At 36.4% G+C, this 72,089-nt stretch overlaps 3 protein-coding genes and 1 long non-coding RNA gene across 6 annotated transcripts; all 4 read left to right on the plus strand.

Moving 5' to 3' along the window:
- The first annotated feature begins 15,580 nt into the window (after window positions 1–15,580).
- LOC130738800 (mitogen-activated protein kinase 9-like) lies at window positions 15,581–23,704 on the plus strand. Its single transcript, XM_057590955.1, has 11 exons — window positions 15,581–15,950; window positions 17,761–18,169; window positions 18,240–18,367; window positions 18,530–18,589; window positions 19,098–19,247; window positions 19,519–19,674; window positions 19,805–19,942; window positions 20,031–20,104; window positions 20,948–21,049; window positions 21,516–21,741; window positions 23,359–23,704. Exons 1-11 carry the CDS (start codon window positions 15,726–15,728, stop codon window positions 23,437–23,439), a joined length of 1,749 nt encoding a protein of 582 aa, XP_057446938.1. The 5' UTR covers window positions 15,581–15,725; the 3' UTR covers window positions 23,440–23,704.
- Window positions 23,705–27,155: 3,451 nt separating this feature from the next.
- LOC130735541 (uncharacterized) lies at window positions 27,156–28,863 on the plus strand. The gene is made up of 3 exons (XR_009018493.1): window positions 27,156–27,877; window positions 27,993–28,158; window positions 28,418–28,863. It is a non-coding gene; the product is annotated as an uncharacterized LOC130735541 (long non-coding RNA).
- A 5,355-nt stretch (window positions 28,864–34,218) lies between these two features.
- Window positions 34,219–36,500, plus strand: LOC130736819 (double-stranded RNA-binding protein 4-like). Its single transcript, XM_057588601.1, has 7 exons — window positions 34,219–34,246; window positions 34,337–34,629; window positions 34,740–34,950; window positions 35,060–35,116; window positions 35,199–35,266; window positions 35,415–35,511; window positions 36,307–36,500. Exons 1-7 carry the CDS (start codon window positions 34,219–34,221, stop codon window positions 36,498–36,500), a joined length of 948 nt encoding a protein of 315 aa, XP_057444584.1.
- Window positions 36,501–46,171: 9,671 nt separating this feature from the next.
- LOC130735542 (double-stranded RNA-binding protein 4-like) lies at window positions 46,172–48,509 on the plus strand. Of its 3 annotated transcripts, XM_057587491.1 has the most exons (8): window positions 46,172–46,271; window positions 46,525–46,793; window positions 46,904–47,114; window positions 47,224–47,280; window positions 47,399–47,430; window positions 47,579–47,675; window positions 48,077–48,137; window positions 48,366–48,509. In XM_057587491.1, the coding sequence occupies exons 1-7, from the start codon at window positions 46,238–46,240 to the stop codon at window positions 48,115–48,117; spliced, it is 741 nt and encodes a 246-aa protein (XP_057443474.1). In that variant the 5' UTR covers window positions 46,172–46,237; the 3' UTR covers window positions 48,118–48,137; window positions 48,366–48,509. The 3 variants fall into 3 exon arrangements, with proteins under 3 accessions (XP_057443474.1, XP_057443473.1, XP_057443475.1); XM_057587490.1 differs by lacking the exon at window positions 48,366–48,509 and having other exon boundaries at window positions 48,077–48,354; XM_057587492.1 differs by lacking the exons at window positions 46,172–46,271; window positions 48,366–48,509 and adding an exon at window positions 46,340–46,409 and having other exon boundaries at window positions 48,077–48,353.
- Window positions 48,510–72,089: the final 23,580 nt, after the last annotated feature.

Raw genomic sequence — 72,089 nt, forward strand, 5'->3', positions numbered from 1 at the left:
TGCCCTTTTGAAATTCTAAATACTATAAATAAATAAAAACATTTCAGTACCTGGACTTGAAGTTCAAAAACCTATATATACAACATTTTGATAATAAAACAAGGTATTTTTTTGCTTCTATAATAAAACAAGGTTGAAATGTGCAAAAAGAATCCCAAAGCTAACGATACATTAGAAAACGTTAACAATAATAAAGTTCACTCAACTTTGACGAGCATGTTTTTAACTGACTAGTAACCAATCCTAACTTTTCACTTCAAGTCTAATTAATAGTTTCATCACCTAATTGCATCTCAGCTTCTATTTTCTCATAATCAATTCTGAAATTCAGAAGCAACTCATAAGGCTCTTCTCAGAATTAATTCTGGCTTTAGAATCAATTGTAAACAAAACTCCCAAACATGCACTAAGTATAAATCATCCAGAAATAAGAACCACAGAATTACATGTGAGTTAAATAGATAGATGAAAAACTTGAATAACAGAATCATCAGTACTCTAAAATCTAAGAATTAATTCAGGGGTGGTCAAACTAAATCAGGTTCACAACAACCAACTAAAATGGACAGACACATTTCACTCTCAAAAGAAAAACCAGTTCTGCTACCTCCTACTCCCTTTACAAATCTGTCACCTCATGTGCCTTGTTAACTTAAAACACTTGTACAAATTGTTCATAATTAAATTGAAGACCATGTAGTTCTTTCCTAGCTTCATAATCAAATTGAGGACCACTTAATTCCTCCTACCTTGGACCTGATTCCTAAGGATGTTGAAATGGTTGCTGCTGCTGCAGGTGGTGGTACTGCTGCATATGAAATGGCGGATATTGCTGTTGATATGCCGGTTGCTGCGGAGGTACTTGCTGCAGTGGCGGAACCTGCTGTTGCGGCACCTGCTGTTGTGGCTGTGCCTCTTGCGGCAGCACCTGCGGCTGTTGCTGCTGTGGAAGTGTTTCATCCCTCAAGGGTGCGTTAAGGTCCATGTTTCCCAGCTCTTCCAGCTCTTGAATTGCCGCAATTGCAGTGACCGGACTTTCATGGTTAAAATGAGGCTTCAGCACTGCAACAGACTCCTTGACTTTTGATTGCTGCAAATTCATGGGTAGAAAATGAAAAATTACAATTTTTTAAAATATAACAAATACTAGACAATTCAAACCAAAGAAAGAATATTTCAACTTACAAAGTGTTCCAGCTTCCTCCTGAGATCTTCATTAGCAACATTTTGAGAAGTACTAGCAGCAGCAGCAGTTGCATCCTATCCAATCAAAATGATGGAATAAAATATGCAAATCAGAACAGTTAATATAAATACAGAATAAACTAGGTTGAATGTATCTAAAAATTGTAATAAAATAAGATGCAGCATTCACATGTATGAATATTACTCACAATTACCACCCCTCATTAAGACAGTGAACATTACTCATAAATAGACCTACCATCTAACTAAGTGTGTTTGGTAAAGAATAAAAATACTATCCTAATAAATTTCTCATTTACTCTTCCTAAAATTATATCCATGTATTTCACCTCCTTCATACAAATTTCAACATTATGGAGTTATAACACAATCATGTGAAACGATCAAATTAAAAATGAACGAGTACTATACAGACATTTCATATTCGTCCTCATAATTCATAGTAGCACCACTATCAGTGTTAAAATAGTAACAGCAAACAGGGTTGAATTTGAAAACAATTGTCCACATAAATTCTAAATAAAAAACAAAATTCGCACAGGGACTAAAGTGACTAATAGAGTAATTCAGATAAGGAAATCTAAGAACAAAAAAGGGACATCTAAAACTAATACAGTACATACTTCTCTGAATTAGAGCATAGTGCTCATTGGGCAGAACCAATCAATGTGGACATGCTTCTCCATCAACAATTCTTATAAGAGCATTGTGCTCATTGGGCAGAACCAATCAAAATGCAAGACAATATCAAAAAAGCTTCAGCACAATTGTTATGCTCGCATTATTATCTTAAAACATCTTAAGTTTTTAATTGGTTTGCCTAATTGCAAATGTGTAATTTAAGAATTACTCCACTTCAATAATCCATTAAGTTCCTTTCATATAGAAAAGGAAGCAGAAAACGATGTAGGAAATAGAAAAACCAAGCAGGAATCAAGTAGAAATAGAAAACCAATTTAAATAGAAAAAGATTAAAATATATTTTTGGTTCTTACACTGAACCACTACTTCCAATCCATATACAAACATAAATAAATAGAAGTTTTCAATTGAATCACTTCATATAAAATAATCCTTTTATAGTCATTTCCATTTTGGTCTCCATAAATCACAGTAACTCTACACAATGTAACAGTGTAACAATGGCAAAAACAGCAGGGGTGAAGTTCAAAACAGTTGTACATATTATGTCTAAATTAAAAACTTCTTTCATAAAGTGAAAATGAGAGTTACATTCAAGAACTAAAAATATAAAACCATAAAAAAAACATTCAGACATCACAACTCTAAACACAAAAACAAATATGCAAATAAGTAACATTTAGAAAAGAAAAAAATGATCAAAACATACTTTTGGTTTTTATACACACCACTAATTCCAATCCTTATACAAATATAACTAAATAAATGTTTTTCAATATTTTCCGATGTAACAAAAAAAAAAAAATGTTTTCAATTTAATCACTACATATAAAATAATTCAGTTTGGTCCGTGTAGTCTATTGCAATTATAACAGCATCGTTGGAGTTATAACTTATAACACAATAGTGATGTCAGTCAAGGTACTAAATTAAAAATGAATGACATGTACAGGGACCAAAAGTACTATACAATTTGTCTCTATACAGTTATTTCCATTTTGGTACCAACAAATCAAAGTAACTCTATACCAAAAGTGTTGCAATGGCAACAAACTACAGAGGTGAATTTGAAAACAATTTGCAATGCTTCTTTTTCTAAACAATTTGTTATCACAAACGCTGTAACCCATTCCACCAAAAATCAAGCAAAAAATATGTAAATAAGAACAATTCCTCTAAATTTAGAGAGCAAACAGAGGGGAAAAAAGAGCAGGTCATCTAACAATGATAGAGTGATTATGAAACATTTAGAGAGCAAACAGAGGGAAGAAAAAAAAACAGGACATCTAACAATGATAGAGTGATTATGAAACATTTCCTACAAAAACACAACAGCAACTACTGAATTTAGAATGTAAAACAAATTTAAATCATACAAAAAAAATTGAGACAAAATTTGCACAAACTCTTCTTAATCCATAAAGTTTCTAAGGGTAAGAGCAGAAATTTTTCGTCTCCCCAAAAATATGTAAATTGAAAGCAGAAGAGAAAAAAGGATGATATCTAACAATAATAGAGTAATCCAAACATTTCAATTCTAAACACAAAAAGAGTAACTTCATTAAGTATACTGGGAACAGAAGCAATAACACAAACTTAGATTTGGAATTAGAAATTGAATATGATTTTCTATAATAAAAAAAGATCCTTTCAATCTGCATGATTCACTCATGTAAAATTCTAAAGGTCATACTGGTCCTACAAAGTCAACTTGCAGTTTAAACATAAAACTCACAGCTTTACAACAGATATTTCAACAAAATACTTTCACTTATTAATGTTAATCAACTCCAAACCAGATTTCAACCTAGAAATAAAATAAACAGTAAACAATCACTTATTATAAAAGCTATTGGTGCATACAGCTACACTGTTTTTATATTAATTGAAATGGTCCATGGGAAATGCAGTGAGCAACATTAAAACAGTCCAAAAAACTGCAAATAACAACTATTTCTATAAATTTAAAAGTCCAAAAATAGTAGGAAATGTAATAAACCAAGGAAAATAAAGTACTTTAAACAATAAAAAAAGTAAAAGACAGAAACAGATATAATAACTTTATTTTCTTGTATAAGTAAAAAAAAATTAAATGATTTAAAACAATTTTAAATCATACAAGGATTTTGATGTAGAGCTTGCTTGTAAAATCTTAATTCATTCATGTTCCTCATGTCACAATAGTCCAACAAAATAAGCTTGCAGTATAACACAGCTTTTCAAAAGATAATGACACTATCACAAAAGTTTCTTTTTCATAACTCACTCATGTTAAATCCTGCATGTCACAATTACTAGTTCTAAGAAATAAATTTGCAGTTTAAACTTAAAATTACTAGTTTTCAAACAGATGTTAGTATAAAAGGCATTCAGTCATTAACATCATTTCCGAAAAAACAAATAAAACCAATGTTTAAGGGGCCAAAAAGATTTGATACATAAAGCTACAAAGTTTTCTTCAAATAAATATGGTCCCTGGTGATGCAGTATTTAAACAATCCAAAAATAACCCAAAAAAACCATCTGTGTTTAAACAGAAAAAAATTGGAACTTACATCTTATATGAAATATATAAATTTATAGATATTACTGGTTTTATTCTCTGATTAAACACATTACAAAAACTAAACATCAAGTTTATCCCCCAAAAACAACATACAAAAATAAATATCTGTAAAAGTCAAAAGGGATAAGCTAATAAATATTAGTAATACGCAATCAATCTAGTACAGCTGCAAAAAATCTTCTAGTACAGATTTTAAAGTATCCAAAATTAAAACAAGAACCCAAAACACAAATCAAACTTCAACTACAAATAAGTTGATAGATCTTGCACATAACAAGCATAAAAGAAGAAAAACGCATCTTAATGTAAACAACATTGTAACATAAAAACAAAATGTATCACCTTTCTGGGGCGCCCCACCGGCCTTTTCCCTGCGCGTCTTATGTGCTGCATAGTCAAACCACCACCAGGTTTCCTTCCACTTCCACGTGGCCGGCCACGACCACGGCCACGCCCAGCAACACTAGTCACAGGAACAGCACTGGCCACCACCACAGCATAAGCATTCTTCCTCGGCCTTCCTCTTCTTCTAGCCCCTGAACCCTCCGGAGCCGCCACAGCTTCCACCGCCGGCGCCTCAGGAGGAAGCGCAGCAAAGGGAATTGGGTTCGCCCCCGGCTGATTCTTCGGCGGACGGCCTGGACGTCTCTTCGGCAAGCTGGGATCCGCTGCGACAGCAGCAGCAGCAGCAGGCTCCGCCTTAGGACGGCCAAGCTTCTTAGCAGACTTAGACCCAGGTGGACGCCCCCTCCGGCGAGGCGTCGCGCTTGACGGGCCAGGTTGGCCAGGCTGGACCCCTGCCGCCACCACCGCCGGACTCTTCCTCGGACGGCCCGGACGCCTCTTTGTCCCCTCCGATGTCTCTCCCTGCACCTGCACCGTCACCGGCACCGCCACGGGATCATCAGCAAGCCCAAGCGCAGCCCAAACAGGCTCGGCATTCTGAGCAGGAGCAGCATTCTGCTGCACGTTGTTGAACTGAGGCGGCAGGTTTTGCGGTTGCGGTTGCGCCTCCGGCTGAACCTGCTGCTGCGGCGGCAGCTGTGGTTGAAGTTGAACCCCAGGCAGGGGTAGGGGCTGGGGCAGGTGCTGGGGGGGTTGAACCTTCCTTGGACGACCTCTCGGCCTGGATGCCGGAGAAGGAGAAGCACCGGCACCGGCGGCGATATTCTCCGGCGGCGGAGGAAGTATCGGTGGCGCAGATCCAGGTAGCTTGTAAGATTTCTTGTCCATGACGAGCATTCCGTTGGTCTTCAAACGCTTGAGGTGGTGAGTCAACAACGATTCGTGCGACTGAGTGAGCTGGTCCTTGTAGACTTGCTCTATGTACTTGTTTATCGCTCTCTTGCTCGAACCGTCTTTCTCCTTCAAAGCCCCAATTGCTGTGTATATCATCTGCAACACAAAACAAGAAGATAAAGAAAACAAGAACATGAAGAAGAAACCACAAGAAGAAAAGGGAGAGAATCTAGGGATTTTAGTTCAATTTATGAGATGTGTGTGGGTTTGGGTTTGGGTTTGGGGTTTACCTCAGCATAGGGTGGATGGGCTGGATTATCGGCGGGAGCGGGCGGAGGAGGAGGGTGGTTGTTGGGGTCGGCGGCGAAGGGGACGGTGGCTGTGGGCGGAGCAGAAGCTGAAGGTGAGGAGATCGAGGATGGGTCCATGGAGAGAGAGAGAGAGAGATTCGAAAATCGAAAATGGAATTGGAATTACAGCATCTCAAGAGAGAGAGAGAGATATTATTATTACAGAGAGAGAAAACAAGGGTAGGTAGTTTCGTAATATTGCCCTCACTCCATGGTTAAAATTGGAATTTAATTAATTGATTAATGGCCAATGGGTGAACCTATATATCTTGAAATTAAATTTATTTATTTTATGAAAACAATTAAAAGGTCATCTGATGAGACTGAATTCTGATGACGGTGATGATGATACACAGATTGGGTTAGGTTTCATCTACACCGTTGATTTTCATGTGCTTTGGATTACTGACGTGGCATTTCCCATTTTTTTCTCTATTTTCTAACCGGTTACTAGATTTCTTTCCATATTTTTATTGGGTCCTTGATTTTATTTGCCATTTCGGGTTTGTACTTTGGTCCTTTGCTTTTTTTCCGTTTCTCACTTGTCTCCCCACATTTCCTTTGTGTTTTCAAAGTCCACACGCCTCGTCTTTTCCTTCTACTTTTTTTTACTTTTATCAAATAAATGGAAAGAAATCTAGTAAATGGTTAGAAAATTGAGGAAAAAAAGGAAAAGTCATCTCAGTAATCTTTCTGCATTTTTTTTACATTGAAAAGATAAATTACACCCGTCAGAAATCGATTCTTAGACATCTCTTACCCAACTCATATGTTCCCCAACTCTTATCACTTGAGATATCCTATTAATTAATATTTCTACATTTAATTGGAAGTCACTTGTTTAGTCTCTCCGATCCTAAATAACTGACACTATTTCTAGCTGAATTTTGTTCCTAATTATCTATCACTTTACAAAGTTCAAGAGAGCATTAATTATACTTTACCAATTGTATCATTCATTTATTGGTGGTAGGAAATTTAAAAAGTTAGAATTAATAAGAGAGATAAAGGGTATAATAGAAAGCTAGATTGTAATTTTAATAAAACAAGAACATTAATTGTTATTTCTTAATACTTGTGCAACAACTTTAAAGTGTCAGTTATATAGGAACGGAGGGAGTAGATTTCAAGGATTTATTTCACTCATGATCTTTGTCTTTGAGTCGTAATTAGCGTTAATTGAGCTACAATATCTACTAGTTTTAAGGGAAAAAAAGAAATTAGTATATTTGTATAAGCATTGTTCATTGAGATTAATTTATATGCACTAACACTCTAACACTCTGACAATGTACATACGTTTTACACAATTATTTAATCACATCATTTCACATAATTAATTTTTTAATTTAATCTCTTGTTCAATTTTTTTTAAATGGCTGTTCAATTATATTTGTTAATAGTATTTTTGGTATTAACAAAGTTGTTATTGCGTTGAAAAACTAGAATGAAAAGAAGTGAAGTGATAGGTCCAAGGAATTAATGAAAACTGAAAAGGTAACAAACTAACGTGACATGAGAACCAGTGAACCACAAAAATCTCTCGATCTATCTATTGGGGGGATTCAAAATTTTGGTACACCAAATAATATTTTCAAATTTTGAAGAAAATCAAAATCTCCCGCCCTTTTGAAAAACAAGAGCTAAAAACATTCATGGAAGTGGTCAAGTGGAAGTTGTTACTCCCTTGATTTTGACTTTTATTAAGCAAAGTCCTAGTCATCTGATTTCTGCTATTATAAGCTACCGGTTGGACCACATAGGCAAGAATATTAGTACTATTTTTGAATTTCATGATGAAATGCTTGCATCTCCCATGTAAATATATCATGTGTATTTTCAACAACAACAAAATCATTTGTAAATTATAATAATAATTCGTACACTTACATGTTAGATACATCATACATATACTTGGATGAGGATCCAACTGTATTTAGGAATCCCTATATTTACCCATGTGATGTGATGTGGTTTTTTAATAAATTAGAAAAATGTGAATATTCTTTAACTTCTGATATTTATATTGAAAAAAATAGTGTAAATTAAAAGTACGATTATAAGTCAATTTAAAAATATTGAAGATGATACATTTCTCAATTATGAAATATTACAAGCATGATTATTTATTTTTGGTTTAAGAGAAAAGAGAAAAGATAACACAACTAAGAAAGCACGTCAAGGTCCAAGGCTTGAATAGCTGAAGAGGGTGGAAGCCTCCAAACACGGTGAAAATCATCCTTGCAGGTTTGTCGGGCTAGCACATCGACTTCATTATTCCCCTCATTGGGAACATAGGCAATTTGAGTTTTCCAATCACGGCCCAATAAGGCCCGAACTCTAGCAATCGCATCCCTCGCCTAGAATTGCATCGAATCAGTATTCCATTGAAAAGTCTCCACAACATTCATGCGACCTGAATGACAAATTATCTCTTTACTTGAGCCCAAGCTCAATTGCTAGAACTTCAGCCATAAAAGGATTGTCAAAACCAAAACTCACAGTAACTCCAAGGATCCAATTGCCATTGCTATCTCAGACAACAACACAACAACTCATTCACTTGGAAGACGAATTGAAGCTGCCATCAACAAACACATGCATTGTTGTGAGAGGCGTCCCCCAAGATTGAGATGAAGGACAACGTTTAGATCACCATATTGCGGCCGAGGCAACTTCGTGTTTGGCCATTTTCGCTAGCCAGAGACGTCATTAAGGATCTGTCGCAGAACAAAGTTAATCCACCAAGAGCATGCTCGTTCCTCCAACTTCAGGACCACCAAAGCACAACGACAACCAAGATGTTGTAACTGCAGGACAATCAATATTCGTAACTGCCAAACCTGCAATCTCGCCTTGATTCTCGCATGCATTCATGGTTCGGTTTCCTTTGTTACCCTAGTTTAGGCTTGCTCAAAAAAACCAGCCCGAACCGGAATCGGCTTACCTGAGCCCAACCCAATGCACACGTGCGGTCCAACACGGGTTCGCGGGTCTGCGGGTCATTGGTTCGGTCCCATATGGTTTTCCACGGGCGAGATAGGTCCATGAAAATGAAATCCGTTGGTGACCGGGCCCGACCAAACTAGATATAACATATTTATGTTGAGGCCCATCCAGCCAACCCAGTAAGAGAAATTTGACCCAAAAAAAAATTGTTGTCACTTATTTACCTTTCTCCTTAACCCTAACCGGCCCAAATCCAATTACCCAACACAACAACTCATTCACTTGGAAGACGAATTGAAGCTGCCATCAATAAACACATGCATTGTTGTGAGAGACGTCCCTCAAGATTGAGATGAAAGACAACGTTTAGATCACCATGTTGCAGCCGAGGCAACTTCGTGTTTGGCCATTTTCGCTAGCCAGAGACGTCATTAAGGATCTGTCGCAAAACAAAGTTAATCCACCAAGAGCATGCTCGTTCCTCCAACTTCAGGACCACCAAAGCACAGCGACAACCAAGATGTTGTAACGATGTTGCAACAACTTATCAAACCAGATATGAAACGACAATTGCAAGTGTAAAGGAGGCAAGCTGGTAGCAAAGTGGAGCCATATTTGGCAAGATAGCGAGCATATATGAAAGATATGGTTAACATACTCAATTTCCTAAAGATAGAGAGAACATCAAGGACTAGAGGACATATGATTATAATGCCTTTTTGCACCCGATCATAAGCTTTTTTTAGGTCGATTTTCAGAGCCACTGAGCCCCCCTTATTATGGGTATGCAACATATGCATTACTTACTGGACTGGGATAACATTCTCCTTGGTCCCCCTGCCCGGAATGAAACTTCACTACAATGGTCCCACAAGAGTTGTTAAGAGCGGTCAGAACCTGTTCACTAAAACTTTGGTAATTATTTTATAGGCCACATTACAAAGACTTATCGGTCTGAAATCCATGAACTGAAGAGGCTCCTCAACCTTTGGGATTAGAACAATAAGAGTCTCTAACACTGCAGGATCCTTCTTTCCATTCTGATAAGCCTCATCCACCATTCTATGAAGGTAATGCCTCACAATATGCCAATATTTCTTATAAATGAATGCTTAGAAACCTTCAACACCTGATGCCTTAAATGATTGCATGGATGACAACATTCCTGGCCTCCTGTAAAGCAATAGAATGAACAAGATTAGCTTTATCATCCAAAGATATATTTGGAGGCTTAGTTTCCAAGATATAATCTCCACCAACTTGCAAATCAATAGAAGAGATTAGTAAAAAACCTTTACGCTTCCGCCTAAAGCACTGTAGGATTCGTGCATCGTTGATTATCCCCCACAAACAAGCCATTAGCCGTGGATTTTATTCCTCTTCTGATGAATCATTGTTTGTGTGTGAAAGAATTGTGTGTTACGGTCACCAAAACAGACCCACTTCTCTTGGGATTTCTAGAACCATAAAAAATCTTCCTGTAAAAGGATCTCCTCATACTCTCCCTTAGTGCTTTCTCTAGCTACAATATAGATTATGTCTTGCGCCACTCTAACTCCAAGTCAACTCCTTGAAGCTGTCTCTCTACTTTTTTCTTTATCCTAAAAATACACCCAAATATATCTTTGTTAAACATGGTTATTGTCTCCTGAATGTTTCCTAGCTTCGCCACGAAAGAGTCTAGGGGGGTTTTGCCAAGTGTCGCATACCACCGCATCAAAGGACGGATGAGTTTCCCAGGTAACTTGAATATGAAAGGGACGGTTGCAACAGTCCCCTAGATCTGCTTCAGACGTCAAAAGAGAGAACAATGATATGAATATAATCTTGGCAGATGCTCAATATAAGCCTCCGAAGAGAAGTAACACCAAGAAATATCTCATATGGCCTTGTCTAAGTGTTTTGCTATCACTCGTTTGCCATTTTGTCTTCTTTCCCATGTAAATTTACTCCCCGCCGCACCCAAGTCAATTAAATCACAATCTCCCATGACTTGCAGCATTCGTTGAGCTCAGTTGCTAAAAAAATCTCCACCATCCACCTCAGAAGGTGACCAAGTTTCATTGAAATCCCCCAGCACTAACCAAGGTTCCACAATACTCTACCTTAGGTTCAATAAATAAGACCATAACTCTTCTATGCGTGTTGGATTGGACTACAATAGACAAAGGAACAAACCCAATTTCTAACTCCACAGCAAGTCGTCACTGAAACAATTTGGGGGTGAACATCCATCAACTATATTCAGAACCTCCTGGAGACAAGAGCTAAGACCCAGATACCCCCTCTATGGCCCAACGCCTCATATTTACTACACAACTCATAACCCATTCCTCTCCAAAATGATTATACTCCATCAAATCTGAAATGTGTTTCTACTACTACAATAGACAATAGAAATTAACAAATAAGGTCCCTCACCCGTCTCTGACCTCGAGCTCCTACTCCTCCACGAATATTCCAAACAATGATATTTAATCGTGTATTATCCATAAAATAGGATATGAAGCAAGGACCCGAACAAGTTCATTAACTAGACTTGCGAGGGTGGTGGCATCACTACTCCCGACGCCAGGATCGAATGGTGCCCCTAAAATCATGCCATGTCAGCATCTGTTAGGTGATTCAGTAGATAATGAACGGAAGGTAACAGTAGGGGTTGAAACCTTAAGAACCCTAAATTTAGAGGGACTAAAAATATATTTAGGGGTGTTTTCCAAAAAAGTAGTTTATATGGACCTAAACCAAAGAACCCTAAATTTAGAGGGACTAAAAATATATTTAAGCCTTTCCATTAATATAAACATATGAGCTTTTGGAAACGTATTTTCTTGCTTCTTTCCTTTCCTAGTTTCTAATGTATTAAGTGCAGCCCCTTTAGTCACTCCGTGATTTACTCCTTTGAAGTTATTGCGAGATAAATGCTCATTTAATTACCGTTTATTATTTCTCAAATTTCTCCCCTTCTTATCCACAACTAACCATTCACCATGAGCCTTTGCAGGACAATCAATATTTGTAACTGCGAAACCTGCAATCTCGCCTTGATTCTCGCATGCATTCATGGTTCGGTTTCCCTGGGTATTCTTGTTCATGTTATGCATTGCAACCTGCAACTCCTTTGATACCCTAGTAATTGTCTCCTCTTTCGTCACCTCTATTGAAGCTATAATCTTTGACTTCTTGATTTACTCCTTTGAATTTATTGCGAGATATAAAGGCTCATTTAATTATCATTTATTATTTCTCAAATTTCGCCCCCTCTTATCCACAACCAACCATTCAACATGAGCCTTTGCAGGACAATCAATATTCGTAACTGCCAAACCTGCAATATCGCCTTGATTCTCGCATGCATTCATGGTTCAGTTTCCTTGGGTATTATTGTCCATGCTATGCATTCCAGCTCCTTTGATACCCTAGTTTAGGCTTGCTAAAAAAAACCAGCCCGAACCGGAATCGGCTTACCTGAGCCCAACCCAATGCACACGTGCGATCCAACACAGGTTCGCGGGTCTACAGGTCATTGGTTCGGTCCCATATGGTTTTCCACGGGCGAGATAGGTCCATGAAAATGAAATCCGTTGGTGACCGGGCCCGACCAAACTAGATATAACAAATTTATGTTGAGGCCCATCCAGCCAGCCCAGTAAGAGAAATTTGACCAAAAAAAATAATTGTTGTCACTTATTTACCTTTCTCCTTAACCCTAACCGGCCCAGACCCAATTACCCAACCCTAACTTATCAATTGATCATATATATAGTTATGTGGTGCCTCTTAACTCCAGTTTCAGATCTTAACGCCGCTGCCACTCATTTCTCAAACCCTCTCACAACCTTCAACTCTCTCAAGCCCTCCCACCGTGACGTCGTCGACTACTCCATGTTGAACCGTCGTCGCCTTGTCTCACCTGCACGGCTGCACCATCGAAACTTTGCTCCGTATCCGTTGAAGCCTTTTTGGTCCTTCACTGTTAAGGTCAGTTTTGATTCCATGAGATATGAGTGTTGAACCGTTATTTTACTATTTTTGTTTCATTATCTAAGCCTTGACTTATTCTTTGTTTTCTTGCTCTTATATTTTTTTCTTCTTAGTCCTTCTATTTTCATTGTTGAAGTCCCTGAGAAGCAAAAAGCTTGCATGTATATGCACATACTTGGTCTTGTTACTTGTTTTTATTTCGATCTCATTTGTTACTTTGTTCGATCTACTGGGTTTTTCTTCTCATTAGTTTTGTTTGTGTTTTTGACATTATTGTTTCACTTTAAATTCGTGGAAATGATAGATCTGTCTGTGTTTGTATGTTATTGTGTGATATGAGCTTGACTAGCTTGATCTATAAGCTGAATTTGTTTGAGTTTGTTCTTAGATAAAAGTTCCCTTTTGTTCTCTGTTCATTTGTGTACTCATTATTCACAATGGGATTGATCTTATTTTACTTTATCTCACTAGTATTCCTTTTTGTTCTTTTTCTGTGTAGAAACAAAGAAGAGAAAAATATCTTGCCATGCAAGTTTGAAAAGAGCTTGAAGCCAAAAATTGAACAATGTGTTATGCTTGTTGCAACTTGTAAAATAGTTCAAACATTTTTTATTCGAAATTTATTTATGTGATTTAAGATCAAAATTGTTGCATACATTTAGATTTTGTGTTTAAGAAGCTAATTAGGCATTTTTTTTGCTTAATATGCAATTGATTTTTTAGTATACTGAATAAGATTTCAAAAATAAAGCCAACATAGTCCCAAAATAAATTGATAACTCTAACTGGATTTCAAAGGATGTCAAAAGTTATAGGCCCATTAAACTTCTGATGTTTAAAAAATCTCTTTTATGGAAAAACTGTGTTTTTTTTTGTTGCAAAAAACACGTTTTTTAAAAAAGGCCAGCTCTTGGCCCAACCTGTTTCAAACCACCTGAAAAAACCGGCTACCCGAGTTACCCGGACCCGACAGACCCGTAGTTGTAAACGGTCGGGAATGAGCCAATATAAATACAGGTCGGTTTTGGTTGGTTGGGCCAAAATGGGCCTGAATCCGACCGTACTCGCCCGATGCTCAGCCTTGTTGGAGAAGAAAGAAGCATCGGAGAAGAGAATGAAGAAGCACCTTCTTTCTATGTCAAATTTTAGAACTTGTTTATGTTTTGCTAAGCTTTTCTTGCTCTTTGCTCGGAATCTCACGCGGAAAGGACAGAAGAAGCCGACGACAAAGGGTTAAGAGCGCTGAATGGGCAACAAGATGCAACATGAAGAGCAACGAAGTTGGTGGAGTAAGAGTGGGGGAGGGCTATGCAACCATGAAAGGAAGATGGAGATATTTGGATGAATGAAAAAATTAAAGGATTATTTTTTGTCATTATAGTTATTTTTTCCTGTATTTTTTTGATACATTAGAAAATAACTATAAGGAAAGCAAAATTAAGGAGCTGGCAAAGAATCTCACAATAGGAGAGTTTTAAGCTCATAGTCCGAAATAACAAGCTCCAACCTACAAGCATTGTTAAGGCCAGCACCAAACTTAGCCAACTAGTCAACAATGTTTTTTTTTCACTATCTCGGAATTCACTGAATGGAGACCAACCAATCCCCCTAAGAAGGTGCTTGATGTACCCTAAAATTTCTAAGATATGCTCATAATTCGCCTCATCAAAAGCATCAACCATATTTCTACAGTTAGTTTCACACACCATTTTCCTGTAGTGCCTCTTCCAAGCTAGGTAGAGACCATGGAACAACGCTCGAGCCTCCAGCGTGAAAGACTAACCCCCTAACTCTTGCCTAATCATCCCCAACATCCAAGAGCTAGCTTCATCACCCAACACACACCTAAAACCCATGCAAGGACTATTATCATCACGGTTCCTCCGATTCACATTAAGCTTGACGTGATCCTTGGGAGGGGCCCTCCACCTGTAGCTCAAAACCGCACCACCAACATCTTGAAGACTGGGGTCTAGATACCTCAGCATGTCATCAAGGTCATGGCAAATGCGTCTCCAAGCTTCTGTAGCGCTCCATCGATCCCCATCCAAGACGAAATTATTCCTCCACTTTTAAGCACCCCGGCCCAAAGACCTGTCACAAATTAGTCGCTATGAGTATAAACCACGTGTACATAAACCCAATTGTCAAAGTTATGGTTCAAGAAATTCAACTAGGCTCTAGCTCGCACACACTTCCAAAGCTTTAAGGAATGATGCCAATCCCGCAAGCTATTCAAAGCACCCTCCATGGAGCCTGAGCACCTCGCACACGCTGTAGATATAACTAGGTGACCCTTAGATCTATTAGAATTACCATGCAATGCATCGTGAAGTCTATGCCATAAGGAAAAACGAAATTTTCTTGTTTTGAACCTGAATTATTATGCATTTTAGCTTTATATTCAACGATTCTGAACGATTTTGGTTCAAGTGAACCACTATGGTTCATTTTTTCCAGTGAATCACATTAGATTAGACAATACCAAATACATTAATAGTTAGATTTGTAAATACAAAATTTCCAAATGAAAATCGAATTATTGGTAAAGGCAAATTAGGTAACAAAATAGAATAAAGGCAAATTAGGTTTAGCCTAAAGTGAAAACGATAGTATAAATATAATTGGAATGTTTTTTTTCTTCTCTTCAACCTTGTCTCACAAAAAGTAGAAAAATATCAAGTACTATTTGAGAGAGATAAAAGAGAACTAGAAAAAGAAAGGGAAAAGGGAGGGAAGAGAAGCAATGGTGGATTGGATAGGCGAAGATTGAGGAGGAAGCAGTATATATGGGTGGTGTAGGAACATTCACGGATGGCATTCGTCGATTCTTCAATCGTCGTACTACTTCTATTAACTCTAACGTAGTTGTTGATCATAACGATGATGATGTCGGAACCAATGCCAACAGCGTTCACATTGCCAACAACAACATCGACCCTTCTTCCTTGAATCCTCTCAAAGTGCCTGCTCAATCCAATTTCGTACCTTCTTCCATGGATCGTCCCAAAAAGGTTCAAAACTTTGGGATCCGTTTTGTGATTTGTTGATGATGATATAGCCTTTTGGGTTTTATATCAAAATTTTATTCTCGGATTTGACCTTTGTGATGTAACGTTGCTTGTTTTCTAGTTCAGATAATTTGGGTGTTGATCAAGTTTCAATATTTTTATCCAACCAGTTTTTGGTGTTTGTTTGTTTGATTCTTGTTTTGTTTAATGATTTATCAATAGGGTTATGTCTGTTTGGGTAGTTTGATTTTGACTTGTGTGGTTTTTTTTATATTTTTGAATCATGGCATCAAGCTATTTTTGGCATCCCATAAAATCTGGTGTATGTTTTGTCTGGATTATTCAAAAGAATAGGAAATAGTGAAATACCAGAAAGTTTTGAGTGTAGAGATTGCAATTTGATTTTATTTGGTGCTTCTTCCTAGTGATGGCGAGAAAGGAACTACGAAGTAGCATACAGCCATAAGTATTTATAGTGGTGGAGGGAAGATTCTAGCTTTAGGGGGGCCATCGGCGGAATGCATATAAGAACTTTTTTTTAGTGCAATAGCCAAAATTGACTCTGATATGAGACATTTGGAATTAGAGACCTTTACTATCTGTTAAAGTTCCTTACTTTGAATCCTGATAAAGTTCATTCCTTGCTTTGAATTCGTTTCGGAATGAAGAGAAGATGGAGGGGTGGGGAAAGAAGTGGAAGATTTGAAAGAAAGAGTTGAGAGAGAAGAGAGGAATGGGTTGGTGTTAAAGGATCTGGAATGTCTCACCACAATGAAGGATTTCTTATCCAGAGTAATATAGGGATTAGTCAGAGCAAAGGATGAAACTTTTGTCAAAGAAAGTTAGGGGGAGAGGGTTTGTGCCAATCAAAGGAATAAAGGGTGCTGTTGGTAGACTTGCAGAAAAACTTTGCATGTTAGTAACTTGCTTAAGATTGCCTTGTTGGAGAAGAAAGAAGCATCGGAGAAGAGAATGAAGGAAAATGACCATAAAATAAATGCCCCTTTTGCAGTTTCTGAGTTTGGATTGCAGAAAGCTGGGTTTGGGTTCATGATGGGGTGGTAATAATGAACAGCCAAAAGTAGTGAGTGTGAAGAGTATGTTGTTGGTCTGGTAAGCTCTTAACAGAGAGTTCAGCTTGTTGGTGAGGAGAAAAGAAAGGTTATGGGCTGGGTTGCGGAGGCATGGTTAACTGGTGGGCTAGACAGTGAGAGAAGGGGCTAGTTTAGTTTTTGTTGATTTATTATTTATCTAATATTAAATACACTAATATTTGTTCACTTACAAAAACTTTTTCACATATGGTATAGAATGACGGTACTAGTACATTCAATATTTCACTTTATAAAATCTCGGGGGGTCGCAACACCACTGCCCCCCCACGGTGGCTCCGCCCCTGAGTATTTAGCCTTATCATGCTTAGCTTTTCTTCCTCTTTTTTCTTAGAAATAGAAAATAAAGTTAGGAACGAAAATGAGTTTGATTTATTCCCATGCCACCCTTGGCTTCTCTTAAAGCAGTAGTATGTGTTCTGAAGTTTCTATAGTTTGATTTTGATGTTCTATCACAAATGGAGTACAATATGAAGAAGTCCTTCATGGCATTGTTAGTATATGTGAATTGGCAATATTTTCTCCTGTTGACTGTCTCATATATATTACCATTTTGTTTTGTGATGCTTCATACATCTGATACTGTAGGATTTGAAGTGGGTCAAAACTCAATTGAGAAGATAAAATTAAGTTGTGGTCCTCAAATCATCTTTACATGTCATTTGTCTATCTCTACATAACCATTTCTGTTTATCCAACAGGGTGCTCCAGAGGCAGAGTTTTTTACTGAGTATGGAGAAGCAAGTCGGTACCAGGTTCATGAAGTGGTTGGAAAAGGAAGTTATGGTGTTGTGGTTTCTGCCGTCGACACTCGTACTGGGGAAAAGGTTGCGATTAAGAAAATCCATGATGTTTTTGAGCATGTATCAGATGCCACTCGGATCCTTAGAGAAGTTAAGCTTCTTCGTTTGCTCAAACATCCTGATATAGTAGAAATTAAGCATATAATGCTTCCGCCTTCACGAAGAGAGTTCAAGGATGTTTATGTCGTGTTTGAGTTGATGGAGTCTGACCTTCATCAAGTTATTAAGGCAAATGATGATCTTACTCCTGAGCACTACCAATTTTTCTTGTACCAACTTCTTCGGGGCTTGAAATATATACATACAGGTATCCTTGTGACGAAGTCCTTGGCTTTTGCCAATAGTGATATTAAGCTAAAATAATATTTTTATTGCAGCAAATGTGTTTCATCGGGACTTGAAGCCAAAAAATATTCTAGCTAATGCTGATTGCAAGCTAAAAATATGTGATTTTGGGCTTGCTCGAGTCTCATTTAATGATGCTCCATCAGCAATATTCTGGACTGTAAGTATTCTATTGTGCATGCTATGGCATTCAGTTGCAATTATCTATCCTGTTCTTCCTTTTAAGATATTCAGCAGGAAATTGCAATCAAATTCATTCTTTATGTTCCACAAATTATCCTACTAAACATCTGGCTGACACATTTTACCTACTCTTACGAAGGACTATGTTGCAACTAGGTGGTACCGTGCACCTGAACTATGTGGTTCTTTTTTCTCAAAAGTAAGCTTCTTTTCATCTCGCGTCTCCCTTTTTCTATACTTCGTATCATGTATTGCTCCAATTCCAACTATGCCTAGTTTATGTGATACAGACTTTAAGTCCTCTTCTCTCGTTATACACTTCAATTCGGAAAATTAACTTGATATGCATGCATACTACTTTCTACGTGGAAATAAATTATGAATTTAATATGCTAACTGTCTTGTTCTTGCCATACCACTAGTGAATGAAAGAACACAAGAATTGGTAGTTGTGACCTATGTCTAAATAAATTGTGATTTATGTTAATCTTCTTTCTTAAACCTCCTTTTGTTTCCTGTGTATATTTTGTGAAATATGATTATATGAATTGCTACATATGGTATATGTCTTATTCTGTTTTAGTTGCTTCTTGATTATCCTTTTGGGGAAGCCTTTTATGCACTAGTTACCTCTTCAATCATGCCAAGAAGTTTAGTATAAAAGAATTTAAGTTTGTATGTTTAGTTTAAATTCTTGTCTTTTGCAGTATACTCCCGCAATTGATACTTGGAGCATTGGATGCATATTTGCAGAAATGCTTAGTGGCAAGCCATTGTTTCCTGGGAAAAATGTGGTGCACCAATTGGATCTCATTACTGATTTGCTTGGTACTCCCCCTCCTGAATCCATTTTGAGGGTTAGTTTATCCAAATCTAGTTTATCATTGTTAATATCAATAAACAAGCTTGTGAGATGTTGGAATGAGTCTGATGACTAATGATAGCAAATTATTAATTATAATATATTTTTCCTGTTTTAAAGTACTTCATATCTTATGTTTTCAAGATCTACCTTATGATTTGCTGTATTAAATGTCTCAGGTAGAGCAATACATTTTTAGACTGTCTACAATCCATGAATTAAGACCTTCCTTACTCTCCCATGTCATGTTGCCTATAATTTTACAGATTCGAAATGAGAAGGCTAGAAGGTACCTTAGCAGCATGCGAAAAAAGCAACCACTTCCATTCACCAAAAAATTTCCACATGCAGATCCGTTGGCCCTTCATTTGCTGGAGAGATTAATTGCATTTGATCCTAAAGATCGTCCAACAGCTGAAGAGGTCTATCTTTACCTAGATCAATACCAAAAGTGAAATTTTGTTGAATATATCAATAAAATGTATGTAAGATAGTTATGCAGTTAGTGTTGTTTACCAGGTTCCTAATTCTTTGTTATGCTTGTGATTACAGGCACTATCCGATCCTTACTTCCATGGTTTAGCAAATGTGGACCGTGAACCGTCTACTCAACCCATTTCGAAACTTGAGTTTGATTTTGAGAGAAGAAAATGTACGAAAGATGATATTAGAGAGTTGATTTATCGAGAGGTATGGCCATTCATTTCAATGACTTGTTTTCATTTATTGTTTTCTCCTCTCTGCGAATAATAATTAGTTAAAAGTTTGTGCCATATAGATTTTAGAGTATCATCCCCAAATGCTCCAAGAGTATCTTCAGGGTGGAGATCAAACAAGCTTCATGTATCCGAGGTAGACCTGTTAATACTGAGAACTCCAGTCTATCCATTTCTCTAACACAATTGCTTTTAAGATACTTGAAAGCTAGTATAATCTAAGTTCTTATTTTGACTTTGGTTCTGTTATTCTTAATTGAAATACTTTTTTTCCCACTTTACAGCGTGCTCAAACTTCATTTCTAGCATATGTTGCGAGGCTATTTATAATTATGCCTTCTATCTTAAGATTATTTGATCTGATAAATGGGTTTATGGATTTTTTAAATTACTCTTCTCTTAGAGACCTCATGTCTTAGCAGGATCTTATACCTCATCCCAATGATTTTCGGTCTGGGTTTCATAATTCACGATTATATTATGATGATCTCAAAATGGCATATATGTGTGGCCAGATTAGGATTATTTGAACCTCTGTACCTGAACACCATATACACTTGATAACTGATGTCTTGCTGCATATAAGTAAAAGCAGATGTGCTTGGACGACATGCTCTAGGCATGTCCTTTCGTAATGTTTCGACCATCGTCAGGATCCCTTATAGGCATTTATTGTTGTTGCACCAAGTTTTTACAGCACATTTCCTTTTTCTTTGCAAATTCATGTACATAACTAGAGCCTCAATTAGCAAAACATGTGCACGCATCTCTAATTTTCTATATCATTAAAAATTCAAATCCTTCTTAGTATCAGTTTGTGTTTACGTTTCTTGTAAAGTTGTAAGGTTAATGTTTTGACTCTTAACAAGCGTTTTTTGGTTTGTTGTCTGTGTTTTGATTGCAATCTAAGAACTCTGCAATGTGCTTTAAAACTGTTGCACAGTTGGGGTTGTAGTAACTTTGTTATCTTGTTCCGCAGTGGGGTTGATCGGTTCAAGCGACAGTTTGCACATCTTGAGGAGCATTATGGCAAAGGTGAGCGAGGCTCTCCAATGCTGAGACAGCATGCCTCGTTACCTAGGTAGGTTTTGATTATAAACAGCAATTTCTGGATTCAAGCTTGGTGAACCTGTGCAAAAAAAAAGCCTTTCTGTTGTGTTCTTTTGGGGGTTTATTTCATCTATATATATTTTTAGGATAAAACCTAGGGGCAGTTTTTTAGGTGCTGTTTGTGTTAAGTTTTTTATTGGTTGACAGTGTTGACCAATAAAAGGTTCAGCTACCCACTAACTTAATTGTGATAATTTCTTGAACTTCCCTTTTCAGTCTGCTGTCGTGTTCTAAGTGGACAACATTAAAATCTGCACACATGGAACTTGTACCTAAGTTTTGTCCATACTTTTATTGCCATCATGGGTTTTAAAATTTGACCAAGATTGTTAGTCTCTACAATCTTAATAGAGCCTGGCATGTATGCCTTTAAATCTTTGTCTCCAACCTATGTTTTGAGAGTCGTGCATTTACTATTTCTGTTTTACTTTTTTCAGAGAGCGTGTTCCTGCTCCCAAGGATGACAATAATCAAAATGATGATTTGGAAAAGCCAACTGGGTCAAATCTTCCGAGTCCTCCAGTGTCTGATGTGACGGATTCTAGTAACACAGATGCGCAAAAAGGACCCTCCACGCAAGGCTTCAGCATACGTAGCTTGTTGAAGAGTGCCAGCATTAGCGGTTCAAAATGTATAAATGTGAAACAAAATAAAGATCCAGAGGTATTTTACTCTCCTGTCAAGTGTGTCTGTGTTGGGTAAAATAGAATAGTACTAGGTGGAGAGCAAATCATTATTATATCCAATAGTTGATTATGGTTTCCTTCTTCTACCAACTAAGGTTACAGTGTCTAGTTTCATCACCCATCTCAGTGCATGTTTAGATTTTTTATTTTTTTATTTTTTAAATTTTTTTACAATTGCTTCTGAGAAGCTTCTCTTAGGAACTTCTGGTGTCAGAATTGATTATGAGAAAAAATATGCTGATCCAAACATGCTAACATGGTAGAAACTGGACCAGATGAACAAGAAGAATTGAAAGAACAACTGAGAAAGAACTCTCTTATTGAAGTATGAATGAGAGGTTACAAGTCTCTAGCATTCGAGAGGCTAGAACTCTCCCAAGACTGATCCAATTTCTGAATGAATCATAACTACTAACTAACTTCCCTATTTTTCAGGGAAGGTAACTTCCAGCTGTTACAACTTCCTAACTAACAGCTGCCCCTTCTAACTACTATCAGAATAGCAGAAACCTCCCCCTAACTACTGGGTCCAGCAACCGACCCAACACCCAGAGATTAGCTGGCCTGGCCCAAATCACCCTCTCCTGTCCTGTTTTTCCTACGGTACACCTTAGTGATAGGAGGCCTAATATTGATTCTATCAATGCCCGCCCCTGAAAGGCTCACCTTGTCCTCTAGGTGGAACCAAGGAAAAACCTCTTGTAGTTTCCTAGCATCTTCCCAGGTGCTTTCCCACTCCGGGAGATCCTGCCACTTGATAAGGGGTTCAACAACTCCCTTTGAACTGAGCCTGACTTCCACAACATCTTCAGGCTGCACCCATTTAAGCAAGCAGGCAAAGGGTGAACCTTGACATTAGGACCTACCACTTTCTTCAAGAGGGACACATTTGAAAACTGGATGCGATTTACCATGTTCCGGTAATTGAAGCTTGTAGGCCACTGCACCAATCTTCTCTAAGACGAGGCTTTTTCTATAGCAGTAAAAGGACGACTCAGAAAATAAGTGAACATATTTAGTTTAATGATCCACTACCACAAACATAGCACCTCCCAGGTTAAATTGATAGAAACCAGCCAAGAAGAAGAAAGAAAACACTGATATTTTTGAAGTATCTCCCAGGTTATTCGAGAGAACCTGGACTCTACTAATTCCCAATTTACAAATGATCCAAAAGATGCTAACTCTTATTTATAGTACTCCCACCCTGTCAAACAACCGATTATCCCAAAAGCTTAGCTGTTGGGTAACAGCCTCTGAATGATTTTAAATCTAACGCACCCTTACCTGAACTAACTCTCTCAACTGACTAAACCACTAACACCCTAACTAACTCCCTTAACTAACTAAGATTTGCTAACAGACTATTGGAGTATGTATTATATCTTGTATTGAAAATTGTGTGAAACCTGACTAATTAGCCTTTTCAAATTTCTGCCTTTTTTTGCCTTTCAAAATTTGGGTCTGTCTGGCATATTTCATGTGTTTGTTAGAGTACAACATAAACATCTATTTCCACCATATTTCTTTATTCTCAATTTTGTTTGAGTAGTTTTCTCTCCTGATTATGTTGATGGTATTACTTTTTCCACAGGAGGAGCCAATTCCAGAGGTCAATGATGAGACAGTGGATGAGTTGACACAGAAGGTTGCTAATGCTGCTCTCCATTCTTAGTTAGTTCAAGCTTTGATTCATAATTTTGATTAGGATTTAGAAGACTTAATTCAATCCTATGCCCCTTTCAATTCCTCAAAGACAAAATGGGTTGCTACTTAGAAACCCTACCACTTTTGTGGAGAAGCTAACTGTAGGATTCCGATGTTATGGACTACCCCATTTTGTGTTACCACAGCACGTCATGTAAGTATATATAATTTGTGTAATATTGCTCATTATTGCATCAAGATGTATATTAGTTACTACCTCCGTTCCTTATTAACTGTCTACATTCAAGAAAAAAAATGTGTTCCTATATATCTATCCACTTAGCGTCTAAAGAGAACATTAAATGATGTTTTTTCTAACAATACCCTTGTATGAGCAATAAATGAAGAAAGATAAAACAAATTCTATAGGGTAAAATAGGAAAATAACTAATACTTTTAAGAAAATCAACAAAATTAATTGCACTCTTTAATATGTGTTTTTTTTTTTCCTCTCTAGACAGTTAAATATAGACGGAGGTAGTATTAAATATAGACGGAGGTAGTAGTACTTAATATTCATCCTTAAACAGCAGGTGCGGACGGACCCAGATGCATTGCTTTCTTACCATGAGAATTATGAGCAGAAAATTTCTTGCTTTGCATACATATTGTTATACATCTTTTGGTAGATGCAAGACTTGCTGAAACTGTTGGCATGCATATTTTGGATGCCTTTCAAGGCAGGATCGGTAAATGGTATGCTATTTGTGTTTGTCCTTGGTCCCTTTACAGTAGAAACTCTTTAAGTTAATACTCGGTAAATTAATAAACTCAAATAATAAATTTGTCCGGTCCTGACTTGGGCCAATGTAAAAAATTGAAAAATTCGATAAAATAATAAGATAATAATTTTTCGGGAGATCCCTTTATAATTTTCGGTCCCAAAAAAATCATAAATTAATAATTCATAGAAATTGAAAAAATATATTACACTCTATTGAAATATGATTCAATAGTTGGATGTTTTCCTTTAAAGTTTAAGTCTATTTGGAGCTCATCTCTAACTTTTTTTATTACATCAAATAGCTCAGGTGTTATATTTTTTGTATTGTATCATAAAGTTGCATTTTTGTTTTGTATGTACAGTATAATTACTTAAAAGCTCTTTAAATTTATAATTATTAAAGCATCAATAAATTAATAACTCTCTAAATTAATAAATTTCTCCGGTCCTAACATTATTAATTTAAAGAGTTTCTAGTGGATTTTTATTTTAATAACTACAGAAAGTAATCATTATTCCACTTTGGAAAAAAAAAGTAAGAAAACGGAAGCTGGCACATGCCGTGCATGCTCAATAGTGTCAGCACCAAATTTCATTCGTCTCCATTTCAATTAAATTTTGATCTAATTTAAAATTTTTATTTTTATTTTACTTAATTTTTGTTCATGCGATTACAGTTTTTTTTATTAATTTTTTTATCATTAGGAAAAAAAGGGAAAACAAAGAATACAAAATGGAAGGAAAGAAAAAATATATAAAAAAAATGAAAATACTTTTCTTGTCTAAGTTTTTGTTTAGGGATGTAACAAGCATGGAAAGGAACAGTTTTCCATTTAAAATGAGGTTGCTTGACGTAGAGCCATGTGTTTTCTTGCAATGTACCCAAAAAAAAGTAGAGCAATGTGTGGTACAATATTGAAGCACTTTGAGCACTTGCTTTCGACCAAAAAAAAGAGCACTTGCTAAAGCCAAAGATTGCACGAAACAGGACCTATTACTAGACTATTCTACTCATGCCTTGGTAGTTGGTAGGGAAGAAAAATGATAGTATCATTTTTTTACAACACTCATCTTTTTATTGGTTAGAATTCATGTAACATGCATTAAAAATATAGGCTCCACTTTTAATTTAATGAGATATACATGAATTTTAATCGAAATAATAAAGAGTGTTAAAAAGAGAGAGTTAATATCACTCCACTGATAGGGAAACACAAAAAAATGGGCTAACTGCCACAACCCAAAAGTGGGAAGATTCTTCTCATTTGTGTACACTGCACCTCAAAAGGATCTTATCAGTAAAATGGCAAATTGCAGAAGCCCATGATGAGGGCCTAGAAAAGGGACAAAGCAAATGAAGAAGAATGAAACCCTCGGGAAGCATGAGCTGTTCATATACAAAAGGATGGGACATTATGGAGGGTTGGCGTAAAAAGGATAAGGTCATAAGGATGAACGTGAAAGTCATTTTATATTTTTATTTGAAGTATAGAGAATGCTAATAGAGTACAAAACTTATGGAATATTAAGATGGTAGTAAAGGTGCTCAGTGAATCAAGATACATGATTTGGTAGCAAGACAAATGGACGGTGTTAATTGTTTGCTTCCTTTTGTAGTTTAATTGTATATATCTTTCTTTTTAAATATAGGAGGATCATAAAAATAGGGAGCCTAAGATATATATAAAAGCATTTTCTTTACTATTTGGTTCAAACTTACAAAGTTAACAATGATATAAAATTTAAAATAGAATTTTGGAAGCATTTGTGTTTGGTGTGTAAATATTTGTCTTGTAATTTTAGTTTTATAACTTGTATGCCATGTTTGATATTTCTAATGTTGTTACTGATTTGGGTTTTGAAATAAATTTATATTATTAGATACAGAATGGTAACTGGTCAAACCAAACCTCATCCACATGAGTGGGAGAGTGTTTAATTTGGACAAATAATATTGTGAGCAACTTATTCCCATCTCTTAGGTTGTGTTTGGTTGTAAAAGGAAAAAGTAAGAGGAAAGAAAGTGAAAGGAAAAAGAGAAAGGAAGAAAAGAGTGGAAAGAGAGGTGATGATTTTTTAAGTTGTTCGATGTAAGAGATATTGTGAGGAAATTTTCCATTCTCCAACTATCCTCAATTGATCAGTACTTTGGTTGCAAGAGTATCTCAGTGACTCAGTGATTATGCTTCTAATTGGAAAATGGTGCTTACACACCTCTCTACTTCTAGAGAGATATAGAAATAGATGACAGAGAAATGTGTGATATGATAAGTGATGTTATAGAATAGATGAGAGAGATATGAAAAAAAATATGCGAAAATTAAATGATATGTAAAAAAAACAGAGGTGTGAGAATATTAAAGTTCTTTTTTAAATATTGTTCAGATTGAGATATATAATTGGAGACAGGATTATTACTTTTACGGTTTTACTCAGGGTAAATGGTCACATTGATCCCTAAATGTTCCCACCGACTTCAAAATCGTCCCTGGAAGAATTTTATTAGGCTCGCGGTCCCCAAATGTGGCAAAAATCAGTCATATTAGTCCCTGACGTTAAAAACCTCTAACGGACGTTAATCCAATTAATAAAAGTCAACATTATCTTTCTAAGTTTCTTTCACTTTAGTCCCTTTCTTCTTTCTTTCATCATCTTCATCCCCCTTCTTCCATCATCTTCACCAAAAACTCCTCCCCTTCTTCATCAACCCATTATGAAACAAAAATAATAAAAAATCAAATAGAATTAAAAACCCAGAACCTTCTATCATCCTCTCTTCTTCTTCATTATCCATCTTCTTCTTCATCATAACAACTCTCAAACTCTCACACAAAATTATTTAAATCCATAAATCAATAAAGATCTGGGTTTGAAGATTTTTATTGATTTATGGATTTAAATAATTTTGTGTGAGAGTTTGAGAGTTGTTATGATGAAGAAGAAGATGGATAATGAAGAAGAAGAGAGGATGATAGAAGGTTCTGGGTTTTTAATTCTATTTGATTTTTTATTATTTTTGTTTCATAATGGGTTGATGAAGAAGGGGAGGAGTTTTTGGTGAAGATGATGGAAGAAGGGGGATGAAGATGATGAAAGAAAGAAGAAAGGGACTAAAGTGAAAGAAACTTAGAAAGATAATGTTGACTTTTATTAATTGGATTAACGTCCGTTAGAGGTTTTTAACGTCAGGGACTAATATGACTGATTTTTGCCACATTTGGGGACCGCGAGCCTAATAAAATTCTTCCAGGGACGATTTTGAAGTCGGTGGGAACATTTAGGGATCAATGTGACCATTTACCCGTTTTACTGAATGAGAGTTTGTTCTCAAATTTCTTTATTAATAAATAATTTTATGAAAGTGAATATAACCATACCACTATCCATCATTTTCGAGTTAAAGATTGACTAATTCTAAATCTAAATAACAATATATATGGTCATTAATGAATCATGGACCCGATCAACACCATGACTGTAACTGTCTCCACACTATTCAATATTCAATCCACCATTTCCTCACATGGTACTCTCTCTCTTTCTCTCTTTCTCTTTAAATTCTTGGTGTGCACTCACAAACACATCACAACACTAAATAGATTCATTCAACTCTCAATTCCATCCCTGAGATCGTAGAGACATCACTAATAAACAACATTTTGCAATGCCTTCCTTGATTTAAGTACTTATCTTCTCTGACATTTAAATTAGCCAATTTTATCTGTTCATCATATATTTTTGTTGTTCCACTCATTGTTTTTATCATTTATTCATTTCAACTACTTTTCTTTGATTAGGTTCTTTTGATCTCTTGCTCAAGATTATTGTGCTGTCTCATTTCCTGAGTTTGATAAAGCCATAGAAGGATGACTTGTGTATGGTTCTGTATCTATACACGTTGTCCTACAACGAATGTGATTTCTTTAATTAATTTCACGGATATCAGCCAATATTGTGATTGTGGTAAGACCTTCATCGAATTGCAATTAATCAAGTTTATTTCTCACAACCTTATTTTAGTTAGTTTCCTAATAATCTCTTTTTCAGGATGCATATCCTTACATGTTCAATTAACCAACTAACATTGTCACAGATTTAACACTTTACGTTCGATACAAAATTGCTCATCCATAATAACTGACCAAATTGATTTGATGTGTACATTTATATCCCCAAGGTTGCTTCTCATTATTTATTTTTCTTCCTTTGATTTTTGTTTCAGAGGCAACTTTCAGTATGGATATAGGGTTGTCTCTACCGCCACACCCACTACCTAAATATGTCTATTGTGCTCATTAATTGGCTGAATTTGATGTCAAACCCACAGAAGTAAATATGGAGGAGCTCCATTAACAAGTGGAAAACCTCGGCAAAAATTATAAATTCACGCGAATACTAGATACTGAAGAACGATCAAGAAGTGATGCTTCTATGTCTAAGTTGATATGAAGGGAGCAATGACTTACAAACACACTTGAAGCGTATAAGAGATTTCACGGACAACCTCAACAAAATTTCCTCTATCAATTCCTCAGGGAGACGAGGGTTCAGCATTTTCTCCCTATTCGTAGCCACAATCTATAGCACAATGTTCTTTTGCTCATGTTGCTACAGTAGTTTTGTTGGTTTCGGTTTAAAAAATTCCAGTTATATATGCAGTATTGAAACTAACGTGTTATTTTGTAATTAAATATATATTTAGGATATGAGAAAAAATATATTTAATTAATAAAATTCATAAATATATTTAATTTTTTATTTATGAATAGTTGCAAAGTTAATAATAATTAAAAAAATTATAATTACGCAATTGAATTTCGAATAGTAATTTTCTTCTTTTTGACTTTTGATATAAAATAGTAATAATTATTTTGATTCAATATGGTTTTTACTTTTTTATACCAAAATCTATAATAGCTTTCGACACTCCTGAAAATTCTGTTAGCCTCTATTTTTTCGGGTTAGTGGCTGTTTTTCACCGCATCTAAGTCCTCGACGGATGCCTCTTCTAGTTGGTCGTTTGGTGCTTGATTCGGGTATAGGTCCTTGTGGATGTTGTTTGAGGTTTATCGTGCAATTTGTGCAGGGGAGATGCTTATTAGGTGTTGGGTTTCTGAAGTTTTACTTTTGGGTGCACCTAAGCAATTTAATTCTAATGTCTTTTGTCCAATGAATTATTGGGTAGTAATTTAACTCATCCTAATTTTTTTGTAGGTTTTTCTATGTATTATTGGGGGGTTTTGCTCACTTTGTTGGGTGCTATTTGTACTATCAACCATTCTATCTAAAAAAAAGTTTTTGCTTTTTTAAAAAAATTATCCTTAAACTTTTGTATTACACCTTCGTTGGCACATTCCAGCCATCACCACCCTATACAACATTGTCACCGTCACCACTACTACCACAACAAACTCCGCCACCCCCTCACAATCGCCTAAACCACCCTCCACGACCACCACTACCACCTCCACCACTGCCGTCACCACCACCACTCTCTACCACAACTACCATCCACCAAACACATTATTGTATCAATTTAAATAATATGATAAGTTAGATAGTGTATCACCAAACGATGCATAATATCAAATTTTTATTAGGTCTTATCATATTAGATCTAATACAATTTGACCTAACACTATTAAACCTTATACAATACAACGTACCAAACGAGCCCTTAAAATTACCATTTGTTCATTTATTTTTTACTACTGATGTAAATTTTGAGTAATTGACATTTAGGCCAACTTTCTAGAGTATGCTACACGCAAACAGAAGTATATATTCACTTTCTTAATGCATTTTATGATTATGGATAATCAAGAGCAATAATTAACGAATTTCAATCATCTATAAGTCTATAACCAATATCTTTATCCATCGCTTTCGAGTTAAAAATTGACTAATTCCAAATTTAAACAAACCAAGACTATATTATATGGTCATTAATGAATCGTATATAGACACAATACAAATAATGCCATTGTGCTTTAGGAGGTGGTCCAGTCTATAATGAGATCGAACAGGCGAGACAGAAACTTGATTTATAACTTTGATTCAGAGAAAACTTATGTCCGATTGGATTGGTGTTTCTTGGAGACGACGTTGTTGGAATTTGGTTTCCCTGAATGTGTATTAGTCTAATAATGTATTGTGAGACTTTAGTTTGAAACAATGGAGATAGACTCCCAGCCTTCAGCCCCAAAAGAGGCTTGAGAAAGGGATACCCCCTATCCCCTCATTGCTTTGTTCTTTGTATGGAGAGATTGAGCTCGCTTAAAGTGGTTGGCTTGGAGGTTCAACTCTCATCTTTTGTTTGCTGATGCGCGACTCCTATTTACTCAAGCCTCAGAGAATAATTATATCTTCACACCTAAAAAATGAGGTGTGGAAAGGTAGAGAAAGAGAGAGATAGGAAGAAAGGAGAGAGAAAGTAAAGATGTGATAGGTGATTTAATTGATAAAGAAAAGATAAATAGATAGAAATATAATGAAGGTGGAAAAGAAGTGGAGAGATGTGTATATATCATAACTCGTGCCAGCCTCAGAGGATCATGATACCATGGTAAAATAGATTTTGACTATCTTTTTCAAAGCTTCAAGTCTTAAGGTTAATGCGGCTAAATCTAGAGCTATGGTTAGAAAAATCTCAGCATTGTCATGAAGGAGTGAGTTATCAACGTTACGGGCGTGCAATTCTCTTATGATATAGGTAAGTACCTTGATTTTCCTATTTTAAATAAGAGAGCGATTAAGAGGGATTTCCAATTTATAGTTGACAATATTAATTTTAGGGTTTTCTCTTGAAAAAACAAATTTCTCAACAAGGCGAGTAGGCTTACTCTTGTCCAATATGTGCTTGGCCAAAGTTGGAGCTCAACAGGTGAGAAACTTCCTTCTAGTTTTAGAACCCCCGAATGATCTTGATCCTCTCCTCTTAGCGGATGCTTAGGAACTAGTTTCGCTTGGGCTTACCTAGCCTTGGGTGCAGGGACAGACCCAAATGTCATAGAAATGGGGCAGTCGCCCCTTGAGAGAATTTTTTTCCTTAATCTTCTATATATATATATGTAAAGGAGACTTGAGTTTTTTGCATTAAATACATCAAGTAATTCCTACCTCTACATTAAAATACAGTAAAAATAAAGAATTTCATTTGCAATAAATATATCAAATAATAAAATTAAAACTGAATAAATTGTAATGTCAAAAACTATTCAACTACCAACATTAAATAATATATTTATAAACTTATTTATCTTCATTTTTATAATTATATATATATTAATTATAAAATTTCCTATACATTTAAGTAAAAGTTAAATATAATGTGATAAAAATTTAAACATATGTAGTTAAAATATTAATTATTGACCTCAAGTTGAGAAAAAAAATTAATTTATATAGAGTAATATATTTTATATAAAATAAATATATGAAATATCATAAATAGTCAATGATTAAATGCTTTTCGTAAAGATATACTTTGAATTTTTTTTAATAGTTACATGTGTTGTTTAATATAGATTATAATGTTGTTTTGTGTTATTTTATAAAATAATTTTACATACATAAAAAATTGATATACTATAATTATTTAAGTCTTTTAGAATAATCTTTTTATATACATTAAAAAGTGTATAGAGTAACACAAGATGATATTTAGAATAAAATTTTATTAAATAATATTTTTATATGGAAACATTATTTATAATTAAAATTAATTAATTTTACTAATAAAAAATTAGAAAATAGTTTTTAAATTATAAAATGCCGCAATAATTTATTAATAAATAATTTATAAAAATATTTTTAAAATTAACATTATTAAGTATGACGTGAATGTCAAAAAAGTATGACGTGTATGTATTTTTTTCAGAAATTTATTCCAATATAAATTTTGATATATTATATATTAGTAAAAAGGATCAACTTAAAGAAGTATAATAGAGAAAAATAATTAAGGCTAAATTATAATAAAAATATATTATAATTTATTGTATGATTAAATAAATACATTTTTAAATTGTTAAAATTATTTCAATGCTAATTATTAAATTTGAATAGTATTAATTATTTACACAAAGAAAACTCTAATACTCATAATGTTTTGACACAATAATTATTATTTTATTATAATTTATAAGTAAAAAATATTTAATATATACTTCATATTTTTATTTAAACTATAATAAATTTTATATAATGTTGATAAAATTGTGAAAACACCCGTGCAACGCATGAGTTTTATATCTAAGGGCCCGTTTGGTGGTCAGGATAGGATATGATAGGATATGATATGTGAACATGATATCTACAGGATAGGATAAGAGCAGGATAGACTCTTATCATATCCTGTGTTTGAGGTGCACATGATAATGATAGGATATGATAAGGAAAAATGTATCAGATTTATATTAGAATAAAAAATACATTTAAAATTGATCATTCTATTAAATTTAATTTCTTTACATTTTCATGAATTAGTCTATATTTTAAAATAAATAAAATTAATTTAAATTTTATTAATTAGCCTATTTTATTGTTTTGAAGATACCCTATATTTTAAATAAAATTATGCAGTTAACCGATTGATTTTCACTTAGTTGTGACACGTGATAATTAACAATAAAAGTTAACTAAATTAAGAATATTATTATTTCAAAAGTAATTTATATTTGAATTATAAATTATTATATAAGTAGATAAGTAGTTTTAAATAATAGGAGATGAAAATAAAAAATTAATCTATTACTATTAAAAAATCAATATTTGTAATCAATGTTTTTCACTTAGTTGTGACACGTGATAAACAATAAAAATTAACTAAATTAAAAATATTATTATTTCAAAAATACTTTATATTTAAATTATTATATAAGTAGATAAATAATTTTTAAATAATAGGAGATGAAAATATTAAATTAGTCTATTATTATTAATAAATCAATATTTGTAAGTGAGTAGTCTATTTTTACTATTTATGAATAATAATTTTATTTATTTTTTATTTTAGTTAAATTAATATTTTTATATTTATTAATTAATATTATTATAAATTATAAATTATATAATATTAAAATAAATTAATTTGGAGTTAGGATACTGAAAGAAAATATATAACTGGTATCCTATCCTGCTCTATCCTAGCTCCCCCCTCAGGATAACTTTTACACATGATTGACAGGATAGGATAGAAGACATGATAGTGTTATCATATCCTGCTGGTGCAACAAACAACAGATAACAACAGGATATGATTATTATCCTGTCCTATCCTATCCTATCCTGGTCACCAAACGGGCCCTAAGTAACATAGTATATTGATGTTATATTTGCCCTTATAAATTTTTCTACTACCTCTTCTAATTAAACATTTTTAATTTTACTTAATGTGATAACCTTTCGCCTCCTCATCATTTTTTCTGACCTTGGGTGTATTTTGTTGCTTTCTTGTTTTGTTTTCTTAGTCTCTTCGTATAAAAAACTTAGTCTTATTTTGTTTTAAAAAATAATAATTTTTCATTATAACACAACAAAAATGTGTTTTTAACAGGTTTTACAAAATGAAAACAGGACTTCTGTATATTATGAAAGCATTCCTAGAAGACACACACTAACACCATAGCATGTCTTTGTTATAAATTGTAGTTTGACGGTTTGACCAAATTTACACAATTACAATTTTACATGCTTTATCATTTCCCAAACAAAAGTGAAAACTTTTCTTGTTTTACTTTTTGTTTTTTGTGTAAACTTAGTACCTTTTCCGATGGAGAAAAAGAAAAGAATATTTTAGTACAATGGTACAAAAATCAATTGAAAGTGGCAAGCCATTTTGACCATGCACGATTAATTCATGCGCTGCTAAGAACATGTGATCTCTGTTCAAGGTACAACATGAAAGTGAACAATTAAGAAAAGAGACAAAAATAGATAATAAATGTAAACACAGTTCTGGGGGTAAAAACTAGTGAGAGGTGAATATTGAGAAGAAGAAGAAGAAGAAGAAAAAAGAAAAACATGGGATCAAAACCACTCAACAAAACAGGTAAGTCATGTTGAAGTGATTTGGAATTTGCATCACAATTTCAGTTTGTAAAATCTGGTGAGGGTAATATGTTTTGATAATATGTGGAAGTAATTGTTGCTGATCTTTGTTTAGGAGTACCAGATTTAGTGATGCACAAGAACCAACTACAAGAGCATGTTCAGAAATGTGGTTGGCCATTGCCAGTTTATGCAATACACAATGAAGGATTTGCTCATGCTCCAAAGTTCAGGTCTACTCTATGGGTGAATGGAAAAGAGTACAAGTCCAGGCTCACATATCCCCATAAAAAAGATGCAGAACAAGATGCTGCAGAGCTGGCTCTTAAAAGCCTTGTTAGTAATGAAAATAAGAAGAATGAGGAGCATTGCAAGATTCTTCCTGTAATTAGTTTCATCCTTCATGTGCTTATATTAAATGTCATTTTCTTGTTTATGATGCAGTTGGTTTGGTCTTTCTTTAAGTGTTGAAGTTGTTTTGGTTTTTCTCCTAGGATCTAATGCAGAGCAAATCAATCCTGTATGAGTATGCTGTGAAAATGAACCTGAAAAGCCCCCAATACAGTACCACTCAACAAGGAAAGTTGCATCCAGTTTATGTCTCCACATTAATGTTTAATGGGGAAAGTTACCCTGGAAAAGTTGGCAAAAGCAAAAAGGAGGCAGAACAACTTGTAGCATTTGTTGCTATCGAATCACTTCTTGGTAAGGATTTAATATTGATCAATCTGAATAAAAAATTACTTCAAGATCTGAAGTGTAGATATATTCTGTGCCTATAGCTAATGAGCTATAGTCTGTCTCTATTTTTCAGAATCCAGTTCTTGTGGTCATCTTCATCATATAATTAAGTCCAAGGCCAGAATGCAAGGTAACTTGTCACTTATATAGAGCCATGTTTTGTTTTACCAATTATAAGTGTCTTATTGAAGTGAAGTATAAGTGTTTATAAGGAACTAACAATTCTACGTTGTTGTATGCATGCCCGGAAGGTTCTTCAAAGCTGGTGATTGATATTCCTGTAAGTTGTTTCCTATGTAATAAGAAAATCATGAAAGAAACTTGATTTGAAACTCTAACTCATTGGATTTGTTAGTCTTAATTTGCTTGTGTTGTTCTTTCTTAAGTAAAGAGTAATCAATTATTTTCGTCTTGTTTGGTGTTTGCAGCCCCCATCTGCGAACATTAGTGGACTGGACTCAACTGTTAATAAGCGAAAACTTGGCACTGTTAACCCTGGAAGTAAGAAACTAAAAAGGGAAGATGGTGAGTTTCTTTCTAAGTTGTTTTTCAATGTTTCCTCACATAAGGGCTAATTTCAGTAACACTATTGAGATGAAAAATGGCATCTCAGGATTATGGACATTTAGATTGAATTTGAAATAAGATACTAATATCTAAAACTATTAGTTTCTGTTTTTTAATTGGATACATCTCTTCTGTTCTGCATGTTTGGAAATATCTGGCCAGAATATAAACTTTCTAGCTTTGTTTTTATTTTTTGATAAGCAACTTTCTAGCTTTGTAATTTGGTAATGTCATTAAATTAGGTAAAATGCTAGAGTTTGAAGACATAAGGGAATGACTAATATGGCTTTGTTTGTGTATTCCTACTACATTTTTTAACATATTTTTGATGCCTCTGTTTTGGGTCCCTTTAATATGCACAAGGATTTCCTTGTGTAACTTTGCACAACCAAAGGAATTGTCCTTTTTACCCTTACTCGAAAATTTAATCTCATCTTTATCCTTTCCATCATCTTCATCATCTTCAACCCAAACAACCCAGATTCATCCACACCCAAATTCAGATTGAAAAAAAACCTAATTTCATCCCCACCTACAAACACCTAAACGCTGTTGCAGCCACTGTTTCCTCGCTGAGCCAAGTTCGCTGGAGAGGCTCCAAAGTCCCATCCCACAACCACCTTGCCTTTGCAGGATCCAAACCAGAAAAATCCACCATTATAAATCCCAGATCCAGCAGCAGAAAGAAGATGGAGGCGCCGAGACCACCATTTTGTTGTTGCTTCTACATTTTCTGGGTTTTTTGGTGGTTAGGGTGGGTTGGCTCAGTGTGGGTGGCGTTGGCAGTGGTGGCTTGGCGGTTATTACTGGTGTGGGTTGTGGGTGGGGTCGGTGGGGTCGGGGGTTGCTGGTTTCTGGGTTGGGGTTGGGTTTCAGTGGGGGCTCTGGGTGGTGGTGGTGGTGTTTGGTGGGGATGGGTGACGTTGCTGGTGGTGGCAAAAATTTGAAACTTTGGCAGAAGAAGAAGGCGTGGGAAATTTTTGGTGATGGGTGGTGGGGTTTGAGTTCCAGAGAAAGGGGAAGTTTCAGAATCTGGGGTGGGGTTTGTGGATGTGGGTATGGTGGGTTGATGATGAAGGAGAAGAAGAAGATGAATGGTGATGATGAAGATGAAATGTGTATGTTTGGTGGGATTTGTGGTGATGATGATTTTGTGTATGTTTGGTGGGACGGTGCTTTGATGAAGATGGTGTGGTTTTTTTATGATGATAATGTTTTTCTTAATTTGGATTTGGGTGTGGGATGAATCTGGGTTGCTTTGGGTTGAAGATGATGAAGATGATGGGAAGGATACAGATGAAATTAATTTTTGGAGCAGGGGTAAAAGAGACAATTTTGTGGTTGTGCAAAGTTACACAAGCAAAAAACTTGTGTATATTAGGGGGTTTTATTGGTTTTTTTTAGGATGGCATATTTTAAACACCAAAGAACAAAGGACAAAATGAGGATACAAGCTTTGACAGAGGTTTCTTCAATTCTTCACTATATATTCAAAGTTTTTGTTTAATGGGCATGTTAGGAGTATTTATTTGATCAATTCCTTTCTAGGTTGTGATTATTGAATAGCTGTTTAACAATGAATATTCTTACAGAAAATCTTTGCATTCTGAACATATTTTAGAGCATTCTAAATCTTTGTTCAATCTTTGCATTATGGCTAAAAAGCACTTTTGGCCCCTGATGTTTCAAGTTTGTGCAAATTCTGCCCCTACTCTATTTTTGTCGATGTTTCTACCCCTCATGTTTTCAAACAGTGCATCGTCTACCTCTTATGTTTTCAAACAGTGCATCGTCTACCACTGACGGAGGGGTAGACAGTGCACTGTTTGAAAACATGAGGGGTAGAAACATCGACAAAAATAGATAGGGGCAGAATTTGCACAAACTTGAAACACCAGGGGCCAAAAATGCTTTTTAGCCTTGCATTATTGAGAACTAGTGCATTTTTACCCGCGCGTTGCACGGGGAATATGTCTATTGTATTTGATATATCGATTCATATTTTAAATTATAAATATTTAAGATGCTAAGAATATAAGAATAATAATAATAAAGATGTAGACATTTAAAGAGTACAAATTTTGAAAAACACAGAAGTTAATAAACCAAAAGCTTTAATTTTTGCATGTGAGGTATAACTGAATTTTGTTTGTGAAGATGTATACTCGTGTTGCATAAAGGGTAATGTTTTTGTGTTTTAGATATATAACAATACATAAATATATAATTATTTTTTAAATTATTAAAAATACACTTAAGTTATAGAAAATGAATTTTATTTTTTTTAACTCGTACAAATTTTCATTTTCATGTAAAATGTTTCTCCCCGTGAGATCTCGTAACTCTAATTTGTTAGCACTAATAAATTCAGGTCATAATTTTATAGTCCATATGTATTAATATTTTGTATTCCTCGTACTTTTCTTACTATCAAATTATTATAGTTATATACTTATATAATAAATATACACTTTTTAAATTTTGAAAATAATACTAAAGTTAACTATATTAAATTTATTCTATTAAAATAATATCAATTAATTAGTTTAGAATATAATGATTGTATAAAAAAAGTATAATGATACTTTTATATAAAACAAAATCTCACGTAGATAGCATTATAGTACTTTAAAATTAAAACATACAATTGAAAATTACACGCAAATACAAACAACAACCGCTTTTAGGTTTCAGAGCCGACTTAGATGCAAATCATCTTACTCAATGGATTCTCATTTATCAGACAAACAAAATCTTATAAATTTCATAAATCAATATAGATTTAAAATTTTCAAATTAGCCAAGTTAGATTTGTTTTGGAAATGAATTTTAGGTGCAGAAATTTTTCCTCGTCATTTATACCCCCTCCGTCCCCTATTAGAAATCACTTTTTGTGAGTTTTTTTTGTCCCAAAATATAAGTCACTTTACAATATCTATGCAACATTAATTTTTTCTCTACATGTTTACCCTTGTAGCATTTAAAGAATTTTCCTACTTTCCAATATTTTTCTTTATTATCGAGGTCACTTTCATTTATATCTACTCAAAAAACTTCCAAAACTTATTTTTTATTGGTGGAAAGGGGTTTTCAAGATAGTGGAACATTAATATGGAGAGAGAGGTAGATGAGATTCATTGAATTGATATACTTTTAAATGTGGTCCGTTTAGGAAAAAAGATACAAATTTATTGTAACTAACTAATTCTAACCACTTTTCTTAATCCTAGAGAATTAGGTAAAAGTGACTTATAATAGGGGACAGAGGGAGTAACTGAATGCATTCGGTTGGTATCTCATTTGATTTTATTTGAAATTTGACATAATATCAATCAATTAGTTTAGAATATAACGATTGTTTAAAAAAATATAATGATACCTTTTATATAAAACAAAATCTCACGTAGGTAGCATTATTGTAATTTAAAATTAAAACATATAAATTGAAAATTAAACCCAAATACAAACAGCAATAGCTTTTAGATTTCAGAGCAGCTTTAGATGCAAATCATCTTACTAAATGGATGCTCATTTATTAGAGAAATAAAGAAGTTAACTGTATAGAGAAATCCTTGGGGTTTTACAAAATCTCACGTTACATATACATAAAGAAATCTCTAAAGTTAAAAAGAAAATTTTACAATGATAGTTTTTATATAAAACAAAATCTCACGTTACATATACATAAAAAAATCTCTATAATTAAAAATAATATTTTAAAATTAATAATGATTGCATTCACATTAATAATGGTTGATTTGCCGGAGTAATATCCTTTCACCCTCCATAAATGTACATCAAACCTTGTATACAGTAACCTATGAGCTCTAGTCCGTAGCTAATGAGAAACTCTGCCAAATTCACCTAGCAACCATCAAATCTCTGCGTGTCCATAGTAGCTCTGTGGTCCCTCAGCACCAGATCAGCTCCATTTTCCTGGAATTCACAATAAATAAAAATATGACAAATTAAGAAAAAATAAGAATTAAAGTACCTAAATCCTAATTAAATCTAAAATTTAAAAATGTACTAATTAAAGATAGATAAAAACTCTCAAAATCTATCAAATTACAATAAAAACTTATAAAATCATAAATTAAATAAAGACCTAAAATTCAATAAAGACACCATAAAAATTAATTAATAATTTCAAAATAAAATAAAAGATCCAAGATAAAATCAAGAAATAAACAACTTAAATCTTAATCAAATCTAAAATTTAAAAAGGTACTAATTAAAGATAGATAAAAACTACCAAAGTCTAGCAAATCACAATAAAAACTCATAAAACCCTGAATTAAATAAAAATCCAAAAATTCAATAAAAATACAATAAAAATTAATTAACACTCTTAAGGGAATATGTAACTATATGGTTTAGAACTTATGAAAGGTGCTGGTAGACTGGCGGTATGTTTTTCACGGGAATTGAAAACCTTTTACCATGTACATTATGAGAGGGAAGGTAACGTTTGACACAAAGAAAACTTATATAAGAACAGAGAGGGAAATATTGAATGGTAACATATTGACCATGTAATCAATATTTTAATTGTAAACATAAACGGGATGCCAATCATAAATAGATAAATATTTTTAATTTAAATTCACTTTAAATCTTTTGAAATATTAATAAAATATATAACAAAAAGTTCATATGCAAATAAATAAATGTTCTCAAGATTTAGCTTAAGCAAATAAGGGACCATAAAATTCTAAAGAAAATTCACCATTCCAGAAAAAAAAAATGCAACCTAGCAATAGGTTTTGGCAATTCCAAATTAACACTAACCTATAGGTATTCAGTTGTAGAAGAATCCCACCAAAATTATGAAAAAATCTAAATTGTAAGGTGAAATGAATCACACTACTTTTCCACATACCTCGATTAATTAAAAAATATATATTTTCTATTGTTTTATATGCAAAATATTTTTTTTATTGATCTCACCTTGCTTATGTTAGTCACTAAGACTATGTTTGTATAAATGTTCACATACATTCAAATGCACCTATATCTCAATCTTTGTCAGTAGTACATGCCTCAAATTAAAGTACGTACTTATGGCCATTAACCTTAAGATTTGGATAACACACTGCAGTAAGATCTGGTTAGCCTAATTCATAAGCTTACAACATCAAAGAAACTTTTAATCCCCCCTTAAAAAGTGAGAACAGATGGAAAACAATTCATCTTTCATGACCAGTGAGAACAGATAAATGTTGAAATAATATACATAACAATGAAAAAAAATAAATGGGATGTTCATCTATCAAAGTTAATTTTTTTATCAACAAACACATTAATACATGAACATTACAAAACAATAATAATGAAACATAGAATGGGTTAAAACATGCTTTGGCGAACAAAAGACACTTCTAGAACTACATGGAAGAATCATTAAAATTGAAGAAGAAGGACTACCAGAGATATGAGGAAAATGATATGCCTTTGACTTTTGAGTGATAACAATTCTTAGTCTACAAAGCCACAAAGCATTGTTTTTGACATACCTGGAACAAAGAGGCTGAAGCAAGAAGTGAGAAACTCGTTTTTGAGTTTGAAGAACATACACTCTCAAATCTCAATTGTGATTTTCCACTGTAACCATAAAAAAAAATTCTCAATTGTGATGGGGATAAATTTATAATGAAAAATTTAATTGAAGTGAAGGTCCATGTTGTTTTTGAAGCATATATGATATGAGGTTTGCCATGGTTGAGATGAAGAAGGGAGAAATAGAGAAAATTGTGAGAATTTTGGAGATGGAGAACGTATGAAGGTTTTTTTGCTCTTCTAACCCTTTTTATTTTCTAATATAGATTGATATTGATACTCTATATAAAAAAAAAAATTTTAGGAAGATTTTTTTTAACAGAAACTATCTAACAAAGATACATAAAAACAAACAACCTAAATAATCAAATCTAAAATTTTAAAAGGTACTAAATAAATATAGATAAAAACTATCAAAATCTAGCAAATCACAATAAAAACTCATAAAATTCTGAATTAATTAAAAATTCGAAAATTCAATAAAAATACCATAAAAATTAATTAATGCTCTAAAAATAAATTAAGATTAAATCAAGAAATAAACAACCTAAATCCTAATCAAATCTAAAATTTAAAAATAATTTTTTATGAGAATTAACCTATAGAGAACGTATGAAGGTTTTTTTTGCTCTTCTAACCCTTTTTATTTTCTAATATAGATTGATATTGATACTCTATATAAAAAACAATATTTTTTAGGAAGATTTTTTTAACAGAAACTATCTAACAAAGATACATAAAAACAAACAACCTAAATCCTAATCAAATCTAAAATTTAAAAAGGTACTAAATAAATATAGATAAAAACTATCAAAATCTAGCAAATCACAATAAAAACTCATAAAATTCTGAATTAATTAAAAATCCGAAAATTCAATAAAAATACCATAAAAATTAATTAATGCTCTAAAAATAAATTAAGATTAAATCAAGAAATAAACAACCTAAATCCTAATCAAATCTAAAATTTAATGTGGCAAATAGGGCCAAGGTGGAAAAACTGATGTGTAAATTATTAAATGAGAATTAATAGGTGGAAAAGCTGATGTGTAAATAATTAAGTGAGAATTAATCTCGGAGCGACACGTCACTAACTTGGCCTGTGAGAGCGACACGTCATGCTAGAAGTTCTTCTTTTCTAACAAAGATACATAAAAACAAACAACCTAAATCCTAATCAAATCTAAAATTTAAAAAGGTACTAAATAAATATAGATAAAAACTATCAAAATCTAGCAAATCACAATAAAAACTCATAAAATTCTGAATTAATTAAAAATCTGAAAATTCAATAAAAATACCATAAAAATTAATTAATGCTCTAAAAATAAATTAAGATTAAATCAAGAAATAAACAACCTAAATCCTAATCAAATCTAAAATTTAATGTGGCAAATAGGGTCAAGGTGGAAAAGCTGATGTGTAAATTATTAAATGAGAATTAATAGGTGGAAAAACTGACGTGTAAATAATTAAGTGAGAATTAATCTCGGAGCGACACGTCACTAACTTGGCCTGTGAGAGCAACACGTCATGCTAGAAGTTGTTCTTTTCTAATATATATAGATAGATTCTCAATTCTAAGACCAATTTCTATTGACAGGTTTTTAACTTGTGAGTACACAGAAATGGAAATGGTTTTACATGCCAGGTAGTTTAGGGAAATTTTGTAACACAAAGAAGTAAACCAAATTCCACAGTTTTTGTCTTGTTAAGTATGGTACTATGGTTGATTAATAGGCTCTTGTCATTAGGATTTTGGTGGCTGACATATATGGTGGTTTAATTTGTGGACCTTTTCCTTTTTTTTCTTCAACTAATGGAGGCCGGTTACCTGCATGAATTACTTCTATTTACTTTTTATATGAATTTATATTTTGAATAAGATGCTATTTGTTAAATGCAACTCATTAATCAGTTTAAACATGAATAAAGTATATTGAGAAGGCGGGTTATAAAAATATGGTACTCAAGCCCATCAAATTTAGAGAAACCAGCAAGGACACACTACTACAGAAAATGGCAAGGTTGCTGTTAAAATATATCAAAGGTAGCGGTCAAAACCGGTGCATAGGAAGGCGCTGTCTTTGGAGCTAAGGTGCTAAGGTCGCGATTGTGATTTTTCAGAACCCCTTTAGACTCCAAATTTTTTGCAAAGCTGACAGCAAAGGTAGCTGTAGAATTTTTCAATTAATGATGTATGATAAATGAGCATGGCAGGCATGTATACAGATTACAACTAGGAGTAGAAAGTTAAATTTGGAAATTAATTATGATGGCTGGCGCAGGCATAGAAAATGAACATGCACACATGAGCTCCCAGATGTTACAAGCTAAGTCAATTGATGGCATAAAATCAGAACTTAAAACCCCTAGCTTCAAGTTCAAACCTCTTCATCCCATCCTTGATGAAGTAATTAAATTGTCAGTAAGTAAAGCTTGAATAACAATCATAGAAGTACAATTGACAACTGCAATGGTTGACTTCTCAAGCCCCTTTGGTTTTAATTTTGCTGCAAAATCTAATTGGTGGAGGAAACACAACGTAAAGAAATTCCAATCTATATATAGGCAAATGTTGGTCCATGATGCAGCATGATCCAACTAGCTGCTGTATCATAATCAAGCTTCACAAAATACACAAATAATAGCACAGACCTTGGCAGTCATGAAATGCTTAATGATGTGATTAACACTAAGAACAACTGAACAAGAATAAATACTAACAACATGTAACCAGTTCCTTGCTTCCAAAAAGGCAACAAAAGAAATAAAAACCCTACTTTCACAGAACTGAGTTCAATTTGCTGACTAATTTATTAAAAAAATAAATAAAGAAAAACAGGACACCTTCTATCAGTTTATAACAATAACTAAGAGGAAAAAAAAGAAGAAGTAGAAAATGGGTACTCAAACAAACCAAGTAAAAAAACGTAAGGAAAAACTCACATACCAACAGTATGCTCAAGCAGCTTAGTTATTCATCCATAATAAAACTTCGAAATGGATAGGAAGACAACTTCTCCCTTATTTCATCGACACTTGATTTTCAACGAAGGAAGAATCCTAAAGTTGAAAGTGAACTAGTAATGTTAAAATTGGATTAGAGGTGCCCACTAGGGTGGACACTTTGCATTTTGGTCCGCCGGTGGACCAAGGGATATTTTAGACTTTTTCGTTCCTTTCTTTTTCCCTTCCACTCTACCTTCCACACTACCATGAGTACCATCCGCAACAGAACATGAAACGCCCTCTTACTTTGATGATTCTGATTATTAAGCTGCTTTAATATACTGGACATTGAAATTGAAATTTCCATTACTTATTATTATTTCTACTCCTCGATCTCAAATGATTTCAATCTCTGTAATGTTTGTTTGTGTTAAATTTCTATATAATCTGGAAAACAAATGGATCCATGGAAATGCATGTTAGCTCACCCCTATATTATATTAATTCTTCAGATTTTTGTTCAAACCCACACCCACACATACAGATCTGAAACAAATGTAGTTTGCTCCTGATTCTGGATTGGATTTAATTTCCGTTTTTTAACAGTGTTGCTGCTACTCCTCCTTTCAAGACCAGTGCTGAAAATGCAGGGGCTTTCGTTTTGGCTCTGTTTGCAGGGTCGCTGTTTTGGGTTTATTCTAAGAAGATGATGAAGCAAGTTAACTGTTCTAATTCTCTTGGATAACTGGTATTATGCAAGGCCAGCAAAGACACACCCTCAATGCACTTTCTCTGAACTAGTCACGCAATACCCAGGAGCAAAACAACCAGAAAAAAAAGGGGTATTTTTACTCTTTTGCCCTTTGATCATCCATCAAATCCTAGCAATCTAAATAAAGAATATTCCAAGATTCTTAAATCCAACGGTGTTTAAGTCTGGTCCACCGGTGGACCAAAATGCAAAGTGCCCACCCTAGTGGGCACCTGGATTAGATAAGGAGATGCATTTATACATTTATTTAACATAGTAAATATTAGGACTAAAATTACAACCTGTTGTAGTGTCAGTGAATTTCCAAGAAGTGTCATGCCCCTCATGTATTTCAATATATACTATCCACAATTTATGTCATTTGTTTGTTGGGGGAAATGCAAAAGGAAATAAAAATGTAACTTCATGTCTTATTTTATCAATTATTGGTGTAAATTTTGTAATTATCTTTATCCTCCTCCATTTAATGGTTTTTACTTTCTTTTTGGGTACTTCATACTTGCTTTCAGCATCATTAAAGGTCTGAAATTTCAGAAAGTTGATATAAAAGATATCTTGAATTATATGTATTGACATATGGTCGATAAATGCATATCCTTACGAATTAAACATAATCTTCATATGTGCTGGATCACCATCCAAAGAGTCAAACTGTACGTGATATACCAACTTCTGATCAGGTGTTGATAACGAGCAACACTAGATGGCCATTGCAATACACGATAAGTTAAAAAATATAAAATAGCGGACAATGACTTTAATTTGGAACCCTTGAAATAAAAATCAACATTGATAAAATATAGACTCAACCAAGGTTGTATGGTTCCAAACACACTATTTGGCTGATCATTTGCTAAAAGTACACTAACTATATATTGAGACTGTCTAGATCAGCTCTAACACGACTAGGATGTTGTGAAGCTTTCAATGTCTTGCTAAGAATATCATCACGACCTACCACAATATTGTATCTCCTCTTGAGATGCATATACTGTGAGAGTGGTCCGGATACACAATAGTGAGAAACAAATTTCTCATTATTTCATAAAAATAAATGAGAAAAAAGCTAATTAAAATGTTTTTAACACTTACATACTGCTCCAAAACTTGTAGACCATTATCCCTTCTTAGCTCTTTGGGGCTTTATATGTTGGGACTGAAGTGGTCAAAGTTCCGTTTTTCATTCAGTTAATAAGTCCTATTATTTAGGACACGTAGGTTGATATTTCTTTAATTCATGCGCTTCTAAGAACATGTGATCTCTGTTCAAGGTACAACATGAAAGTGAACAATTAAGAAAAGAGACAAAAATAGATAATAAATGTAAACACAGTTCTGGGGGTAAAAACTAGTGAGAGGTGAATATTGAGAAGAAGAAGAAGAAGAAGAAAAAAGAAAAACATGGGACCAAAACCACTCAACAAAACAGGTAAAGGTGAGTTGTTTTTTCCTTGTTTAAATTTAAAGAAAGAAAGCCACATAACCCAATTGCAAATTGTTAACATTTATTTACTAAACTTTCTCCAACCATATGTTAATATCTTCTCTTCTACCTTGTTGATTTGCTAAACTAGTAAGTCATGTTGAAGTGATTTGCAATTTGCATCACAATTTCAGTTTGTAAAATCTGGTGAGGGTAATATGTTTTGATAATACGTGGAAGTAATTGTTGCTGGATCTTTGTTTAGGAGTACCAGATTTAGTGATGCACAAGAACCAACTACAAGAGCATGTTCAGAAATGTGGTTGGCCATTGCCAGTTTATGAAATACACAATGAAGGATTTGCTCATGCTCCAAAGTTCAGGTCTACTCTATGGGTGAATGGAAAAGAGTACAAGTCCAGGCTCACATATCCCCATAAAAAAGATGCAGAACAAGATGCTGCAGAGCTGGCTCTTAAAAGCCTTGTTAGTAATGAAAATAAGAAGAATGAGGAGCATTGCAAGATTCTTCCTGTAATTAGTTTCATCCTTCATGTGCTTATATTAAATGTCATTTTCTTGTTTATGATGCAGTTGGTTTGGTCTTTCTTTAAGTGTTGAAGTTGTTTTGGTTGTTTACCTAGGATCTAATGCAGAGCAAATCAGTCCTGTATGAATATGCTGTGAAAATGAACCTGAAAAGCCCCCAATACAGAACCACTCAACAAGGACAGTTGCATCCAGTTTATGTCTCCACATTACTGTTTAATGGGGAAAGTTACCCTGGAAAAGTTGGCAAAAGCAAAAAGGAGGCAGAACAACTTGTAGCATTTGTTGCTATCGAATCCCTTCTTGGTAAGGATTTAATATTGATCAATCTGAATAAAAAATTACTTCAAGATCGGCAGTGTAGATAGTGTCTATGGCTAATGAGTTATACTTCAAATATGTGTCAATTTTGCAGAATCTAGTTCTTGTGGTTATCTTCATCGAATAATTAAGTCCAAAGTCAGAATGCAAGGTAGCTTCTACTTGTCATAGAGCATGTTTTTGTATTACCAATTATAAGTGTCTTATTGAAGTGAAGTGTAAGTGTTTATCAGGAACTAACAATTCTATGTTGTTGTATGCATGCCCAGAAGGTTCTTCAAAGCCGGTGATTGATATTCCTGTAAGTTGTGTCCTATGTAATAAGAAAATCATGAAAGAAACTTGATTTGAAACTCTAACTCATTGGATTTGTTAGTCTTAATTTGCTTGTGTTGTTCTTTCTTAAGTAAAGAGTAATCAATTATTTTCGTCTTGTTTGGTGTTTGCAGCCCCCATCTGCGAACATTAGTGGACTGGACTCAACTGTTAATAAGCGAAAACTTGGCACTGTTAACCCTGGAAGTAAGAAACTAAAAAGGGAAGATGGTGAGTTTCTTTCTAAGCTGTTTTTCAATGTTTCCTCACATAAGGGCTAATTTCAGTAACACTATTGAGATGAAAAATGGCATATCAGGATTATGGACATTTAGATTGAAATTGAAATAAGATATAATATCTAAAACTATTAGTTTCTGTTATTTAGTTGGATACATCTCTTATGTTCTGCATGTTTGGAAATTTCTGGCCAGAATGTAAACTTTCTAGCTAGCTTTGTTTTTATTTTTTGATAAGCAACTTTCTAGCTTTGTAATTTGGTAATGTCATTAAATTAGGTAAAATGCTAGAGTTTGAAGACATAAGGGAATGACTAATATGGCTTTGTTTGTGTATTTCTACTACATTTTTTAACATATTTTTGATGCCTTTGTTTTATTGGTTTTCTTTAGGATGGCACATTTTAAACACGAAAGAACAAAGGACAAAATGAGGATACAAGCTTTGACAGAGGTTTCTTCAATTCTTCACTATATATTCAAAGTTTTTGTTTAATGGGCATGTTAGGAGTATTTATTGGATCAATTCCTTTCTAGGTTGTGATTATTGATTAGCTGTTTAACAATGAATATTCTTACAGAATATATTTGCATTCTGAACATGTTTTAGAGCATTCTAAATCTTTGTTCAATCTTTGCATTATTAAGAATTCTCAATTCAAAGACCAATTTCTATTGACAGGTTTTTAACTTGTGAGTACACATAAATGGAAATGGTTTTACATGCCAGGAAGTTTAGGGAAAATTTGTAACACAGAAGTAAACCAAATTCCACAGTTTTTGTCTTGTTAAGTATGGTTGATAAATAGGCTCTTGTAATTAGGATTTTGGTGGCTGACATATATGGTGGTTTACTTTGTGGACCTTTTCCTTTGTTTTCTTCAACAAATGGAGGCCGGTTACCTGCATGAATTACCTGCATGCTATGTGTTAAATGCACTAAAAATTAATCAGTTTTAACATGAATAAAGTATTTTGAGAAGGCTGGTTTTAAAAATATTTATGGTACTCAACCCCATCGAATTTAGGGAAACCAGCGAGGTCAAACTACTATCTTTCTATTCTTTCAACTCCATTTTCACTTGTGTTGAAGTGTAAATGAAACTTAACTCTTGTTCACAACAATATATAGCTTCATAGCAAATATGCTTTGGATCAAGTGTCAAAAACACATTCAAACATGGTGAAAGAAAATGATAGGTGAGATTGTATTTTAAGATCACACAAGTGTTGCTGCATGATCTGTTAATCAATGGAAAAATTTATTTCTTAAATCAGTGAATTAAATCAATTAGTGATGTATAATAAATGATAATGGCAGGCATGTTCATCCCAGATGTTACTAGCTAAGTCAATTAGTGGCATAAAATCAGAACTTAAAAATGAACATACACATATGAGCTTCAAGTTCAAGCCTTGATGAAATAATTAAATTGTCAGTAAGCAAAGCTTGAATAACAATCATGGAAGTAGTACAATTGACAACTGCAATGGTTGACTTTTCAAGCCCCTTTGGTTTTAATTTTGCTGCAAAATCTAATTGGTGGAGGAAACACAACGTAAAGCAGGGGTTTCACTAAACATTGCCAACAAAACTTGCATACTCTTAATTTTGCTATGCATATTGTTTTGTTCCCCACAAATATTACTACTTTGTTAACATTATCTGAAGTGTGATGCGAATCCAATTCCTGATATTACTATTTTAGGCACGGGTCAGTCCAATCTTCAATCACTGAAAAAGAAATTCCAATCTATAGACAAATGTTGGTCCATGATGCAGCATGATCCAACTAGCTGCTGTATCATAATCAAGCTTCACAAAATACACAAATAATAGCACAGACCTTGGCAGTCATGAAATGCTTAATGATGTGATTAACACTAAGAACAGCTGAACAAGAATAAATACTAACAACAGGTAACCAGTTCCTTCCTTCCAAAAAAGGCAACAAAAGAAATAAAAACCCTCCTTTCGCAAAATTGAGTTCAATTTGCTGACTAATTTATTAAATAAAAAAATAAGCTTAATTAAGCTTTTCGTCCCTATCCTTTTCCATGAATATGGTTTTCGTCCCTTGCCGGAGCAAGACGTGGTATTAGTCCCTATCTTTTACCAAAATGATTGGTTTTAGTCCCTTCGGCCGTTTGGGTCAACGCCGGAGCTCCGCCAGCCCATGTGACACCCATGTGGCTTTGCCACGTCAATTAATGAGCCATGTTCGATTTTTTTTCATTTAAAAAAAATAATTAAGACACATTTAATTAACAACTTATATAAATTTAGACAAGTTTAATTATTGTTCATCATCATCAACCATTAGTGTTTAAGAAAAATAAAAAAAATAACGCACCATCCTTCCAACAAGAATAATCAAAAAATTAATTTGTTCATTCCCTTTCCCCTATTTTTCACAAAATCTCCAGATCTTCCCTACACTCTCAAACTCAAGGTTTCCACATCTCTATCTCGAGCTTTCCACCTCATACACCATCCTTTCCTTTTTCCGGTACCACTCCACAACACCTCTGTTTCTCCCAAAAGCTATTGAGGTGACTCCATAGATCTGAATTTCGGAACCCATGATGGATCTCCCGATGCATGCCTTCACTCAACTCTCGGTTCTGAATCTTGAGCCCGAATTGATGGCTCTGGCGCAAGATTCAACAATTGATCGACCAAGCAAAGTTAATGATTTTTTCGATTTTGTACAGAGAACAAGATTAAGGTTTCCATTTCTCGACCTCTTCCTCTTCACGCTCTCTACGATCTGGGTTAGGGTTTTTCGAATTTGGGGATTTGCATCTGGGTTGAGATTAGGATTCAATTCTCTCCCCTTTTGGTGAAAATGGTGAAATAATTGTTAAGAAATAAAAAGAACAATGGAGGCAGAAGGGAGGAACCTTTGTAATTTCTCCATCGTTGTTCTGGAAATGGAGACTGGTGTTTTAGGGAATTAGATTTCCCACCCCCTGTTTTAGATTTCCCACCCCATTTAAAAGTGGGGAAAAACCAATATTGCCCCTCCGTGTTTTAGTCCGAAACTTCAACCTTCGGATCAGTACGAAACTTCATCCTTCGGATTAGTATGAAACTTCAACTTCCGGACACCTCTGACAGATTCTACCACCTTTTTCAGCACCATTACTCCATAGCTTCACCTACCTCACCACCATTATGGTCTGCATAAACTCCTCAACCACCCAACCACCCCCCATTTATGGCTGAACACACTGTTTGGATTGGTCCTCGTGTTATTACCAACTTTGATTTAACAGACATAACAGAAGATTGATAATATGATTCATGTTTGTAATGTTGTAACCATGTCTGTAACCATGTTTGTAACCATATTATTAGCAAGAATATTTTCCATCAGTATTGTAACGAGGTCTGTTTGTCCCATATTATTGTCACTGCATTTTCACGTTTCTGTCTTTGTGACAGTATCTGGTTTGAAAGATCCGAATCTTGAAGTTTCATATTAATCCGGTTTTTCAACTCTCGGACGTCTAAAAAAGGGGGGTGGTAAATTTAATTATGAAGCAGTCCGAAACTTATAGTCCTGGATTGATCCGAAACTTAAAGTCCTGGATGGATCCGAAACTTAAAGTCCTGGATAGATTCGAAACTTAAAGTCCTGGATAACTCTTACCAAGCAGCAGAATGCAGTAAGTTAAGACCAAACCAAAAGGCATATTCATCAATTACAATCTCAACCACCACCACAATTACAAACCAAACATTTCAACCCAACAATTCGTTAGGTAAGTCCTCCAAGACGGCCACGACACCGATCATGTTATTTTAACTGTAACTAAAGAATCCGAACTTTTAACTCTCGGACTAGTCCAGAACATCAACCTCTGGACTGGTATGGAGGTTTAAGTCCCGGAGGGTAGTCCCGGCATTTTTTTAAAAAGGCTAGGGTGACAATTCTAAAACAGGGGTTGGGAAATCTAATTCCCGGTGTTTTATGGTTGGGTGTGATGGGTTTGAAGAGGGTTGGAAATTGTGTTTGGGGTTTCTAAATATTTTGTTTTCTGGAAGTGCTGAGAAATTTTTTAATGTTTAGATGATGAACATGATGATGGGTGGATCTTGATGGGATTAATTTTTTGAACTGGGGTAAAATGGACAGTTGCCATCTTGTCTAAATTTATTTAAGCTGTTAATTAAATGTGTCTTAATTATTTTTTTAATGAAAAACAAAAAAAAATCCAACATGACTAATTAATTGACGTGCATGGCAAAGCCACATGGGCTGGCGGAGCTCCGACGTTGACCCAAACGGCCGAATCGGAGGGACTAAAACCAATCATTTTGGCAAAAGATAGAGATCAATACCACGTCTTGCTCCGACGAGGAACGAAAAACATATTTATGGAAAAGGATAGGGACGAAAAGCTTAATTAAGCCTAAAAAATAAAGGAAAACAAGACACCTTCTATCAATTGCTAACAATAACTAAGAGGAAAAAAAGAAGAAGCAGAAAATGGGAATTCAAACAAACCAAGTAAAACAACGTAAGGAAAAACTCACATACCAACAATATGCTCAAGCATAATAAAACTTCGAAATACATAGGAAGACAACTTCTCCTTTATTTCATCCACTTGATTTTCAACGAAGGAAGAATCCTGAAGTTTCTTTTTTTTTAGAGAATAAGAATCCTAAAGTTAAAAGTGAACTAGTAATGTTACAATAGAGTTAAATAAGGAGATACATTTATTTAACATAGTAAATATTAGGACTAAAATTACAACCTCTTGTAGCGTTAGTGAATTTCCAAGAAGTGCCATGCCCCTCATGTATGTCAATATATAGACTATAGTATCCACAGTTTATGTCATTAGTTTGCTGGGGGAAATGCAAAAGGAAATAAAGTTGTAACTTCGTGTCTTATTTTATCAATTATTGGTGTAAATTTTGTAATTATCTTTATCCTCCTCCATTTAATGGTTTATACTTTCTTTTTGGGTACTTCATTCTTGCTTTCAGCAAGGTTGATTATTAAAGGTCTGAAAAATTCAGAAAGTTGATATAAAAGATATCTTGAATTATATGTTATATGTTGACATACGGTAGATAAATACATATCGTCCATACGAATTAAACATAATCTTCATATGTGTTGGATCACCATCTAAAGAGTCAAACTGTACATGATATACCAACTTCTGAGGTGAGTTGATAACGAGCAACACTCGATGACCATTGCAATACACGATAAGTAGCGGACAATGACTTTTAATTTGGAACCCTTGAAATAAAAATAAACATTGATAAAAGATAGACTCAACCGAGGTTGCATGGTTCCAAACACACTCTCTTTGGCTGATCATTTGCTAAAAGTACACTAACTATATATTGAGACTGTCTAGATAAGCTCTAACCAGTGGCGGACTTACCACAGGGCTTGGTAGGTATGCCCTGGCTCAAAGAAAAAAAAAATTCTTTGGACTAGGTAGGTTTGTTGGCAAAAAAAATAAATAGAGAAAAGACAAATTTATAAGGAAAGACAAAGTTTAGGGACTTAATCATAAAATTTGCCTAGGCTTCCTAAAATTTCTAGTTCCGCCGCTGGCTCTAACACGACTAGGATGTTGGGAAGCTTTCAATGTGTTGCTAATAATATTATCACGACCACAATATTGTATCTCCTCTTGAGATGCATATATTGCGAGAGGTTGTTCGGATACACAATAGTGAGAAACAAAATTCTCATAATTATTTCATGAAATAAATAAAAAAAAAGCTAATTAAAATGTTTTTAACATTTAAATACTGCGCCAAAACTTGTAGACCATGATCCCTTCTCTGCTCTTTGCGGCTTTATATATATGTTGGGACTGAAGTGGTCAAAGTTCAGTTTTTGATTCAGTTAATAAGTCCTATTATTTTGGAAACGTAGGTAGAAGTTGATATTTCTTTAGTTAGACACTTATATGATTATATCATGTAAACGAGGGTGAGCTATTTTGTTTCAGTGATACTGTTGTTCACAACCGTATAATCAATTAAGGACTTATAATTTTACATCCTTATACTAGGGTTTAAAGTATCTAGATTTATGTAATTTCAGATACACCCTACTCCCCAGAGATTATATTCATTCTAGATTTCTAGTAAAACAGAGTTCGTAGATCGCGATCGATACAAATGGTTTCAGCCCAGTTAGCATGAGAAGTGATCGAGCGCAACATTACAGAATTAATAAATTTTCCATGACACAGCAGAGTAATATATAGATAACGCATGATGAACAAATTAATTGGGGAAAGTAGTAATATGATGATCGAGACTTTTTTTTTTTGAAATAGATGATCGAGACTAACTAATATGGTGCAAAACGTACACTACAAGGGTAAATATTATTAATTCCAGCACCGAATGAAAGAAAAAAATTGAATGAAATTAAGTTGGTTCCTAAAACAAACACTTAATAAAACTAATGCTCAAAATTTGCAAACGCATCCAAGTCCATGTTGAATGTCTGAAAACACTTAATAAAACTGCTCATATATACAAACGTAAACTAAAGCAGCAATTAACATGAAAAAGGGAAACAAATAAAGGATGCCACCCAAAACACCAGAACCGAAGACGAAAGCAAATTTAATCCTAAGAAGGATTGGGATGTTCAAAAAAATTATATCGAAGGTGAAGGGGATAGCCAAGCTGATGAGACGTAAGAAGCGTGGATGGTTGTTGTCGGTAGCCGCAACTGTGATGTTGGTGTGCACGCGGAGAAACAATAAAAATAATACAAAATTCTGTACGGTCACTTTTATGGCACCAGGATAAGGAACACTAAGATCAAGAAGGAACCCTCCTAAGGCCATCTGTTTACACGGATTTTTGGTAAACAAATATCCTTTTAGTTCGACCAAAGGAAGTTTAGATTCGAGGTCCTTTTGAGAAAACGCTTTGCCAAAGTATTTTGTGTGAACGAATGTATTCTCGACAACAATAGACAACTCAAACGAAACTGGACTTTATTGAATATGAGTCGATTACAAAACAGTCAAGCAAACTAAAATAACATGAAAGCAAATTTCGACAAAACAAGCTACACACAAGAACTGGAAATCAACAAACTGAAATGCAGGGAAATTAAAGCGTTGGTTCTGCAACATACTCCTCCATCATCACGTTTTGCTCCTTGAGTCTCATTGATGCGGACATTAGAGCTTTCTGGTGAATTTTTCAGAGTTTGAGTTGGGAACCTTCTTTCTGAATTGGATTCTCCTATTTATAGAGTTTCGTGCTCTGCGTGTCCTTGACGGTTTTTTTTTCAGTGGATAGGTTAGTGGGTCTGGTTTCTCCCACGATCTGATGCTTGCTCCGGAAGTTCTGCGCATGGTGGTGGAGATCGTGTGCTTCAACTGCTCCAACCGTTTCCTGGCCATGTTTTCGACCATCGTGGGGGGAATTTGACTTGGTCAATGTGGCACGTGTTACATGTGCCTGTGTTTAGCAGTAATTGTTGTTGTCGAGTTTTGCCGCCCCATTAACTTGGTGCAACTTCCTCTTCCTTTCTTTAGTCAGAATTCGACTTCCTCGAGAGTTTTGGGCTGAATGCGTTTTTCTTTCTTGGGCCAAAATATTGGGCCAACAGATGCCCCCCAAAAATGTTGATTCTCGACTACCAGTCCTTGGAGAGATCAAGCATTTTTCGCCCGTGCATTTCGACGGAGCTTGACGGCTGTTCGCGATTTTTCCTTTTCTGATTTCAAGTCCCATCAGAGATCCAATCGTTTGACTTTTGCTCCAATCAGAGGCTTTGACGTCTGACCTCGTCTGCCGTGTGCCGTCTCTACTTTAGAGTAATCATGGCCTTTTCCTAGCCCTTTTCATTAGGGTTTGCGGTTATATAATAAAATAACCGTTGGATTTCAAAAATTTTATGCATCACCCTGTAATGCAGCTTCACGTCCGACTATTCGCTTGCCTATAAATACGCCATTGTTGGCCTTCTTCAAGCTTTACCGTTCTTTCAATCACTCACGCTTTCAAATCTTCAAGCTTTCGAACACTCAAACTTTGGCCTGATTTTGCTTGTGACCGCCTTCCATCGTTTGGTTTCTGTTTTCCCGGTGTATTCTCTGAACATTTCCATGGCTTCTGGTTCTGGTTCTGACAATGTCATCCCTTTGGCTGCTGCTTGTGAGATGAATGAAGCCAAGCGCACTCCCATTCCAGATCCGCCGTATGACGTGGAGAAACGGGCTATCTGGAAATCCCAGGTATTTATTCCTATTTCTGTGAATGGCAATTTACGTGCCATTTTGGGCCCTTTGAAGAAGGCGAAGAAGGGCAGGCCTAACAGTCTCCCTGAGGACTACGAGCATTTTCACCCCAGCATTCGTGGGGATGAGCTCATTCTTGCATTCCAACCTTCTTACCGCTTCCCTTTTCTGAAAGATCCCAAAAGGGCTTTCAGGTCTGCGCCTCCTAACCCATCTGCTGGTGAAGGAGCCTATCTGAGATGGCTCAACAGGGTGGAGGCCAGTAAGTCTGGGCATTGGAAAGTGACTGGAATTTTCGACCTCATTCAGTTGTCGAGGTCGCCGATTACTTACAACCCTGCCATGCTTCTGAGTTCTCTTTTCTTTTGGGAGCGGTCCACCAATAGCTTTCATGTCCCCTTTGGGATGCTTTCTCCTACTCTTCTCGATGTTGCTGCCATCACTGGCCTTTGGGTGGTGGGTGACGATTATCATTCTTCTGCTGCTCCCACTGATCCTATCGCCATTCCGACAGATAACATTGCTTTCAGTAAGTTTATTAAAGATCATTATGTCGAGAATGGTGAAGTCTCCGATGCTGAGCATGTCGCGTTTCTACTGTATTGGCTTTCTGCCTATGTGTTCTGCACCAAATCTTTGAGGATTCCGGCTAAACTCCTTCCTTTAGCCAATCTGTTGCACGAGGGTCGAATTATCGCCATGGCTAGGCTCGTGCTCGGTAATCTCTACCAAATGATCAATGAAGCAATCGCCGATATTCGAGATCCTAAGGTGGCGTCTTTGAATGCAGCTGGTCCTTTCTGGCTTCTTCAGCTTTGGATGAATGCGGTTTTCGAACCATCTCTTCCAGCCAAGAACTCTCCTCCTGTGGTGTCTAACACAAGGATCGACGCTTTCAGGCTTGAAGCTCTCACCCCTCCTTATGATGCCTCCACGTTCGAGTTTGACTTTAAGAAGTATTTCACAATGTTTTTCGAGCTGAAACGTTTCCGCTCGAGCTTTGCACCGTATCACAAACCCTCTTACGGCCCTCGGTGGCTAAGGAATTCATATCCTAATCTTCCCGGTTCGGAGAACCTTTCTCAACACCAAGTCGAGCTTTGGCAGACTATATTGTCTTCCAGGGTGTTAACCATCAACTTCGCCAGTAATGATTTTACTCTTTGCGGTTACAATCCTCAGCTTGTGTCTCGACAGTTTGGGCTGAGTCAAGATTTGCCCAATACCTTGTTCGACAAATCCCTCATCCTCTATCCTGGTACCATCACCAAACGAAGTGTTTTCGACACTACCATTGGTTACTATAACAATGAGGAGCTACTTGGTCTTAGTCCTTTCAGTTTCACTCCATCCTTTTACGTCACCCAGGCGTTTAAGGCGTGGTGGTCTGCTTATTGGCATGATATTTCGACGCCAATTGAGGATTGCTTCCAGCGCATAACAAACGTTTTTCTTTTGCAGAAGCAGGCCCCAAAGAAAACCAAAGGTATGCATACATCTGAGATCAACGCTTTTCAACAATTCTTCGGTGTAGTGTACTTTCCGGGTCCTCGACTTCAGGAAACGGTTGCCAAAGCAGCTCAAGTTCTCAGGCGAATGTGGGAAGCTAAAGCCAAGAAAACCCGATTGAGCCTTCCTTCTGATGAGGACGGTCTTTCTTTTATTATTCGAAAAACTGGCTTTAGGTTCCCACCACTGCCTACTTGTAAGTATGCTTTGGCTTTTCCGGTAGTGCTTCCTAAGTGGGTTGATCATGTAAGTATCAAAAACTTTTACCACAGTGCACTGCCCCCTTGGAAGCGGGTGACCTGGACCAAGCGTTACCTATGGAATTATCCTCTCCATGTGCCGGTTGAAATCTTCAACCACATATCGATAAAATCGCTTATTGGTCAAGGTAATCATTTCGACCTGGCATCTTTGCGATATTTATGGCTTAATCCTCCTTTGTTTTCTTTTTGTAGCTGAACCAATTCCTCGACCGACCCCTCAGGCTTCTCCTCGGGTGGCCTCTGCGATTGTCGAGGTGGAGGATGATGATGATGATGATGTTGCCTTGGCTGATAAGCTCAAGATTCCTAAGGTAATACTGAACCTTGTGAAACTCTGACTTTTACTCGACGTGTATATCTTTGTGATCATTTGCTTTTGTTTCAGAGTCGAAAACGGGGAGCCACCCCAACTACTTCTGCGAGCCAAAAGAGGGCTAAAGGCGCTGGTGAATCTTCTGTGGGAAACCCCTCCCCGGCTAAATCAGCTAGTCAACGTGAGGAAGTGCAGCAAGGTGTTGAACAAGGTGTTGATGAGCAGGCTTCTAATCCTCTGCTTCAAGGTACTACACCAATTCCTGTCGAGATGGCTCAAGCCAAGAAGACCTCCGGGAAAAGGTCTAGTCGCAAATCTGGCAGCTCCTCTTCCCACCATTCTAAGAGTTCAACCAGTTCCAGTCCCCTCAGAGCATCTGGCCCTAAGGTGAATCATTAGCTCACATCTTGTTTCAATTTGCTTCCTTTTCCTCTTTCTCAATCATTTTTACTTTGATTCTTCAGAGGGTTGGCATGTCTAAAATGGTTGTACCTCTGGCCACGTGGTTTTCTTCTAAACCTCCACCAATTGCCCTATCTAGTTCTTCGAGCGGTTTAGAGTCCTCTAGCTCGAGTTTAGACTCTACTGAGTCAGACCCTGTGTGGGACAAACTGACATTCTATTTTAACTCGAAACCAATTGCTTGGCAACATCCTGGTTGTGAACCCTATTATACCAAAGAATGTCGAGATAACCTTTCTAATTTTCCTCCACAGGATATGCAGAACCTGCCTTCCCCTGCTCGTGAAGAAAGCATGCCACATGATGAAGTGCAGGGTGGTGAGGATCCAATCATTCAGCCTGACCAAGTGATTGGCGTAATGCCCCCACCCAAGGCTGATGTTCTGGCCTCTATTCATTCCGAACCTTCTCCTCGACAGCTTCAAACTTCCCCTCAACAGCCTCGACTTTCTCCTCAGCGATTTCAACAAGATGCTAGAGCCGCTTTGATCTCACCTCATGCTAAGGGAGGTTCAGCTTCTTCTAAGACGGCTGCTTCTTCTCATACTTCTAGTGAAAGGCTCAGTGCTCTTTTGGTCGAGGATCCTCTTTCTATCTTCCAGAGCTTCTTTGATGGTACTTTGGATCTCGAGTCTCCGCCGCGCCAAGCTGAAATTGCTGAGACTGCTCAGTCTGGTGGAGTGCCCGATGATAGCCGGATTGAAGCAGCTCTTGTTAAGTTAAAAGGGCTGGTTTTCGATACTGGCTTCATTGGCAGTGTCCGAGTCACTCCTAAATTAGGCCAAGAAGTGAAAGAACTGCTTGCCTTCCTCTTAAGCCAACAACTTGATCAAATTCAGGCAGATGCTCTCGTCGAATTGCAAACTCTCGTGGTCGATGTTGTGGCCACGCTTGACAAAGCCATTGCAGTGGAGCAATCTATTGAAACTAAAAAGGCACAAGTGGTTTCCAATACCAATGGCCTATTGCCCGCAAAAGAAGAGGCTCTCAAGCTGACTGCTAAGAGGACTCTCATTGCAGCTGAGTTGTCGAGTGTTGATGCTCGACTGGATGAGCTTCACAGGGAGGTAGCCAGACTCGAGAAGCAAAAGGCTATGCTGATTGATGAAGGCCCAGCTGTGAATTCTCGACTGAATGCGCTGGCTGCTGAGTGCACGGGCGTGATGCTCTCGACATCTCAACTTTCTAAAGAAGTAGCAGCAGAACAGCGTATGAAGCAAAGCTTGGATTGTAGGATTGCTGCTGCTGGGGTTCAGCTTGAAGCCTTCAAGTCGAGAATTTAGGCTTCATAATTGTTGCTTTATTGTAATGGCCATGGATCTATTATGGCCTTTGTTGCCAACTTTATCATTCCTGTCCTGTAACTCTATTCGATTTCTAATTAATGAATGACTTTGTATTGGCAATGCTCGACATGCTTTATTTCTCGATTTGCATTTTATCGTTGAATCAGCTTTCGCTACATTACTCCTTAAAGGTATGAAAAACGGTAGAAAGGGGGGTTTGAATAACGTTTTCAGTACAAAACTTCCACCTTAAAGATTTTGACAAATCTTTCGAGAACTTAAGTGCTAAAGATAAGAGATAGGAAAGCACACAAGGATTTTATCCTGGTTCACTTGATAAATCACTCAAGCTACTCCAGTCCACCCGTTAAGGTGATTTCTTCCTTCTTAGAATGAAGGCAATCCACTAATCAGGTAAGAGTTACAACTGCACTTGAAACCTACAAGTGACTAACAATTACACTGACTTAGCTCACACTAAGATTCACTCTCTTAGTCTTCTCTAGGATCCGATCAACCTTGATCTCCTAAAGGAACTAAACAAACTGTTTATCAAAGAAATGTTTACAAGAGATTTGCTTCTAAAAAGCTAATAGTAAACACAATGAATTTCTGATGAAAGAAAACTTAGAAGATTTTGAATATGTCTTGCGCGTATGTGAATGCTTCTTCTCGCCGTTTCTTTCAGTCTTCAGCCTCTTTATATACTCCAAGGATTAGGGTTGAGCGTTGCATGGGAAATGCTACCGTTGGAGGGCAGTTCTGGAAAATCCAGCTTCTGCTGTGTCTGAGACTGTTAGGTAGGTCGTCAGGAAGGTACAGTTGCTTTTGTACTTGGATAGCGACGCGACCTTTAAACCTAGGAGACTTCTGATCAGGGGAATGCTTCATATTGGAACTTGTGAAGCCGGTTGATCAGAGTCAGAGGGAAAGCACAGATCCTCTGACCATTGTATCTTCTGATTCTGAACTCAGAGGGAAGAACATGGCCTTCAGAGTTTCTTACTTCTGGACTTCAGAGTTTCCACTATTCAGCTTCTGGATCTTCAGAGTCTTCTACACCATCAGAACATCTGAACCTTCAGTGTTTCTTGGTTATCAGAACTTCTGGATCTTCAGAGCTTCTAGTGACTGAGTCCACATCAGAGTTTGTATAACTTCAGAACTTCTGAAGCTTTTCCACTGTTCATACTGAACATGGTGAATGCGAAAGCGTTGCTTGGTTCACTCTTTAAGCACAGTGCTTCTGATTTGTGTGAGATTTAGTTGAGGTCAGAGCCTGTAAATAGCACACTCAGAAAAACACGTTAGAGTACCACAATTGTTCATATCAAAAGGTTAACATGTAATCATCAAAACATAGAGTTGTACTACTAGATCAAAACTTGATCTTACAATCTCCCCCTTTTTGATGATGACAAAACTAAGATTTTTGATGAACAATTCTTAAACATTAAACTGAATTCACTCAGAGTTTAGAGATATAGAATAAGACTTTTCCTGATGTGAATAGTTTATTTTGCTCATTCTGAATTCAAGTCACTGCTTGATTCTAAGCTTAGCTCCCCCTGAATCTAATACTTGATGAAAACATTAGTAAAGTCTAGATTCTGAGCTAAATGATATAAGAGTTCAGAGTGAAAAACTTATGACATAGATGAAAATCGAGTAATCAGAGCGCATAAGTAATCAGAGTCACGGACAAGGTATCAGAGTCTTGGGTATCAGAGTCAACTTAGAATCACTTCAGAAGAAGTGAAATGATTCCTTGTATTTGCCCAGTGACACATCTATGGTCATGAAGGTGGAACTCTTAAATTCTCCAAAAGAAAAATAAATCACACTAACACATCTTACACATCAAAAACTGGGTTTACTCCCCCTTTTTGTCATAAGCAAAAAGCTTGGGGTGTGAAAAACTTAGCTTGAAGTACAAGGTACTCCCCCTTAGAGAAGGTCTAAGTTTAAAGAAGATGAAAACGATGCAAGAATCAGAGTTAGGTGAAATAAATAGAAGAGTTAATGCAAGAGAAGAACGTTTACAACCGGTCAAGTGAGTAAAGAGAAGGGTCAGTTACCAAGAACTTAACCTCGAGAAACCGTAGGAGCATTAACTGTCAGAGAGAAAGTGAAGCCTATATAAAGCGTTGGAGAGAAAGGTAAGCTTCACACCTCGAACAATTTTTAGTAAAAAATATGGCATCATACATCGTAGCACTAGAAGAGCTGAGGAAGAAGGCCTTTGAGGAGGACTTGTTCCTGAACATCAGGCATCCATAGGGTACAACGACCATCGCGGAGCTGACATGGACACTGCTGGAAGAGGACCTGCGTCCAGAGGTGAAGAGAGACCTGAGGGAATTTCTTGCCTTCGTGGAGGAGGTGCAAGAACTCAGCCGGCTTGAACTCAAGCTGCTGGAAGAAAAAGAGAGGTTGGAAGAGAAGCTCAATACCGCAGAAGAGATTCTGGAGAGGGATGAGCTAAAGAACAGGCTCAACAACATCCAGCAAGCACTGGAGCGTCTGGAGAAGGATAGGTCAGAGCAGCGCCAGGAGTGCAGAAGAATGAAGAGAGATCCTCCATTCTAGACTTTTAGGGAAAGAATGTATGATGTAAACATAGAGATATGATGAATAAAAAGATTTTTGCAAACATATGTGACACAAATATATATATATATGCATAGTTAATCACAAACGAACAAAGTAGAATAAGTAAATAAAAAGAAACAGAGTTTAACAAAAATAAAACAACGTTAAAGAAAAAGAAAAACGAAGAGATCCTAAAACTAAGGTTTATCCGTTCGACGCAGAAGTTCCATCATCATGTGCTTCATCTCAATCAGCATGGATTCATGAATGTCAAGACGCTGTTCCATGATGTCGAGTCTGGATGAGCTTGACTAAGCAGAACCGGAAGGAACATTCTGAGCAGCTTGAGGATCTGGAATGGAAGCAGAAGCATCAGGAGTAAACACTACTGGTGCAAGTGCTTGGCATCTAAGAGCTTCAGCCTCAGCTTCAAGTCGCTCTGCCTCTAATCGGGCTTGTTCAGCTTGAGCTGCTGCTTGACGTGCAGCTTCTTCTGCTTGAGCTTTCTTTCTCTTGGCTTCTTCAATAGCTTCAAGAAGCTTATGTCTCTGTTCTTGTTCATGAAGAGCCACCCTTCGAGCAAACCTTTGCTTTGCAGCCTCAATGCTATGACTTCCCTCTGCATGCAGGAGCTGCATCATAATTGGAACTTTAGCCACTAGCCAAGTGCCCAGATTGTTCCACTCATCAGCCACACGTTCATCGTTCTCACTGAGGTCAGTCTGACCGTGCACATTGCGTAGCATCAAAGAAGCTTCATGATAGAAAGTATTGATGCACTCAGAGAGAGATGTGGGTCGGAGGTGAGTGTAAGGGATTATGGAGAGGTTGGTTTCAGGAGAGGCTGGGTGGTTGCTGCTGTGAGCTTCAGAGGCACCTTGTGGAGAGCCAATGTTAAATGTTTGAGCATTGGGTTCAGAGGTTCCAAGGTGAGGTTCTGAAGTTTCAACCAGAGGATGGGGTGATCTAACCGAGGATTGGTTAGACACTGATTGTTCGGGTTCAGGTTCTAGTTGAATAGGCTCTTGTTGGTCAGGGGCAGGGTGAGCTTGTTGAGCCAAAGGGTCTGCCTCTTGTAAAGGATTGGCCAAGATAGGTTCATCTGGGTCAACTAGACGTTCAGGTCTAGGGCCAGGATATCTCCTAGGGCTTGGACAAGTGAGATAATACTCTTCTAGGGTAGACACCTTTTCTTTTCTGACCTCCATAAATTTTCTAATGGATTCAGAGTTATTGGAGGGAGAAGAATCAGCAACATTGGTTGGGAAGGATACGGGTGTATAGGCTGTGGAAGAGTCTGTATCCGTGGGTTTGACAGCCAGACGTTCTGATGCTCTTGGGACAGAGTGATCAGAGGTTCTGGGTTCAGGTTCTGTGTGGGTAGGCTCTGGTTGTGCAGGAATGATGGGTTCAGAAGATAATGGGTCGTACGGGATGGTAATGAGAGAGGTTGGTTCTTCTGACCTAGAGGGTTGGTTCTGAAGCAAATTCCAGAGAGGTGCTTCAGTAGGGGAAGGTTGAAAGAAGGAAGATCTTGGGGAATGTGGTGGAGAAGTGGTTTGAGCAGCCGGTTGGGATTCAGGAATAGGAGTGAGGGGATTTGAGGAGTGTTGGAGCATGGCAGATATAGGGAGTGCATCAAATAAATTCAAATCATCATCAGAAGCAAGTGCAGGCTTACTTGAATGTGCTGATGATCTAGTCACTCTGGCAGGAGGTTCAGTCCTTCTGATCACTTCAGCAGCTGGTTCCACCCGAGTAGGCTTCACCACGATTCTGACCTTCTTCTTCTTCTTCTTAGGAGGACCATCCTCATTATCACTATCATCACCATCATCAGGCTTTCTCTTCTTCTTTTTGATCAGAGGAACATCTGATTCCTCAGAGGATTCTTCTAGGATCATCTTCCTCTGAGCTTTCTTCTTGGGAGGAGAAGGAAACTCTGGAGCTGGTGGCAGTCTGCTGACGAAATCATCAAGATCAATTTCGAATCCTTGAGCCCTTAGGTCTTCAACATAGCACCGAATGGCGTCAGGATTGTCTGCCTGTGTCCACAGAGGGTAGTCATTCAGAGGCATCCTTCTACTTCTGATTTCAGATGATGTGTCTTCACGAGCAGGAGCAATCTTCTTCTGGACCAAACCCATCTTCTTCAGAGAATTTGCAGTGAAGACATCACTGACAATGGTGCTCAGATCCTCTACACATCCAGCATTGACCAGATCTTGCACCAGGTTGCTTTCAATGAGAAAGTCTGAGAGCAGTCTCCCAAAGGGGATATACTTGATTGCTGACTTGATGGAGGCAGAGGTACGAGACTTCCGGATGCATTCCTTCAAGTAGGAGAACAGGAAGTAGGGAAGGCAGATCTTCTTCTGGTCTTGGATGAAGAACAACATCACCTTCTGGTTGAAGTTGATGTAGTCTGGAGAACTGCCCTTTGGTCTCTGGTTTATGCAGTGAAGCAGAATTTTGTGCCAGATCCTGAGCTTGGGATGAAGGTCCATCACCTTGTAAGTCGTCTTGCCCGGTTTGTAATTGGTGTACAGGGCCTGGTTGATTGTATCCTTGGTGCTGGGTTTCAGCTTCGATTCCGTGAGTTGGAAACGATACCCAAAAGCAGTGTCTGCACCCAGCAAATTCACGAAAGACTTCTCAGTGATGATGATCTTTCTTCCGAGAATGTGAGATACCACCTGAGTATCATCGCAGTCGGCGTGCTTCCAGAATTCCTTGACCAATCTATCATACACCGGTCCTCGAAGTCTGTTGAAGTAATTTCCCCAACCTTGAGCTTGGACTTCAGGACGAAGATCATACCCATTTGTAGCCAGGTTGTCGAGGTTGAATCTCCATTCTGCCAGGACTTGGAGTTCCTCAGGAGGATATACGCAGTGAACGGCACAGCCCCGTTCTGCAATTGGAAGAATCTGCTCTTGAGCTTGACCTTGATCTTGTGTCGGATTCTCAGGGCCCCTTTGACCCGTTGCTAGACCAACTACCATGTGAGGGAACTGGGGTGCATCTGCAGTAGCTCTTCTGGTTTGTCTCACCATTTTTGAAGCGGTTGAAGGTTTGAGGTAGAAGATGAAGGTTGAAAAATGAAGAGAGATCGAGAGAGAAATCGAGGATAAGCGGTTTCGAAAAAGCAGAGAGAGCGAGAGTAAAAAACCGGAAGTGAACGAGATCGTGTGTGTATAGTGGGTTTTGACAAATAACCGTTGTTGATTCAAAAAGTACTTTAAGATCAACGGTTGAAAATTAAAGATAGATAGTAACAGTAAAATACACAAATCACACACAGGAGAGAAGCATATCTACACGCAATCATAACAGACTGTCACACGGGCACAAGGAACTATGCATCAGAATTACTGACGCACGTGTTGCTGTCTCAGCTTCAGAGTCAGTACCAGTGGGTACACACACTCTGATTGAGTTACCTTCTGGACTAGACATCTTCTGATCAAGAAGTATCATAGTCAGAGGTTCTGATCCATCATCACTCTGGACAAAAGTCCATGTTTAGATTTTTCAGAATAAAATTAAATCTATCATCTGCTAAGGGCTTTGTAAAGATATCTGCCCATTGATGGTCAGTATCAACAAACTTCAGAAGAAGTACGCCCTTCTGTACATAATCTCTAATAAAGTGATACTTTACCTCAATGTGCTTTGCCCTTGAATGCAGGATAGGATTCTTACTCAATGAGATTGCAGCAGTGTTATCACAATAGATTGGGATATTGCTCTCAAGGATCTGATAATCCTCCAGCTGATGTTTCATCCAGAGCATCTGAGTGCTGCATATTGCTGCTGAGATATATTCTGCCTCTGCAGTTGATAGTGCAATGGTTGATTGCCTCTTGCTTGCCCATGAGACTAGATTGCTTCCCAGAAATTGACAATTTCCAGAAGTACTTTTTCTCTCTGTTCTATCTCCAGCATAATCAGCATCATAGTAACCTGAAAGCTTATACTCTGATGTTTTCTTATACATCAAGCCAAGGTTAGTGGTGCCTTTCAGATACCTTAGGATCCTCTTAACAGCAGTTAAGTGGGTTTCCCTTGGATCTGATTGGAAACGAGCACATAAATGAACACTAAATAGTATGTCTGGCCTAGATGCAGTTAAGTACAGAAGTGAACCTATCATGCCACGATAGAGCTTCTGACATACTTTACCACTTTTATCTTCTTTCTCCAGAATGCATGTAGGATGCATTGGAGTCTTGGCCACTGTAGATTCCAGCATATTGAACTTCTTCAGAAGTTCTTTAGTGTACTTGCTCTGATGGATATATGTTCCTTCTGGTGTTTGATCAACTTGTATTCCCAGAAAGTACTTTAATTCTCCCATCATACTCATCTCAAATTCAACCTGCATCATCTCAGAAAATTCTTTGCATAGAGATTGATTAGCAGAACCAAATATAATATCATCAACATAAATTTGCACAATTAAGATATCATCTTTATAAGTCTTGCAAAAAAGAGTTGTATCTACTTTACCCCTTACAAACTCATTCTCCAGAAGGAATGAGCTAAGTCTCTCATACCATGCTCTAGGAGCTTGCTTCAGACCGTAGAGTGATTTCTTCAATTTGAACACATGGTCTGGTTTCTTCTCATCTTCAAAACCTGGGGGTTGATGAACATAGACTTCCTCTGAGATATAACCATTTAGGAAGGCACTTTTTACGTCCATCTGATGTAGAACTATGTTGTGATTTACTGAGAAAGAGATCAACAGTCTGATTGCCTCCAGTCTTGCTACTGGAGCAAATGTTTCAGTGTAGTCTATTCCTTCCTGCTGGTTGTAGCCTTGAGCAACTAGCCTTGCCTTGTTTCTGACTACATCTCCTTTCTCATTCAGCTTGTTTCTGAATACCCATTTCGTTCCAATAACATGGACACTCTCAGGCTTCTTCACCAAGCTCCAAACATCGTTCTTGGAAAATTGATTCAATTCTTCTTCCATGGCCAGAATCCAATCCTTGTCCTGAAGAGCTTCATCTATGGACTTGGGTTCAATTAAGGACACCAATCCTTTCAGACTGAGCAAGGTCTCTTCAGAGGGTCTGAAGGCAGATCTGGTTCTGACTGGTTCGTCTTTGTTGCCCAGAATCAATTCCTTAGGGTGAGCTGCAGTGATTCTGCTCTTCCTCAGAGTTTGTGAGTTAGAGGGACCAGCTTCTTCCTCTGGTTCATCTTCCTCTGGCTCAGCTTCCTCTGGAGCTTTGCCTTTGTCAGAAACATTAATGCTTAAATCTGCAAACTTTTCAACTAGCTTTGACTGGTCAGAGTCAAGCTTATCGTCAAATCTAACATGAATAGATTCTTCAATAGTCTTAGCATCAGTATTATAAAATCTAAAACCTTTAGATCTCTCAGAGTAACCGAGTAATAGACACTTAGAAGACTTAGCATCAAATTTATGCAATCTATCCTTAGTATTGAGAACATAACAAACACAGCCAGAAGGATGAAAATAAGAAATGTTGGGTTTTATGTTCTTCCACAATTCATAAGGAGTCTTATTCAGAATTGGTCTCACAGAGATTCTGTTCTGAATGTAACATGCTGTATTTACTGCCTCTGCCCAAAAGTGCTTAGCCATGCCAGTTTCTTGGAGCATGGTTCTAGCCATCTCCTGAAGAGTTCTGTTCTTCCTCTCAACAACACCGTTTTGTTGAGGAGTTCTGGGACAAGAGAAATCATGTGCAATTCCATAGGAATCAAACAGACTCTCAAACTTGTCATTCTCAAACTCTCCACCATGGTCACTTCTGACACGCACAATCCTACAAGCCTTCTCGTTTTGCACTTGAGCAATGAAGGTAGAGAACACAGCATGAGACTCATCCTTGCGGGTTAGAAACTTTACCCATGTCCAGCGGCTATAGTCATCAACGATAACCATCCCATATCTCTTGCCACCTATAGACTCAGTTTTCACTGGTCCAAAAAGGTCGATATGCAGAAGTTCTAACGACCTTGAGGTTGAGACAACATTCTTTGCCTTGAAAGGGACTTTTGTGAATTTGCCTTTCTGACATGCTTCACAAAGAGCGTCTGAAGCGAACTTCAGATTGGGTAAGCCCCTGACAAGGTTTAGCTTGCTCAGCTGAGAAATCTTTCTCATACTGGCATGCCCTAACCGTCTATGCCATACCCACTGCTCTTCATTAACAGACAGAAGGCACTTCACATTCTGAGCCTCCAACTCAGATAATCTGATCTTATAAATGTTGTTCTTCCTCTTGCTGTTAAACAGAACAAAGCCATCGATCTGACTTACAGCCCGGCAGGACTTTTGATTGAATATAACATCATAACCCTTGTCAACTAATTGACTTATAGACAATAAGTTATGTGTTAAGCCGTCTACTAATAACACATTATCAATGCATGGACTACTATCTACACAAATAGTACCAGTACCAACAATTTTACCCTTTTCATTTCCTCCAAAGCCAACTTCGCCTCCAGGCTTAAGTTTCAGCTCTCGGAACATACGCCTTTCTCCCGTCATGTGACGTGAGCATCCACTGTCCAGATACCATGATTGGTGTTTCAGTGGAGCTATCAAGGATATCTGCAACATAGATAATCTTGTCCTTAGGTACCCACTTTCTGGGTCCTCTCTTGTTAGTTACCCCAGAGGTTCTGATCACCTTGGGTGTCTCAACATGATATTTTAAAGGAATATTTGCATGATATTTAGTCATAGAGAAAGATCCCTTTTTAAGAGGGTTTTTAGCAACTTTAGCAGGTACAGGATCAGGCAATATGGTACCAGAGGGAACAAAGCATTCATACAAGGATTTAGCTTTAGACACAGAGGGCTCATTTCTAATTGGTTTAGAATAGCCAATGCCATGCATTCCATTTCTGCTTACGCCATAGATCATTGAAGCCATTAAGCTTCTATCCACGCTTTTAGCTAGGAATCTTTGAAAAGACTTTTCATACTTAGATTCATTTCTACAATCAGAGGCATCACAGGCAACAATTTCTTCTAACTTAGCAATCTGGTTCTTAAGCACAGAGTTAGAATTGATCAAGGCATGATTATCATTTTTCAAATCAGAAATAATTTTCTCATGTTCAGAAGGAGTCTTGGAAACAGCAGATAAGTTCTTTTTCAGCTTCTTATGCTTAGACAATAAAGAGTTATACTTATCCATGATATCAGACAAGGCATATTTTAGTTCAGAGGTAGAGAAAGAAGCGAATACCTCATTTTCATCGTCTGAGTTAGGATCTCCTTCTGATTCTGAGTCAGAGTCAACAGCTTCCTTTGACTCTGCTCCTTTGTCTTTGACAATAGCCATGAGTCCTTGGACTTCACCATCAGAGTCAACATCCTCTGACTCTGATTCATCAAATGTCACCATCAGACTCTTCTTCGTCTTGAAGTGCTTCTTTGGCTTCTTGTCCTTCTTCAATTTTGGACAGTCACTTTTGTAGTGCCCTGATTCTTTGCACTCGAAGCATGTGACTTCCTTAATTGAGGACTTCTTCTGGCCTGAGGATTCAGACTTTCCTTTTGCCTTTCCAGAGCCTTTGTACTTGCTCTGCCTGTGCTTCCAGATTCGGTTGAGTCTCTTGGAGATCAGAGTCAGCTCATCTTCATCAGAATCTTCTGATGCTTCTTCAGATTCCTCTTCTTCAGCTTGAAGAGCTTTTGACTTCTCAACCTTAGCCTTTTCAGATTTGGATTTCAAGGCTATGGACTTTTTCCTCAGATCTTGCATCTCTGAGCGCTTCAGCTCATGGCATTTCAAAATGCTGATGAGTTCTTCTAAACTCATATTCTCAACGTCTCTCGTGAGCTCTATTGAAGTCACTAAAGGCATCCAACTTTCAGGAAGACACCTGATGACCCTTATGACATGATCTTTTGTTGTGTAGCTCTTGTTGAGAGGTCGTATGCCATCTACAAGCAACTGAAATCTGGAGAACATTTCTTCAATGGACTCACTTGGCTCCATGATGAAGGATTCATACTTTTGGATCAAAGACAATGCCTTTGATTCTTTGACTTTCTTGTTTCCTTCATGAGACATCTTCAGAGATTCGAAAATGCCTTTCGCAAACTCACGATCTGTAATCTTCTGGTACTCTTCATAAGAAATAGCACTTAGAAGAATTGCTCTTGCTTTGTGATGTTGTGAGTACAGCTTCTTTTGATCTGCAGTCATCTCTGACCTTGGGATCTTCTTGCCATCTGCATCAACTGGACGCTCGTAGCCATCCACAATAATATCCCAGAGATCTGCATCGAAACCCAGAAAGAAACTTTCCAGTCTATCTTTCCAATATTCGAACCTTTGACCGTCGAACATAGGAGGCTTTGCATTGTAACCATCTCTTTGAGTTTCACTGGTGGTGGCAGCCATTGTTTTTCACACCAGCCCGGATCACTGAACACTGTTAGGTGTGGTAATCAGAACTTGCGCTCTGATACCAATTGAAGGTATGAAAAACGGTAGAAAGGGGGGTTTGAATAACGTTTTCAGTACAAAACTTCCACCTTAAAGATTTTGACAAATCTTTCGAGAACTTAAGTGCTAAAGATAAGAGATAGGAAAGCACACAAGGATTTTATCCTGGTTCACTTGATAAATCACTCAAGCTACTCCAGTCCACCCGTTAAGGTGATTTCTTCCTTCTTAGAATGAAGGCAATCCACTAATCAGGTAAGAGTTACAACTGCACTTGAAACCTACAAGTGACTAACAATTACACTGACTTAGCTCACACTAAGATTCACTCTCTTAGTCTTCTCTAGGATCCGATCAACCTTGATCTCCTAAAGGAACTAAACAAACTGTTTATCAAAGAAATGTTTACAAGAGATTTGCTTCTAAAAAGCTAATAGTAAACACAATGAATTTCTGATGAAAGAAAACTTAGAAGATTTTGAATATGTCTTGCGCGTATGTGAATGCTTCTTCTCGCCGTTTCTTTCAGTCTTCAGCCTCTTTATATACTCCAAGGATTAGGGTTGAGCGTTGCATGGGAAATGCTACCGTTGGAGGGCAGTTCTGGAAAATCCAGCTTCTGCTGTGTCTGAGACTGTTAGGTAGGTCGTCAGGAAGGTACAGTTGCTTTTGTACTTGGATAGCGACGCGACCTTTAAACCTAGGAGACTTCTGATCAGGGGAATGCTTCATATTGGAACTTGTGAAGCCGGTTGATCAGAGTCAGAGGGAAAGCACAGATCCTCTGACCATTGTATCTTCTGATTCTGAACTCAGAGGGAAGAACATGGCCTTCAGAGTTTCTTGCTTCTGGACTTCAGAGTTTCCACTATTCAGCTTCTGGATCTTCAGAGTCTTCTACACCATCAGAACATCTGAACCTTCAGTGTTTCTTGGTTATCAGAACTTCTGGATCTTCAGAGCTTCTAGTGACTGAGTCCACATCAGAGTTTGTATAACTTCAGAACTTCTGAAGCTTTTCCACTGTTCATACTGAACATGGTGAATGCGAAAGCGTTGCTTGGTTCACTCTTTAAGCACAGTGCTTCTGATTTGTGTGAGATTTAGTTGAGGTCAGAGCCTGTAAATAGCACACTCAGAAAAACACGTTAGAGTACCACAATTGTTCATATCAAAAGGTTAACTTGTAATCATCAAAACATAGAGTTGTACTACTAGATCAAAACTTGATCTTACACTCCTTGCATTGAATTGCTAAGCCTCACCATTTAACTTGGT

The sequence above is a fragment of the Lotus japonicus genome, chromosome 2 (genome assembly GCF_012489685.1).
Source record: "Lotus japonicus ecotype B-129 chromosome 2, LjGifu_v1.2".
NCBI lineage: Eukaryota > Viridiplantae > Streptophyta > Magnoliopsida > Fabales > Fabaceae > Lotus > Lotus japonicus.

Coding starts and splice junctions, on each gene's coding strand:
- LOC130736819 (XM_057588601.1), top strand. CDS start 34,219: ATGGGATCAAAACCACTCAACAAAACAG. Junction 35,117..35,198: donor GTCCAAGGCCAGAATGCAAG/GTAACTTGTCAC, acceptor AGTGTTTATAAG/GAACTAACAATTCTACGTTG. Junction 35,512..36,306: donor GAAACTAAAAAGGGAAGATG/GTGAGTTTCTTT, acceptor TTTGGTGGTTAG/GGTGGGTTGGCTCAGTGTGG.
- LOC130738800 (XM_057590955.1), top strand. CDS start 15,726: ATGGGTGGTGTAGGAACATTCACGGATGGCATTCGTCGATTCTTCAAT. Junction 19,943..20,030: donor GAGAGTTGATTTATCGAGAG/GTATGGCCATTC, acceptor TGTGCCATATAG/ATTTTAGAGTATCATCCCCA. Junction 21,742..23,358: donor AACAAAATAAAGATCCAGAG/GTATTTTACTCT, acceptor CTTTTTCCACAG/GAGGAGCCAATTCCAGAGGT.
- LOC130735542 (XM_057587491.1), top strand. CDS start 46,238: ATGGGACCAAAACCACTCAACAAAACAGGTAAAG. Junction 47,281..47,398: donor GTCCAAAGTCAGAATGCAAG/GTAGCTTCTACT, acceptor ATGCATGCCCAG/AAGGTTCTTCAAAGCCGGTG. Junction 47,431..47,578: donor AGCCGGTGATTGATATTCCT/GTAAGTTGTGTC, acceptor TGGTGTTTGCAG/CCCCCATCTGCGAACATTAG.